The sequence below is a fragment of the Callorhinus ursinus genome, unplaced genomic scaffold (genome assembly GCF_003265705.2).
Source record: "Callorhinus ursinus isolate GAN/ISIS: 27379988/994484 unplaced genomic scaffold, GSC_fseal_2.0 scaffold11, whole genome shotgun sequence".
Lineage (NCBI taxonomy): Eukaryota > Metazoa > Chordata > Mammalia > Carnivora > Otariidae > Callorhinus > Callorhinus ursinus.
Window position 1 is genome coordinate 25,670,010 of NW_027397073.1, and position 71,531 is coordinate 25,741,540.

Genomic DNA, 71,531 nt, shown 5'->3' on the forward strand with positions numbered 1-71,531 from the left:
GGCAGACAGCAACTAGTCCTTACCTTCTTTATTGTACATTTGGGTCTGGTGGCTAGAGGTTAGAGTGGTCTCAGTTGAAGCTCTAGACGCTGCAACAGGGGTCCTAACGAGTGCCCCTTGGTGCAACAATCCTTGGGGGATGGTAGTGCTCATCCTGAGAGAAAAACCTCTGGGTAAATGTTACTGTCTTTAGAGAACAAGGCGGCACAGACGTTGTCTCGGCGTAGGAAAACCAAGATTTGCATCCCTCGGATCACGTGCAAGGGAGATGATGCCCAGCACAGATGATGGTGTGAGAGCCTCAAGGGTTAGCCCATGGCTGCCCTTGCTGATGCATGGGGTTATATTATTTCCATTTCTTTTTTTTTTTTCTTTTAAGATTTTATTTATTTATTTATTTTAGCGGGGGTGGAGAAAACGTGTGGGTGAGTGGGAGGACGGGCAGAGGGAGAGGGCGAGGCAGAGAATCTCAAGCAGACTCCACGCTGAGCACGGAGCCCGATGCCAGGCTCCCATCTCACGACCCTGAGATCATGACCTGATCCGAAACCAAGAGTCGGATGCTCAACCGACTGAGCCACCCAGGTGCCCCTATTACTTACATTTCTAAATCAAATATGTTGGTGGGTCAACCAGCCTTTTTAAACACTGATTTTGGGCGTAGCATTCTGGGTACTGTTAGAGAAAGGCACTATCTGCTTGGGAGGACCTTGATAGGTGTCATGGATACAACCACTTAGGTTATAAAGCCGTGTGGAATCAGAAGATCGAAAGCAGAGCCTGTGGCACAAAGTGCCAGAGGGTCCCAGAAGGAGCAATTAAGTCAAGCCAAGGTGGGCAGAGAGAGGTAGCATTTGACTCTGACAACACAGCCTGAGCAGAGGCACGGTGGGAATGTGAGCATGGAGGAAGTTGGGGGCAGGGGTGAGTGGTAGAGAAGAGGGAGGAGGAGAAAAGGAGAAAGCCCAAGAGCTTCTGGAATGAACAGGGACAGGGCTTGAATGGTTGGCCACTTGGTTTCTTTTCATGAGTATACAGTTTGGAATATGCTTGGTTCCTGGTATTCCTGGGTCAGGTAACCTCTTTCTAGGATGAGAGACCATCCCATAGGCCCTGTTTACCTGGCCGGGGGTATTTTCCAGTGGCCCCTCTGTGACCCTGCTCAGGGAAACTGGTCTAGGAGGTCAGGATGGCAGGAGCCCTCTGACTTCATGTCTACAAGGGTATGTGTTTCCACTATGTAATTAGCAGCGTTTAACAGACTGTATCAGCCCTGTTAGGATGGCTTTTGGCAAATGGGATAGAAATCTATTACACATTTAAATTATACTCAGTCTTCTCTTTAAAAGGTTTTCTGTAGCAAGTCTGCTCCACTCCACGTCCAAGTATGTCTCAGACCGTGAGTCAAAGGAGTAGGTAGCTTGTTCTCTTGGGCTGAAGATTTAAGAAGAAATCTCCACCCAAATAACAGGTAGGTGGTGGGGGGAAAAAAAAACAAAAAACATCTCCTTCCATGCTTAATCAGACGAGGAGAGGGTCAGGGGAGTGCTCAATAATGGGGAAACCTCAGAAGATTTAAAGAGAATTACAGCCAGACAAGGCTGAACATTGGACGCCATCCAACAAAGCTCTTAAAAGATTGGAGTCACTGCCCTGCTCTTGAGCTCTGACCTGGAGGGAAGAGGAGTCTGGGAGACCTGGCACAGACGCAAGAGTGCTGGATTGTCTTTCTGGTTCTGGATCCTCTTTAGCTCCCTGGGAAGGGGGGCCAGGGGTGGGCCGTTCTTCATGAGTGCACCAAGCTAGACCAGCTAGGCTCACTTACAATCCCCTGTGGCTTTCCTCACCCTCTGCCCAGTTCGGTTTCCAGACTGGAGGGATAATACAGTGCCGCCCCACCCCCACTGGCCCTGCCGGCCTCTGGCCTGGAACACTGTGACATCCCCTTACCACTAAACTGACATCTGCCATAGGCTTTAGGGGAGGGTGGGGGTGGAGGGACGACTAGGGAAATTAGACAGCAGAAGTCGTGAGCCTGCAGCGTAGAGTCTGCCTATTTCCATGACCGTGCAGAGCGTCTCCACCCCACTGACCACCGTCTCCCGTGGAGGGGCCAGGGGACAGTACTTGGTACCGTGAAGTGATGCTAGTGTTGAGAACATTACTGAGAACTCTTCCTCGAGCCTTGTCGTTGACACCTTTAGTCGTTCTTCACACGGGCTGGGCCAGTGGCAGACTGTTGGAAGCAGCCATAAGTGACTGGGTTGATTACCATATAAGGTGCTGTTTGGTGTTAGCAGTAAAGGTGGAACTGAGGCAATGAAACTGTTTTTCCTTGTGGTTTGTAAACTGATTCTGATATCCATTCTTTAAAGAGAAGTTCAGAAAGCAAGTCTCACTGGGATATGTAGATAGTCTTAGGTGTAGCCAGTGTGCCAGGCACTGTACTAAGGGCTTTGCATACATGATTTCCCTTAGTCCTTACAACACTCCTAGTAATGGCCCCACTTCACAGAAGGGGAAACTGAGTCACACATTGATTAAGCGTCTTGCCCAGGGCCACTCAGCTGGTAAATGGTAGAGTGGGGATTTGAATCCAGGACTTTTGGATGTCAGAGCTTGAGCTCTCAATCCTGACACTGCATTGCCTCTCTCTACTTTGAGGGGCATCTCTCATCGGAAAATAACAGATCCATTGATTTAAGAACTTTTACTCAAGTCACACTGCCTGTGCTCCATGAGGGCAGAGGCTGTCTTCTAATTTGTATCTCTACGGAGCTGTGTGGAAAGGTCAAGTAACTGCCCACAGTTACCTGGTTTTAAGTGACAGACCTGGGATTTGAACTAGAACCTTCCTGGCTCTGCTCAGCCCCTTCACTACCATCTGGGGGATTTGGCTCCTGTTTGATGGGAAGGGTGGAGGGTCAAAAGGTGTGTTTTCCCAGCTGTCCTCCTGTAGCAACCCCTTCCCCATCTCCTTAGTCCTGCCCACTGCTCCTGTTCTAGAGCCTCCCCTGCTCTACAGTTTCATCTCCCTTGGAGACATGGGGCTAGCTGGTGATCAGAACAGCCTCAAGTTCAGGGTGGAGGATGGACATGGCTTTGTAGAGAGGAGGAAGAAGCAACATCTGCATGGTTTCTACTCTTTTCGGACAGAGCAGCACTTTGGGCTGTTGTATTCGGGACACTTTCTATGGTGAGTCTTGGGTTCTCTTCTCGGGCTATAGGTGATAGAAGAGAAACACCAAGAATAACGGATAATGATTGCACAAGTGCTTTAGAGACTAGAAAGGGGCCATCAAGTTGGAAAATGTAGATAATGTTACTTCTTTATTTGTTCATTCATTCATTTATTTTTCCAGATTGAGCCCTCTTGAGACTGCCTCTTTTGGGGCATGTTATAGCCCCAGATTTATTCAGGAAAAATCAGAGATACAAATTATCTGAGGCAATATATCACGAACACACTGGGAAGGATGGATGGGAATGTTGCATTAGAGCAGTGTGTTGGTTGTGATTTTGCACAGCACATTGAACTGTGCATTGCTAATGAAGGACAGCACATTAAACATGCCATGGAATGTCATTGAACGTATCATGTGTTGAATTATTAATAAAGCCTTTAGTTTGGTATAGTTGCCTGCGTTACTTTGTGGCCACCCTGTATAAAGCACTGAACAAAGGAAGGAGACTTTAGAGCTCAGAGCCCAAGCCCCTGTGAGCACACAGCGAGTTATTTCCACCTTGAGGTCTGTGGCTTCTTATTCGTCTGCACTGAGGTCTGTTCATTCTACTTTTCTTCATGGTGTCATGAGGTCGAGGTACATGGTGTCATGGGATCGAGAGGTTGTCCGTGCGTGAGCAAGACAGAATCTATACAAGAAAATTCCCAGAGTACAAAATCTTACCTAAGCCCCAAGACCCCTCTAGCCAGCAACATTCCAGGAAAAGAGTGGAGAGATGTGTTTGATATCCTTGGAATTAGGTGAAAACCTGTCCCAGGAGAAACACTCCGGTCTGCCTGCCAAGTGACTGTCATTTCCATAATTAGTCATTCTTGTTAGTGGCTCCCAAAGTCTCTGGTTCACATGCAGATATTTATGGGCCAAGGTAGGATTCATCCATGGACTTCTTAGTTTAATATTAGAGTAAGAATGAGTAGGATAGGGAGCATCAAACTAGCATAGGGTCTAGAGACCCGGGTCCCCTCCTGGGAGTCTTAGGGGGCAGTGGTGGGGTGGTAGGGAGTGCCCTCGCACCTGTGCTCAGTGGATCTGAAAGGAACAGCTTGAAAAGCCTGCCCCTTATGCTTCTCACCCAGGGCAGTGATGAAACAAACACTCCATTACCAAGGCAAGCTGGAGTTGTTATTAATTAGATCCGTTAGCAAAAAGGACTCACAGTAATGGGGACATAGGATGGGCAACTTTTGAGCCTGATGGGTGGAAAAGGTTGTAGGTGAGTTTACGACAGAGAGGCTAGGGGTCTAACGGGTCACCCTGGGAGGTCCTATGGGTGGAGACACTGTGGTGGTGGTCCTGGAGAGAGCTTGAATATTAGTGCTGCGTGTGTGTGTGTGTGTGCGCGCATGCGCGCGTGTGTGCATATTTGTAGGGGGATCTCAGAGAAGGAGGGGTGGGATAATTGAGTTTCACAGCAGGGGAGGAAAGCAGGCAAGAAGGAAGGCTAAAAAGAGAGAAGACCCTAGAGGTCATGGAACCTGTGTTGCCGCTGCCTGTGGATTAACAGGTGGGGCCGGTGGGAGGGTAACATCCTGGAGAGTGGGACAGGAGGCAGATGGGATTTGGTTTCAAGACCGTAATAACTCGAAATGAGTCAGCACTGGGCTGGAACCCAGGATACCTAAGGTCTCATACCCACTTGTCACCAATAGCTATTTGGTCTTGGCAAGACCCTTCTCCTCTCTGGGCCTGACAAAGGCATTTTTACTGGGTTGGTTTCATGGTGTCTTCTTCAGACACATTCTTGAGAGAAAGTGGCACACAGAAGTTCTGGAGCACAAGGGGTTCAAATGGCCATGGAGGACACATGACTTTTCACATTGCCACCCAGGCTCAGCCACCACCAGCTCTCTGCCAAAATACATAACCTGAATCTAATCATGATGAACAGTTGAAAAACTCAAATTTGGAGACATTCTACAAACTAATTGTCACAAGAGGGTAGAAGAGTAAGATAAACACAGAGAGGTAACAGAGAGCCTTGTAGACTATTCTAAGGTCTTCGTGGGTTTTTTAAGAAGTAAATAGCCTGAAAGCCATTGATGGGTTTTGAGCTGAGAGTGACATATCTGTACGGAGGCAAGGATAGAAGCCATACGAAATAATCCAGGCAGGAGATGGTGAGGACTTGGACCAGGTAAAGATAGAGGTGGTGAGAAGTGGTTTGATTATATATATGATATTTTGAACATTTATACAATAGAATAGAATAACAAGTAACCATATACCCATCAACCAACTGCAACAATTACCATCTCGTGGCTGATTTTGTTTCATTTATACTCTTACCCCCTTTCCCTTTCCACTTTATTTTTATGCAAATCTCAAGTATTTTATTTCATTCTGGGTATGATTTTAAGAATTTGCTGATGGATTGGCTGTGGAATGTGAGGAAAAAAGAGGAGCATAGATGTCTCCAAAGTTTGCTTGGAAGGATGGAGGTACCATTTACTGAGATGGGGGAAGACTATAGACGGAGTAATTTTGTGAGGGAAATGATCAAGGGATTACTTATGTTCATGTATAGTTTGAAGTTCCTATTTGACATTATAGAAACTGTTGAATATACAAGTCTGGATATCAAGGGTATAGATATAAATTTGAGATTTGTCAAATAATAGCTAGTATCTAAACCCAAGAGGTTGAACCTCCAGCCTCTGGTAATCACAGAGCAGCTTATAGCAGACTAACTCTTGTGCTGATGATAATGATAACTCTGGAGGCATGGGAGAGTGACCTAACGCAAACAGCTACTGGAGGAGATTCAGTCCTTGAGAGAAGGGAACACACTGAATGAGACCCACGTTTATACAAGTGTTTTGCTGAGGGTACTCACTGGCCCACACAATGCACAGTGGAAGAACTCAAGCAGAGTTCTTACTGAGCTAAGGCTTTTAGAGAAGCTGGAAACTGAGGAGGAAAGGGGGAGTCATCGGGCAGGGAACCCTATAATCTGTATATAAACTCTTCTCAAATCCTTGCCTGATTCCTTAACTGTGCTTGTGGGGCTCAAAACTCCAAGATGCCTCAAGGAAATCAACAACTGGAAGGCTGAAAGAACTGAGCAGAAATTTCAGCTTCCCATTGCACTCAAGTTACTGGGGTTTTAGTTTCAGACTTTCCATGGAAACTCCAGAAAGCCCACACTTTAGAAGTAAAGCTATATCCCAGGACTAAGGGATTCACTCTACAACTAAGGACAAAACTGAAATAAACCCACCATAACAGATCCTAAAGTTAAGCCATCTCAGGATTTAGATGATCTGCCAGTAATTTAACAGCTTGTTAGAATAGCACACAACACTCTTCAGAGGAAGATAACTGAATCTACAGCCTTACAATAAGTCATTCATAATGTCCAACATACAAACCAGAATTACAAGGAATTTTTAAAAATAGAAAGGTATAACCCTAGTCAAAGAAAAATCAGTCAACAGAAGCAGACACAAATATAACACAGGTGTTGAAATCAGCAGATAAGGACTCTAAGATAAATGTGATAAGTTTTTTGAAGAACCAATAGGAATAATGGATTAGTTGGTAATGAGTTGGGAAATTGCAGGAGAAATATGAAAATTCTAAAAAAAGAACCAAATGGAAACCCTGGAACTGGATTATACAATATATGCAATCAGAAATTTAGAAGATTGGATTCAACCATATACTTGAAGACCAGTCAATATCCAAATGAAGCACACAGAGAAAAAGATATTGAAAAAAAAAAAATGAATAGAGCTTCAGTGACCTGTATCAGAAAGTGTGCCTTTCAACTGAAGTAGCTGGAATTCCGGAAGAGAGAATCGGACAGAAAATTATTTGAAGAAATAGTCCATGAATATCCCACAAATCCATGAATATCAGTGAATCCTAAGCAAGATAAATATTTTTAAAAAGTACTAGATACACATGTTAAACTGCTAAACGAGCATACCAAAGATGAGGGGGAAAAATCTTAAAAATAGCAAGAGAAAAAAAGACACACCCCTGTAGGAATGATGACTGACTCCTCATCAGAAAAATAAGTTACTAGGGCACCTGGGTGGCTCAGTTGGTTGGGCGGCTGCCTTCGGCTCAGGTCATGATCTTGGAGTCCCGGGATCGAGTCCCGCATCGGGCTCCCTGCTCGGCGGGGAGTCTGCTTCTCCCTCAGACCCTCTTCCCTCTCGTGCTCTCTATCTCTCATTCTCTCTCTCTCAAATAAATAAATAAATAAATAAATAAATATCTTCAACTTTAAAAAAAAAAATAAGTTACTAGACAATGAAAGAATCTTGAAAGCCCTGAAAGAAAAAATCCTGTCAACCTAGAATTCTATATCCTGCAAAAATATTTCTCAAAAATGAATATGAAATAAAGGCATTTTCCTATAAACAAAAGCTGAGAGACTTTGTTGCTAGCAAGACCCACACAAGGAAAGATAGTCAAGGAAGTTCTTCAGGCTGAGAGGAAATGATATCAGAATGGAAATGATACCACGTAGAAAGGGATGAAGAACACTGGATGGGTAAGTATGCAGGTGTCTTTGTGGGGCCGCCATAACAAAATACTAGAGTTTGGGTGGCTTAAACAACAGGAATTTATTTCTCATAGTTCTGGAGGCTAAGAAGTCCAAAATCAAGGTGCCCACAGGGTTAGGTTCTGGTAAGAGCTCTCATCCTGGCTTGCAGATGGCCACCTTCTTGTCATATCCTCACATGGCAGAAAGAGAGAGGGCTGTGGTCTCTTCCTCTTCTTATAAGGGCAGTAATCCCATCATGAAGGCTCCGCACTCACTACCTAATCACCTCCCAAAGACTCCACCTCCAGATAGCACCACACCTGGGGATGAGAGCTTCAGCATGAACTTGGGTGGTGGGGAGGGACACAAACATTCAGTCTCTAACAGTGGATAAATATAAAGTCATGGGATGGATGGGATCTTCAAGGAAGTGGTATGAATATTGAGAGAGGACATACAAGGACTGAGCTTCTGGGTACTCCTCTTTCCAGAGGTTGGGAAAATGAGGAGGAACCAGCAAAGGAGACTGATGGGGCACTGCCTGAAAGGAAACAGGAAGAGCAGGTGAATGTGGTATTGGGGGACTTCCCCCAATGGTCAACCTGTCAAATAACTGCTGATGCTATGAGGTCAAGTTAGATGAGGACTGAGAAGGCATCACTGGGTTTAGCAACCTGGAGGCCACTGACAAATGCAACAGGAGTTTATTTGGTAGGGTGCTGGGAGTGAAGTCCTGATCAGAGTGAATTTAAGAGAATTTTAACAATACAGAAAGGAAGGATAGTGTCAGGAGATAACCCATGCTCTATGCCCCCTTTCAGGTGAGGATCAAATAGTAAAATGCATGTAGGACGCCTGGCCCATAGAGATGGCCTACTACTACTTGGTTCTTTCTCCATCTCTCTGTGGAAGGAGGCTGACATTGATCTGGCCCTGCAGTAGAATGGACCAGGGCTGAGGGGGCTGCTCTGTGGGGTTAAAGGGGAAAGTACCAGAGTTCTAGTGTGACCTTTTCTCTCTCCAAGCTCCTTACCCAGGGTCCCAGAGCTCTGGGCGATTGTGGGGTTTTGCGGTGCCCTGCTAGCATAGTGCTGGAATCTGAGGCACTGTCCCACCATATTAGGTGGGAAGCTGGGAGAGAGGCCCCTAAAACCATATCTGAGGTGGCAGCTCCCTGACCCCATGCTGCCATGGATGGACTTTACTCAGCTTGGCTGCTGACAGGATTCTCCTGCCTGGGTCCTGTGAACTCTTGCTCCCTGTCCAGTGGCCTATGTGGCAGTGGTTCAGTTAGGATGCTGTTGAGTGAAAAGAACAGAAACCCCTTTCAGAATAGCTTAAGTAGTAAAGAAGCTTAACGTCTCACAAAATAGAAGTCTCAAAATAGCCTAGGCCCTGAGTGCCAAGGGAGTGAGTTGCTTCCTGTCTCTGTGCTCCGCCATCTTCCCCATGGATTCATTCACACATTCATTTATTCAACAAATATTTATTGGGGGCCCACTCCATGCCAAGCACTGCTCTAGGGGCTGGAACTACATCAATGAACAGAACAAATAAAACCTCCTCTTTTGGCATTTACATTCTATTTTGGGGAGAGAGATGAGAGGACCAAAAAAAAGGGCACATGTGATAAATGATATGAAAATAAATCAAGCCAGGCAGGGGACTATAAAGTGACAGAAGTTGTGAGGAGCCTATTTTATATGGAATGATCAGGGAAGACCTCTTTGATATAGATGCATTTAGGCAGAGACTCGTGGAAGCAAGCCATGGGGAAATCTGGGGGAAGAACACTCTAGGCTGAGGGAAAAGCAAGGCAGAGCCCTCATGTGGGAACTGCTTAGTGAGTTCTGGGATGTCAGGATGGCTGAGGTGCAGGCCTGGAGGGACAGAGAGGTAGGAGCAATGGACCAGGTCACACAGGCCTTTGTTGGTCATGGCGGGTACACTTGGTTTTACTCTGTGGTGATAGCCTTGGGGGATTTTGAGGAGGCCTTGCTTTAACTTCGACTTAAAGGATCGCTCCCTCCTAGGAAGGGCAAGGATAGGAGCAGGGAGCACAGTTAGAGGATGTGGAGTCAAGGAATGCTTGTCGTTTCCGACCCGACTAACTTGAAGAGTGGAGCTGCCAACAACCGAGACAACGGTTAAGTCAACAGCAGGGCCGGGAACAATGGGTTTGGGATTAAAATCAAGAGTTTGGTTTTGGACCTGTTTAATTGTGTCCCAATGGAGCTGTTGATCAGGCAGCTGCATAGATGAAGCTGAGGTTCAGGGGTGATGATAGGGCCAGGGATGTCCGTGGAGACATGATCAGGATCGCAGGTGGTGCTCCACGCCATGGGTCTGTGAGCCCACGGAGGAAGCCGGTGTGGATGGAAAGGGGGGGTGAGGGTGAAGTCCCGGATTCTCTGAAGTTTAAGGGTCAGAAAGATGAGTTGAAACTAGTAGGAGGTCAAACGGAAGTGACCAGTGAAATAGGACAAGCAAGGAACAGCACTGTCCCTGAGAGCAAGGTTCAGGGAAGACAGGGCTGTGTGTCAAATGCTGCTGGTGGCCGAGAAAGGGGAGGACAGACTGACCATCGGATTAACCATGTGGAGTGGGCTGGGTGCCCAGGAAGACCCGTTTCTGTGGGTGGTGGAGCAGGCCCAGAGAGAAGGGCCTCTGAGGAATTGGAGACAGAGCAGAACCACATTCTGTAGGAATTTTGCCATAAAAAGGAACAGATGTGACGTGGGAGCTGGAGAGGGGGGTGGGGTCAAGAGAGTGCTTTTAGATGAAGCAGCATGTTTGAGTCTAAGGAGAATGATGCAGCGCAGAAGGAAATATGGGGGGCCGGTGTGTCAGGGGGACAGAGGGGTGTTCGGGAGGAGGTGAAGGGGACGAAGTCTGGTGCCCCAGTGGAAGAGTCTCTGGATAGAAACACAGAGAGCTCAGGACTACAGGGGAGAGAAGGCGGGGAGCGCGTGTTTGGGCCTTTAAGTTGGTCGCTTTGGTGCTGAAGGCGTTGAAAGGTGTCTTCTGCGATTTAAGGACAGTCATCAGCTAAAGTGGAGTTGTGTGTTGGGGGGGTGGGGCTCGGGCATTTGAGAAGCGTGCAGAGCGCGTCCCGTAGAGAATTAGGGGCTTGGGGGGCGGATGGAGAGGGCAGACGGAGGCCCGTTGGAGGCACCAGAGCCCACTCGAGGTGCATGGCGTGCCTCGCAAGTGCGACTGTTCCCCACCATGGGCTAGACTGTATTATTTTGCAAAAATAGTCACAAGCACTCCCTGGGGGAGAACTCTTATTTTCCTGACCCAGTGACATCAGCCTTGGCCAGGAGACTTGCACTCATCAGGGACCTGGGAGGGGAAGCGGAAGCTCTGTGACATCAGGTGTGTCCACCATGTTCTCTTCTCTGTCTGCCTCAAGCCGGGCCCTGTCCCAGACAGAGGCCGCCCCGACAACCTGGATGCCGGAGCGAGGCCGACGGGGAAGAGCCCCCTGCGGTGCACCTGTTCTCTCTGAGTGAGGAATGAGCCTTTGCAGTGGCAAGGCCCTGAGGTCTGGGGGTTGTTTGTTACCGTAGCGTGACCTACACTGACTGATCCAGCCTGGTTGCGTGCTTCTCCCCAGCTCCGTTCCCTAAGTGTAGGAGCAGACAGGATGGACGCTGTATTTCCCCAGCACTGGGACTTCCCTGGAGAGGCATGCCGGAGGGGGCAGGGGACAAAGACAACACACACCGGGCGTGTTTCACGAGGCTGGGGCTGGGTGAAGAGGGAAGGGAGGGAGATGCCAGATTCATCCTGAGGTTCCTTACTATACTTAGAGTTGCCGGAGGGCTGCCAGAGACAATCGGGAGGAAATCTTTCCTTCTCATGTCCCCGAAGAGAATTGTCCCCGTGCCCAGTTGAAACTTCTGGCAATACTGAGAGTCATCAAGCTTTCTCTTCGCAAGGGCTCGTTTTAATTTTCTTTCCAGCAGAGTCTTTGCTGTAGCCATTTCTGCTACTCACTTTTGTTTTGTCCTTTTCAGCTTGAAGATTGGAGAGAGAGAGAGAGAGAGAGAGAATGGGAGAGAGAGCACATGCTCCCTCCCCATTTCCCCGAAGTGTTTGTTACCTGCCCCTAAGCCATAGGGCTTTCTGCTTAGGTGAGGAGGGTCCTGTGTGGTCTGCTCATCCCCTCCACGTCCTGATCACTGGCTGTCCAAACACACATTTTGGAAGCTGGGCAGGCGGGAACCCAGTCTGGCCGACTCCAAGCCCATTTTTTTCCCCTGTACGTAGTAGGAGCAAGGGGCTAGAAGGCTCCCCATCCTCATGACCCCTCCCCCTTATCAGAGAATCAGTGGGGCCTGCAGCCATGGGCTCTGCCCGCAGACACATCTGCAAGTTCTGGCACCAGCCTTCAGGCCCTCTGCCCAGCCAGCCCTGGGGAACAGCGGCGGTCCTGCCTGGATGACTCTCCCAGGCACCCACCCTTCTGGCCAAAGACACTGGACAAGAGTCCACATGTTTCACGCTCCTCCTCGGCCTCCACTTGGGCACCAGCACTTAAGAGAGACTACAGGACGCAGGATGGGAATGTCCAGACAGGCCCCATTTCTAGGACCGCAGGGTGCGTGCCTCGGCGAGACCAAGCCGCCCCCTTGGCCGGGCTCTTCTTCTGCAGAAATCTGGTCTCACTCCAGACAGACTCTGTGGGCCCACCTGGCACCCTTATCCGCCCTTGGCCAAGCTCCCACTGAAGGCTGGGGCCTGGAGGGGGGACGACCCCGCGGCCGGGCGGTAGGGAAGGGCAGGTGTGAAGAGCAAGGATGTGTGTTCCAGAAGGAAAGCTGGCCCTCGGGGAGGGAACACACACCCAAGGTCGCGTGGCCTCATGACTCCGGGTCCCATGCTCCTTTCGCTATCTCTCTGTCCCGGGGAGAGGGTCACTGTGCACCCAGCGTGGTGCTGCCTAGCCGCCTTGGCCAGGCCGCCCTGGGTCTGCAGGCCCTTCCCTGTGACAACCTGCCTCCGTGGGCTGGTGCGTGAGCCCCCGGCTCCAGGCTCTTGGGAAGGAAGGAGGCTTCTTTTGTATTTTATAAAAGGCGAGTGTGTTATTTGAGCAGGGACCCCAAATTTCACCTCAGGTCCCTTTGAACAAACCCTGTGCTCATGCGTGAATCACTTCTCTTTGCCTCTGTGTCCTTGTGGCTTTTGCATTCGGGGGTCAGCCACAGTGATGCGGAGCGGACGGGCCCCCCTGGTTCACAGGGGCCCCACGCTGCCTCGGGGAGGAGAGCCAGCAGGCTGTCTGGCTGGGGCGGGGGGAGAGCGTCGGTGGTCAGAGCTGACAGCAGAGGCTACCAGAGGGACTGACTCACTGCCCTGGAGCTCCGGGCCAGTCGGACAAGCCAGCCTCAGTTTTCCCAGGTATAAAATGGGTGTCAGGCCATTTTCTTCCGTGGGAGGGCCTGCAGGGCTATAATTATGGCAGGGTGTGTTAGGCCCTGGGAGCCCAGGACGGGCGTCCTGAGGAGGCTGGCAGGATGGCCCCGGGTTTTAACTGGCTGGGGGGGGGAATTGAGAAATTCCTTTAGAAGCAAGACCTATGGGTGAGGGGGGTGGAGGGGGAGGGAGGGTGAACGGCAACCCAGGGCAACGTGTCTGGTGCCCTTGGGAAAAGCCATCTTAGCACACACCAAAACCCTCTCTCAGAATGCAATCAAGTTGTTGCTTCTGTTCATACCAAAAGGGCCTTTTTAAAATACAATTAGGCTCTGTTTTATTATGTGTGACAGACGAGGCCATTAACCATTCCGACTATTAAATCAGACTTCATTAAAAAAAATGGAAGTAACTGTAAATTGCCTTGGGTCACGATCGTTTAGAGCCGAGACATTGTAAAGAAAAACATTAGGGAGCTCTCTACCATCAAGAAGTTAATCAATCTGACACCCCTCGGTGGGGCGTGTGTGCCCGAGGAAGAGCTGCTCGCTCGCCTCTCCCCAGAGCCTGGCTCCTGGAGCTGGGAGAGGGGGCCCAACCCCTTGGCTCGCCAGAGGAGAGCCAGGAAGGCACCCAAAATAACCTGGAAATTTGGGGGAAAACAGAATTTCTTTTTCCCAGAGAGGTTTTGTTGGTTTTCTTTTCTGAAAAATTATCTAAATATATCAAATGTGTTATCAAGTCATACATAATACATTTTTTATGTTTTTGCTCCAAAAAGTGACTTTAGAGCTATAAGGAACAGTGCTATATATAAGATAATGTGTCTCCCTTACTCCCCAAATTTGGGTGGGGTGACGTCTGTGGACTTGCTAATTGTCAGTGTCTGTGTCGTTCTGCAAGGCCTCCAGAGCCTGATGTTGGCGGTGGGTGGGTCTTGAGGGGGAGGTGGCTGTGTCGGGGTGCATCTTGCCCTGCTCTCCCGTGTGGGGGTGGGAAGGAGGGGTTGGAGAAGGCAACAGTTAAGAGAGCTACAGAGATAAGAGGAGACCCAGCCCCTGTGCCTCCTCTCCCCCAGGCTCTGCTTGGCCTGGAGAGACCCAAAGCACAGCGTCCTCCAAATGGCGGGGGGGGGGGGGGGGGGGGGGGGGGGGGGCGGGGCCCGGCCTGGGACAGAGCCAAGGAGGGCCCCGGGAGCAGGGTGGGTGGCTGAGTTGTGTCTGGGGCAAGTCTCCAGCCTTGAGATGGCACCAGGCAAGGGGTGGGCAGAGGCTACTCAAGGCCAGCCCAGGCAGAGGAAGGGGGAGGCTGGCTGGGGTGTGGGCCTGTCTACACAGGGGTTTCCTGGCCAGAGTTAGCCGTCTTGGCGGGGCGGGGTGAGTATGCCCATCTGGGAGGCTGTCAGCTGCTGAGAGCTTGCCCTGGTGCCTTCCTTCCTCTCACCCTGCTGACCGAGTGGCACCCGGACCCACCTGAGCCAGAGGTCACCTTCCTTCTGGTGCAGTCTGGGGGCCTCCGGAGGCCTGCACAGAGCATGTCTCCTCCACGAAGCCTCCCAGGCTCTGCCTGGGCTACGCCTCTGTGCTCGGGACCCTCCGGCCCCCTGAATGTCCTCCCACTCTGCTGGCACTGACACTGCTAAATCAAGTAGTTCTTTGCCAACAAGTCCCCCTCCCGGGCTCCATCTCTCCATCCCAGCACACCCCGCCCTTCCTTGTCTTCCGCTTAACTGCTCTAGACAATTCCTTACAGCCCAAGGACACGGCCCTGACCCTCCGGTCTATTCAGGAGCTGTCCCATCTATGACTGTGGCCTCCTCTCCTGTAGCTCTGCTCCAAGCTCTTCGCGCTTGGCCCATGGCTCTCCTTCCAGTCTCCTTAACTCTGGAGGTGCCGTTCCCTTTGCCTGACTGCCTGGCCTCTCTTCTCCACCCAGGGAAATCCCACTCCTGCTCGAAGACCTGGCCCTAGGCCACCTCCTCCTGGAAGCCCTTCTCAGATCTGCCAGGGTTGAAGAGTCACGGCACCTGCCCGTCTCCCCTCCCTCCTCCTCCCTCCCTCCCTTCCTTCCTTCTTTTTAACAAATAGGCACCGGGCAGCTTCTGTGCCAGGCCCTGTCACAGGAGCTGCAGCCTCCAAGCTGCCAACATGTCTCTTCCTTCATGGAACTGGCATTCCGGGTGAGATGATCAATCAGTGTGAGCCCAGGAGGTGGGAATACGTGCCTTGAAGAAACATAGAGCAGGCTCAGGGGGCAGGACAGGGGGCAGTGGGGCGTGGTCAGGGAAGGCCTCCAGCACAGAGGAGTCGGAACAGCCCCTGAAGGAGGTGGGGGCGCAGACACCCCAGCGGCAGGGCAACTGCGGGCTATTCCCACAGCATGGCCCGGGGCCTGGGACAACGCTGGGGCCTGTATTGCATCGTGTTGCCAGAGTGATGGTTGTTCAAGCTTCTGTTTGCTCTGGCCTCTGGAGCCACTCGTGGGCAAGGACCGTCTCCTGGCTCTCTGCATCTCCCCCGGAGCCTAGCCCGGCGTCGGGCACGTGGGGGCACCCGGCACCTGCCCTCAGGTGGCAGAAGGAATGGCTGTGCGAACGCAGGAAGAGGTGAGTGCCTTTCTGGACATGTGCCGGGCACCGCAGCGTCTGTCTCCCTGCGTCCACTCACGCCCCCGTGCCCCAGGAAAGGTGACAGAACGCTCCCCTCCCAGGAGCTCCATCCTGGAACTTTCCTCTCTTGGATGAGAAGCTGACCACCCGGAGCGTCTCGGAAGCCCCACACAGCTGGTCTTGCACTCTTCTGTCCTGCCCTGCCAACAGAGAGAGCCAACACAGATGTGTCTCCCAGGGTCTGGGATGGAGGTTCCCTGGGCTCTGGCGATAAGGGAGCATGACTTTGAAGGTCTGCATTGTTTCCTTGTTTGTATTTTTACTTTATGCTTTATTCTCTTCAAAGATGGGGTTGGAGACACAGAAGAATCAGGACTCAAGACTTTTCTTTTGGTAAGAAATCCACAATGAAAGTCCTTAGAAATGTTAGCCTTGGGACAAGTGAAATCTAAATGATTCTGGCTACAGGTGTGATCAGCAAATCACCCCAGACCCGGTGGTCCCACCATCTTGTGCCTGTAGGAGCAGGCAGGCCCCTTGGGGGTCTGTCCTGGTCCCCGCCACCAAGCTAGAGGGGGCATCCCAGCGCGGCCAGGAAAGCTGGCTCCCAGTGCAGCCGAGGCCCTCACCGTCCTTCCCTCGGCCGCTCACCAGGCACGCGCACACCCTGGAGATAGCACTGTTGTCAACTACGGTGATTTCAGTCCTTCTGTTTTTCCTTCCTGGAGACCAGGACCTTCCTGAGGTCCGTCCATACGGAGCTCCTCCCATGCACTCCCCGGGCCATTTCCTCCACAGGCTGCTCCCTGGGGAGGAGTGAGTCACTAGATCCGTCATTGTCCCTCTGCAGAGGGGTAGGCTGCCGTGAGGGGCTGGGGGTCCCACTAGGGTTTTCTTTGGCCCTTTCCTCCTGGCTCAAGAAAAGCAGAGTTCTGTTCTAACTTGGAGCACGTCTAAGTGATGGCCCAAGCCTGGCAGGCCGCTGGTTTTCTCTGGCAGGGAAGGAGCTTTTCACAGCTTTCGGCCGTGGGAGGGCTGCTGTCTTTGGGGACAAGAAGACTTCCTGCTCAAACCCGCTGCGGCTGGTTAACCATGCGACACCAGGAGAGGGCGCCCGAGGACCGGCCAGCTCTCTCATCCTGGGGTCTCTCCCGCCACCCAGCGCCCGGCCCCCCAGCCTCTCCGACCCTCCGACCCCAACGCTTGACTCCTGGAGCCCTGACCAGGGAGCCCGAGGATGAGCTCCAGTGGAAACTTCCTTTAACAAGCCGGCTCGTCTTGGCAAATCATGTCTCCCCCCGGGCCCCCATGTTCTTCACCTGGCAAGTAGAGATTAAAATGAAAAATGAAAAGAACCACCACCCCGTCTTGCCAACTGCGTGGAACATGAGTCTGTATGAAGCTCCAACCCGCTGCGGCTGAAGACGTGGCTTAGAAAGTGCAGGGCAGTGTGTGCATACGGGCTTGTGGCTACATTTTTTGTTTAAATAAATGCACTGCCATCTGGGGGGAGACAGCCAGTTGCGGGATGTATCAGCCTTTAAAAGGGGGAGGTAATGAAAAATATTTCAGTCAAGATCAATTTTCTGAAAAATAAAGAAAAAGCAAGAGTTAAGTGCTAGTAGTTAACCAGAAACTGTCACCCATCTCTTTTCCTTCTGCCAGATGATATGAATACACAGTTTATGGAGAAAGAGAAAAGGTAAAACGTTTATTTGTGAAATAAACAGAAGAGGGCAAGTTGTTGAAATATGGAATCAAGCCGATCTTCGTGGCTGCTTTGCTCTTTGATATCTCCAGTTTGGAGTTACGGTGTTTTCACACACCATTGCCAAGCGTGGGGACATCCGTCACTCCTGGAGCCTTGTCTTGAGTCAGTTCTGACCCTGTCTCTTGTTCAGAGGTGGCCTCCAGCTCTCAGGGCATGGGTCCCCTCTCTTCGGTGTCCCAGTGACTTCCAGCCCGAGTGCGGTGACACTCCCTCTTCCTGGTCCTCCTGCAACATTGGTGAGCAGTCGTGCCCTCTGAGTTTGAAACAAGAATTAAAATCTGCATTCACAAAGTGGTGACTGGAGGGTGGGGGAGGCAGTCTGACAGGGTTCCTTTAACCCACCCACGGCTCATTCTCCACGACCGTTTTCAAGCAGACCTCACTCTCCCCAACCTCCCTATGTGCCCTTCCATCCTAGGCATCGGAGGACCAAGTGTCCTGCTCCCGGAAGAGGAAAGAACAGCCGCCAGCTGGGCACTGGCCTGTGAGCCTTCCAGCCTGCCTCGTCCACACCGGCTTCTCCCCTGCCCTCCTGTAACAAGAGGCAAGGGGTTCCTTGGAGCCTCACTCCATTGGTTCGCTGACCCCACCCTGCGTCTTGATTTCTCCTTCTCTCTTGGATCAAAATGCTCTGTCGCTCCCGTTGCAAAAGAAAACCTTACTCCCAGCTGCCCGCCTTCTGCTCTCATTCTCAACTAGGCTTGTCAAAAGAGCTTTCCACACATCTTCCTGCCCTCCCTCATGTCTCCTGATCCTCAGTTCACTCCAGGTGGGGTCCTGACCCTGACCCTGCTTTCTCGTCACTGCCTTTGCTGGGGTCACCAGTGGCCTCCATGTTGTTAAAGCCGGCAGACACAACCAAACAGCTCTCCAACTTGCCCTCCGAGTCCCTAACAGGCCGGTTGCCATCTCGCTCCTTCTTCGGTCCCTCCCTCCCGTTAACTTCAGGGACCCCATTCTACTGGCTGGCTTTCTTCCTCTGTTTCCTTTACAGGCTTTTCCACGTTCCCTCCCTGGACGGCCTAATGCTGGAGGTCTTCAAGGCTCTCTGTCGCACCCTCGTTTCTCTTTCAGTCTTTTCGGTATAGAAAATTTCAAACATAGATAAAAATAGAAAGAAGAGTATGATGAACCCTTATGTACTCATCACCCATCTTCAACAATTACCGACTTAAGGCCTACGTACTCATAATAGTCTTTCTTCCCCTGGTTTACTTTGAGGTAAAGTACCATACTCCCCATTATTTTATGTGTAAATGTTTGGTATATTTGTCTAAAAGATAAGGACTCTTAAAAACATAGCCTTCATATCATTAACACACTTCAAGTCTATTTAACAATAACTGGTTAGGTCCATGGGTTCTCTCCTTAGGAATCTCATTGACATTCAGGGTCTTAAGCAGCCTTCATAAGCCAGTGACTCCAGGCTTAAATCTTCAATCCAGATCTTTCTTTCAGCTCCAAACCCTATGTCTAATTCTCTATTTGACATTTCCACGTGCCGGGTTTGGAGGCACCTCAGATGTAATGTGTCCCAGACAGAGCTCATGATTTTCACCCTCACTCTGCTCCTCCTCTGGGCCAACCCTGTCTTGGCAGATGTACCAGAACCCTGGGTACACCTCCTTCATTCACCTTTACCCCCGCCTCCAATCCATCACCAGATCCGGTGAATTCTTCCACCAGAATATATCCTGACAAGCCATTCATTTCTCTCTCTCTCTCTCTCCACAGTCATGCCAAGCCACCGCCCTCCCTCACCTGCACTGCAGAGGCCTCTAAGTGGCTTTGTTTCTCTCACTTGCACCCTCTGCTGAGCCTCAGCTACACACATAGCAAGTCCATGTCAGAAGAACTATCTGTCCTCCCAGTTAGTAAATTATCACTGCACCGAGCCACTCCCCAGCCCGGGGCTCCAGCCCTATCCCAACCACCAACCTGCCTCCCTCCAGTAGGCCCCAGCAAGGGACCTCAGAGACTGTGCTATCCTTGGAGGCTCTGTGCTCAAATATTTTAAAATTCATATGGTATTATGATGACCTAAGACTTTCGGTAACTTCCCTAGTGAGATTCAAGGGAAGATCCAGAAAACTTGTGTTCTCCTACCCTCCAACAGCCAGAATAACAGATTAAAAAAAAAAATATATATATATATATATATATGTGTGTAGCCCTGCCTTGGAGAGGAGAGGGAATTGTGATGGGAGGGTAGATGAGAGGAACCTTTGGGGTGGCTGGTGATATTCTTGTCTAGATCGGGGTAGTGATTACACAAATACATTGACTTCATGAAAATCAGTTGGGCCGAGCACTTAAAATTGTGTACTTTTCTATCCTCTGTTATATTTCCCTAGAGTTTACTTAGAGCATATCACCCAGAATTTCCCTGTGGTTTCTGCTCAAGGGGAGAGCATGCTGTCTCTTGATCTGACTCTTTCTCTTGTTTACATTCTCTCCAGAAGGTTCTGGTACTGTCATGGGCTCCTGTACCATCACTGAGGAGCTCTGCAGTGGTCTGCCCTCCCATGCCGTGGGTCCGCACCATGGGTGCTGCACCGGAGGCCCAGCCTCTGTGGATGGATGGGTTGGAACAGGCCCCTTCTCCTCTCTCACTGCTCCCCTTCAGCGTCCGCAAGATCCACGACTCCGGGCTATTCAGGCAACGGGGAATATCTTACGTAGGGGCTGGGAGAGTTTCTGGAGTTACTGAGAGCCCGGACAAAGATTTAAGTTCAGGCTATTTGGCACTTCCCCTTGAACCTCACAGGGGGAGATACCTAAAGATTCAGGCCCTTAACGTAAAACCGTGAAAAGCCACTCAATCTCACTGCTAATAAGGGGAAATGCAAATTGAAATCCCCGTGAGTCACCATTTCATGCCCATGAGCTTGGTAAAAACAGAAAAGTCTGATAATACTAAGTGTGGGCAAGGATATGGTGAGTTCCAACGTTTGCCAGTGGGAGTCTAAACTGGAGAAACACTTTCCCGAGCAGTTTGGCAATAGCCAGAAGAGCTGAAGATGCCCCTGCCTCATCGCCCCGGGTGCCCGTCCCCACTTCTCGGTCTCTGCCACAGGGGAGCACGGGAGTCTTGTCAGGAGGAGAATCTTCTTCTAAGATCATGTGTAACAGGAAAAAAAGGGGGGGGGAACACCCAGAAAATAAAATTTTGACCTTGTGGCCTGTTTATGTAACAGTGACAATGAATGAACCACAGCCACATATATCAACATGGTTACAAACAAAGACATAAGGCTGAGTGGAGAAAACAATTCACGCAAGGAGGGTTCGGTATGGCACCTCGGGGACCAAGCTTGAGGACCTGCAGATCAGTACTACAAAACGCGTATGGGTGCATAAGTGTGCATTGAAAGGATGAAAATGTTCATGGGAGTGACCACTGCATGACAGTGGATGCTTTAGGAGAAGGAGGGCAGGAGGGGTCCACAGGGCACCTGAGCTCAGCTCTTGTTCCATTTCTTAGAAGTGAAAATATGAAGTAAATATGGTTTAGTGTTAAATCTGATAGAGCCAGGTGGTGGGAGGATTTTTTATTGTCTGTCCTTGTCCGTATGTTTGATATTTCCAATAAAATCAATCAATTAATGAAAAAAGCTCCTCCCACTCCAGATGGCTCACCTGTCCTGGGTTCAGTCTTTGCTCCCCAGGACTTGCCCCCTCTTCTTCAAGGAGCTTAGTTGGAAGAATCTAAAGCACAAAGTGGAAAGTTCCACACTTCTCCCAGGCTAAGCCCCTCCATGGAGTCTTTTCCTTAACACCACATCCTTCACCAAGGACCTTTGGTCTGCGTAGGGCACAGCGTCAGCCTGATGCAAGCATGCTGTTTAGGAGCCACACTGGCCGGGTCTGACCGCTGGCTCTGCCACTTGTCTGCGGGACCTGGGACAAGTTCCTTCGACTCTCTGTGCGCCAGGAGGGAGGGAGCGCCAGCAGAGAGGGTGGCCCAGGCGGCCGGAGAGGGGAGCAGGGGCAGCTCCCGGGGGGGCAGGTGACCCTCATCCTCTGCTGAGCTGGGCTATTGGCACAGATGGACCAGATCATATTTCTCTATGGCGGCAGGAAAGGGCCACATGCGGGATTGAGTTATTTTAGCAGCAATCCTTTCCGTTTCAGTCCTAACGTGTGTGCAAGCTCACTGGGGGCACCAAGAGAGTCTATGTGAAGCAAATTTGCTGTAGATCGCAGCAGACCCTTGGCTAGGGCAGGAACGAAAGCAAAGACTCCCCAGCCAGTTGCAGACCGACAGGCCCTGCCTCTGAAAACACTTTCATGGGTTTCCCTTTTTACACCAAGAGTTTCAGGGAAGCATGGATACGCTGCCCACCCACACTCTCTGCCGAGCGCTCCGGAATGGCCACGAACCCCTGGCATCTCCAGGCTCCCGCCTCTTGGAGGTGCTACAGCCACATCCCTGGGGCACCCATGGCCTGGAGAGACCCCATGGTCTCTTCCATCCTGTCTGCTTTATCTACCCCTACATACTGTCACCTGCATGGCCTTCTGTGATGCTTGTGGGCCTTGCTGAGATGGGGGAAGGGGGAGAGTTATGGGTTGAAGTGGGTTCCCCCCTCCAATTCATATGCTAAAGTCCTAACCTCCAGAACCTCAGAATGTGACCAGATTTGGGAATGGAGTCATTGCGGGTGGAACGGGTTAAGACGGGTGGGCCCTTCTCCAAGATGACCGCAGTCCTTATAAAAAGGGGAGACGTGGAGACAGGTGCACACACGGAGAGCACCAAGTGAAGGTGAAGTCAGCGGTCGGAGTGATGTGTTGACAAGCCAAGGAAGGCCCAGGACCGCGCTGGAGGCCACGGCAGGGTCGTGGAACAGACACCCCACTGCCCCCGGGAGGAACCAGCCCTGTGGACACCTGGATCTTGGACTTCCGGTACCCAGCACTGAGAGACAGTGCACTTCTGTTGCTAAAGCTCCCCAGTCCATGGGCCATCTGTCTGACAGCCACAGCAAACTAATCCAGGGACTAATATTACCCCTTTATGATGGAGGAACTGGGGACCCCCGAGAGCGGGGCTCAGTCAAGGTCACACAGCTGCTAAGAAAACCAAGCTAACACTTGATTGCCTCGACACTGTCACAGGATGTTTGACGCTTCATAGGAGGGAGTCAGGGAGTTCTTCAGGGGCTGGGAGGAAAAACATAATGCAATTTATTCTTCTATTAAGCATGACCGGTGACAACTGCTTTCTGGGTGGTCTGTTCTGAGCTGGATCTAGACGGTATTTGGGGAAAACAATACTTTCGCTTATCACCTGTACAAGATCATATAACAAGCCAAATTAATGTCATGGGACTCGTCATAAAGACTGCAGCCTTCAGACATGCTGTCAGCGCGCTGGGTAATTAGAACGAGTCTGGCACGTTTGGCGGCTTAATTTACGGCACCTTTGGCATTTTGGCGCAGCCTTGGCCTTCTGATCCAGGCGTCCTTTCTGCTTTGTATCCTTGGGTGTGGATGATTCTCAACTTCTTGCCTTGGGAGCACCCCCCCCACCCCCCCACCCCCCACCCCCCGCTCCTGAGACTCTGCCTTGCTGGTTCCCACGCTGTGCTGTCGGCTGGAGTGTGTGGAGGGGGGAAGGACAGGGCCGCTGGGGTCCGCCAACACGTATTCCAATGCCAGCTGTCAATCCAGAGCTGTGCGGCCTTGGCCAAGCCACATACCCTTTTGTGTCCTCGTTTCCCCACCAGTAACTCCAGGGGCTTGGACGGGAGGATTAGCTCTTTCCAAACTGGGAGGAGGGGGGTGATCTGCAAAGAAGGTAAAAGAGGCCAAGCATGGGGCTGGCTGACCAGCTATTTTTGGTGTTTAAAACTTCCTTATAAAGTGGTGGGTTTTTCTCCAACATGAGCCTGAGCAGGACACCCACCTGTCGGGCATCCGTCAGCCCGGCTTGGTCCTGTGATCTTGCCCATGCTCACCGGACCCTCTTAGGTGAAAAAGGCAGGAAACATGAATTAATTCTGATTTGTACAATTTAATTGGCAAGCAACTCTTCAAATAGAAGTCTTTTGGGGTGGTCTTATTAAAAGGCATGTTTGATTCTAAAAAGGTGGGGAACAATTGGGCTGAGGCCCCCAGATTGCTGCCTGCTGTAAAAGCCTGTGATCCCAGCCCTACCCTGGATTGGTGCCCTCAGGCTCAGTGATCCAGGTGGCGGGAGCCCAGCATCTGTGATCCGTCTTCGTCAGCTGCTGTGTCCCCTAACTTTCCTCCCTCCCCCGCTCATGCCATATCCTCCTCCCTCCTTGGGTTATAATTGAAGGTCCTCTGCTATGAAAGGGTTTCCATCTCCAATTTGTTGCCAGTTGCTAAGATCATCCTTGGCAATTTCTGTATATATCTTCGTGTTGAGAATGACTTTTGAATATGTCTTTGGGTCACACGTGGCATACCTTCCCCGTAAGAAGTGCGACCCCTTGAGCATCGGGATAGAATTATTTACGGCGTGTAACTGGATCTAGGGCCATGGATCCTTCCAGCCCGTGGCCAGGACCCCTGCCTCTGGCACTGTGGTGTCAGGCTCAGTGAGGGAGAATCTCTGAGGGTGAATCAGTGATGGCTGGTGCAGCTAGTCGGGGGGCCGGTCGGGAAGCAAATCCTGGTCCGACTGATTTTGTAAGCAGTGCTCCTTTCTCTGTGATGGCATTAGGCAACGTCTGTAGGAGGTGGACCCAGAGGGCAGGGCTGGCTTCAAGGGGCCTACTAACAAAATATAACTTTCGTGGGGAAAGAGAAGTGCCTTCCTCAGCTCAGGGGTGTCCAAAGGAGCAGCAGGGGGTAAGGCCAACTTTAGAGGCAGGTGGAGCAGTCTGCTTCAGGTCTGGGCGTGGGCTGACTCAGGGGTCCGCACTGGTACAGCATGGAAAGCCATGAAATCACAGACATTGCTATTGTCCACCCACTTCCCTCTTTTTCTCTAATGATAGAACTCCCTCCCCTTTTTTTTAAAGTTAGGCACTTAGCTGCCCCTCACAAAGGCTACTTTTCCCTGGCTCCCTGACTATGTGACTAAGTCCTAGCCAACGGAACGCAAGCCACAGTGAGGATGTTTTCTTAAAGAGAAGGAGTGTTCCTTTTTCTTCCCCTTTCCTTCTTGCTGCTCCCTGGAAGGCAGATGTGATGGCTGGTATCAGAGCAGCAATCTTGGCCCTGAAGTGACCTTGTAAGCCACACCTGATGGGACCACAAAATAGAACGTGCTTCTCCATGACCCTGTGGGGTGTCACACCAGTCCCAGTCCAACTACCTCTGGACTTTCTGTGTGAGACAGAAGTAAGTTTCCATTTTTGCTTAAACCATTGTTCCTTTGGGGTTTCTGTCTCCTTATCCCAAATTACTGAGAAAGCTGTGATCATTTTTTTTTTCAGTTTTTTGTTAATTCTTCTGATTACTTCTGGTGCTGATACGTCTCTAACACTTGCTTAAATCTCCCCTGCTTCAGCCAAGAGAACGTCACTCGTTGAGGCTCAGAGCCTTTGGCAGGCACTAGAATCTAACTGTAATTTATTGACATTGTTTTGTTTCTATGGTCTTTATTTTTAGGTTACCATTTACTTAAGGTAAATGATACTCTTTTCCATTTACAATAGTGACATGAGGTCACTTTCCTTTTAAAATAATTTACTTAAGCAAAACAATTGAATTGATTTAAAAGATATTAAGTGACTAAGAGTACAGGTTACGGCAGTGAGGGCGGAATCAAGGAGGCGGCTGGAGGCTGACTACAGCCGGGGAAATTAGGATATAGATTGTGCCACTTTGGAAAGAATTATCTAAATATTTCTTCCTTCAGCATTTTGTGGTTCTTGTTTTTGATGATTCAAAGTATTCTTGTAGCGGAGCTAAGCTACCTAATTCCCGAAGGCAATAATTTGGTAAATATTCCCCCAGACCAACCATGAGAGTTAAAAAGTGTGAGTGCTGCAGCCAAACTTCCTGTGTCCAATTCTTGGCTCCTGTGATGACTAGCTGTGTGACATTGGGCAAATTACTGTGTGTCTCTGTGCTCAACATCTCACCCTTCTAATGGAGTTGATGATGTTGTGGAGAGGATTAAATGATCAATCATATGTAAGGCGCCAAACTGAGCATCTGACGTACATTAAGTATGCAACAAATGGCAGCTATTTTTACTATGGTTATGTCTGGCTTGAATGCATCCAGAAGTCAGTGTTGAAAGCTTTCTACTAAGCTCTTGGATGTAGAATAATTCTGTCCTGATGCTCAAGATGTTTTATATCTTAAAGGTAGATTTTTCTCAGGTTTTCTATTATTCTAGTATTAGTATCTAATATTAGTATCTAATATTCTAATAAGAATATTCCAATATTCCTTTTCTGTTCCAGCTCTAATCCAGGATACCACATTGCATTAATCTTCACACTTACCTTAGTTACCTCTAATCTGTGACAGTTCCCCATTCTGTCCTCTTTAATGACCTTGCCACTTTTTAGGACTATTGGTCTGGTATTTTGTAGAATTTCCTGAAGTTCGTTTAGTAAAATGCTTTCTCACAAGTAGACTGCTATTATAGATTTGGGGGAAGAATCCCCAGAGGTGACATGTCCTTCTCACTGCATCATATCACAGGGTATATGATGTCAATATGTCTTATTACTGGTGATATTAATCTTGAGTGCTTGGTTAAGGTGGTGTCTGCCAGGTTTCTCTACTATACTATAAAGTTAGTATTTTTCTCTTTTTATAGTCTGTTTGTTAGAGGAGAGCCTAAAGTCAGCCCACACTCATGGAGAGAGAAATTAGGGTCTACCTCCTGAAGGGAGGAGTATCAAAGAATTTGTGAATATATGCCACCACAGTAATTAAGAAATATTTTGAGGAAGATATTTTGAAGCTATATCCTATTTTTTCATTAAACTTTCACCCACTAATTTGAACATTCGTTAGTGGATCTTGCCTGTAGCTATTGTTACTGGGATGTTCTAATGGTGATTTTCTATTTCTCCACTTCATTCTACATTTATTAGTTGGAATTCTTATGAAGGAGGAGGTGTCTCATTCACCCCCCCATTCATTTATTTATTCAATTATTTGTTTATATCAGTATGGACCAAAAGATATTTATTTTATTATTTAGGGATATGATCCAATACAAATATACCGGGAGCCTTTTCAGAAAGACCTGTGTCCTTTGACATGCTCTCATAATTTTTTTGAGCACTTCCTTACTTTCAGGTACTGCAGGATGCTCAAAGATCATCTTGATTTTCCCTGCCCCAGCTGAGAACCAAACATTTCCCCAAGGAACCCTGGTTCCTTTGCTTGGAGAATGGTATTTAGAAACCAAGATCTGAAGACTAGGTGTTCTTATCGCTATTGGGGTGTTACTGTTTCTAAATCCTTTCCGCGTATAGATTTAGGAATGTATGTATATATACCAACTCATGTGAACCCATCTCTCTTTCTCATCATCATCACAAATGAGTTTCTATTGATATCTCCAACACTAATCTAATACAACCAAGTTTATTCTAGCCTTCCTTTCTCTCTCTTGCTTATTTGTAACTTCTTTCTCCAATATTGAAAAGCCTTACTCTCAGGACTAATAGCAGAATGGAGATGGCAGAAGAAAGAATCAGTGACTGTAAAGGCACACCAATAGAAATCATCCAATCTGAAGAAGAAAGAGAAAGAAAGATTGAAAAAAGTGAACAACACCTCCAGGATTTGTAGGACACTATCACAGGTCTCATATCCACATTATTGAAGTCTCAGAGGGAGAGGAGAAAAGAATGGGGCAGAAAAAATATTTGAAGAAATAATGACTGAAAACTGCCCAAATCTGGTGAAAGACATAAATTTACAGATTCAAGAAATCCAGGGAGCCCCAAGAAGATAAATGTAAAGAAAACCACATCTGGATGCATTATAGTCAGAATATTGAAAACTAGAGAGAAAGAGAATATTTGAAAACAGCTAGAGAAAAATAACACATGACATAGTGGGCAACAGTAATTTTGATACCCACTGACTTCTTATGAAACAACATGGAAGCCAGAAAATAGCGGAACAACATCTTTAAAGTGCCCAAGGGAAAAATCGTCAACCTAGAATTCTATACCCAGCAAGTATATCCCTCAAAAAAGAAAGCGAGGTAGACATTCTTTTACATTGCCAGCAGATCTTCACTGGAAGAAAGGCAAAAGCAAACTCTTCAAGCTGAAGGGAAATTATACCAGAGGGAAGTGCAGACCTCCAGGAAGGAATAAAGAACATCAGTAATGGTAAATATCTGGGTAAGTATATAAAACTATTTTTTCCTTTTGATTTCTTTAAAAAACATATGATTATTTTAGAAAGAAATTAGAATAGTGTATACGGAGATGTAATACACGTGACAAGTACAGTATAAACAATGCTGGGGGTGGGCTAGTTTAAGGGATAAATGATGGAACTATACAGTTGTAAAGTTTCTACATCTTATTTGAAATAGTGTAATATTCACTGAAAAATCAAGGGTGTATACTATAATCCCTAGTGCAACCTCTAAAAAACAATGTAAATATTTATATTTAAAAGGCCACTAGATATATTAAAATGGAATTCTAAAATATGTTTATATGGCCCAAAGTAGGAAAGAAAGAGGGAATAAACAAACAAAAATGGAGGAGACAAACAGATAACAAATAATAAAATGGTAGACCTAATTCCAATCATGTCGATAATTAAATATTAGTGGACTAAGCACTCCAATTAACACATAGTAATTCGCATTATGATTACCATTATTATTGCTGTGGATTGCAGAAGAGTGAGGTCATTCTTCTGATCTGGTTAATCTTTCAGACTATCATACAACCCTGAGCATCGAGGGTTTGGCTTTGGGTTATCTGCTGCTTCTGGAAAAACCTTCCTTGTCCTCCCACCAGGCAGGGTGCTCCTGAAGGGACCATCTGTCTGCCTCCTTAAGCCCCTGCTGAGTTCCCAGGCCTGAGGATGGAATGGGTCCTGACCACATGCAGGGCATCCCAGAATCAGCACCCAGGAGGACACAACAATCATAGAATCCAACCCGGCAAATGTCTCAGTTTCCCTTAATAGAAATCTCTCATCTGATATTAGTTTTTAAGCAGATTTTTTTGAAAGGTAATCAACACGCACATTGTATGTTTAAAAACTGTGCAAAAAGTTTTGCAATTAAAAGTCAGCCTCCCTCCTATCCTGGAACTATAAATCAACAAACACAGAGTTTTGTTATGGGCTCAGCCTGAACCCCCTCCCAAGGGACTGTTGGCAGGGGCTGGGGAGGGACTGGTCACACCAGCAACAGGAGGAGTTGGGTTTTACATTCTTCTCTACTCAAGCAGATGTCTGCCTCATGTTCTTTTTTTAGCCTTTGAAACCAACTTCCTGGAATCTATGTCCTCACCATGGGTAAGCAATAATAGTATTCCAGAAAGCTCGTGTTTATGGAGGAAAATCCAGCTAAGCATAATGGGTTGGTTCTGCCAGCTTTATAATATACAGAATTTGCATTAAGAGGAAAGTCCTTCATAACTGAGAGTTGAAGGAGTATGGTTGGGGAGTGTAGCTAGAAATAATCTCTGCTGGTTAAATTTAGGGATTTTAAAAAAAAGCCATTGGTAAAACGCTATCCGATATTCAAATGGTTTGGAATTGTTTCTCTTCAGAGGTTAGGAAAGAGAGGAAAAGCCATGGGCTATGGCATCCAGTAGAACTGGTTTTTATTCCCATTCTGCCACAATAGCGGTGGCAAGTTACTAAACTCTGAGCCTCAATTTTCCCATCTGTAAAATGATCCTGGCACCTAGTAAATATCTGACAAATACAGTTTTCCTACCCAGCTCTCCCGACTCCCTGTGTTTTGGTGTTTTCCAGTTACCTAATAACAAACCATCCCCAACCTAGTGGACTAAATGGACAAGACATTGATTTTGCTAAGTGCTAAAGCAGCTTCTGATTATGGCTCCTGGTATTCTCACCCTTGTCTGATCCTCTGCCATTATCTGTGGCCGGACTAGTGATTTTCTCGCAATGAATGGATATGGCGAACATGATGGGATGTCACTTCCGTGATCAGTTATAAGATGGCTTCCATCTAGCTACCGTTTTTGCTCCATTGCCATGGCTTGCATGAAGTAAGCCACCGTGCGATGTGAGGCCCACATGACAGAACTGAAGGCGATCCTGCCAACGACCACAGGAGTGAGTGGAGCCTTCCCCAGGGGTCCCTGGAGATGATGAAAGCCCCGGCCAACACCTTGATTACAGCCTTTGAAAGACCCTGATGCAGAGGATCCAGCTAAGCCATGTCCAGATGCCCGGTCTACAGAGGCTGTGGGAACATAAATATTGTTTCAAGCCACAAAGTTATAGGGTAATTTGTTACGTAGTAATGGGTAACTAATATCTCAGGAATCTGCAGTTTGGAGAGGACTCAGCAGGGATAGTGTGTCTGTCTTTTACTTGTCAGCTAGGTGCGTGTGGAAGCTGGGAACTGAAATCATGTGAAAGCTCCCTCCTTCCTTCCTTCATAATAAGGAGGCTGGGTCTCTAGGGAGAGAGAGAGGGAGAGAGCGCACCAGATGAGACATAAGAAAGGAAGAGAGGGATAGAGAGATGGAGGGAAAGAAGGAGAGACAGGGAGAGAGAGACAGAGAAGGAGAGAGAAAGGGAGAGAGAGAGGGCGAGAGAGAGAGAGAGAGAGAGAGAGAGAGAGAGAAAGAGAAAGAGAGGGAGAGCACCACATGGAAGCCATATCACCTTTTCCAACCTAGCATCAGGAAGTACAACATCCCTTCTGCTGCATTCTCTTCATTAGAAGGAAGACCCCAAGGCTGAGCAGTACGCAAAGGGAGTGGAATTAGATTCTACTTTTTAAGCAGGATTGTCCAAGAATTTGGAAGAGCATGTGGGATCAGAAATATTGCTATTCCTCCCTTTGGGAAATGTGATCTGCCAGATTCGGGCCACTCAGTCTTCCTGCTTTCATCCGGTGTCCCCTTCATCATCATTGTCTTACTTGAGTTGGCCCCCTTTTGGGGATAGGGTACCCAAGTAAGAGAAGATTTCAGAAAAGTCTTTTTCCTAAGTGGTTCCATCTGCCAAGGAATCAACTTGGCCATACGCTCTATCTGCCTTAGGAGGTCTCCTCACTTTGTTCTTCTTTGAAGACACAATCGATGTGATATGCCAAATATACTTAGATAACCCATAACTGTGACAAGGAGGAAGCCCTGAAGGTCACTGACTCACTGAAGAGCCACTTGCTGGATGACTTACCAACTCTCTATGTAAGCAAATCTGCAAAGGCAACACTTCTTGGTGAGAGAAAGGAATGAAGTAGGGGAGGGATAAAGAGACAAAAGAGAGAGAGGGGGAGACAGATCACCAGATCAGACATAAGAAACAAATCCAGATAGATGAACAGGATTACAAAGATGGAAAGAGGAAAAGAATGGAAAACATGAAGTGTAAGAAAGCAATGACCCAGTCCTACCCAGAATAAGGACGTGGGTATAACACTGTTTTTAAGAAACAGCTTTATTGAAACATAACTTACATACTACACAATTCACTCACTTAAACTGTGCAATTCAATGGTTTTTAGTGTGTTCACAGGGTTGTGCAACTATCCTCACAATCAATTTCAGAGCATTTTATCACCCCAAGAGAAATCTTGTACCCACTTGCACTCCCTCCTCTTCCCCCTCAATTCTCCCAGCCCCGGGCAGCCACTAATGTACTTTCTGATAGATTTGCCTTTTGTAGACATTTCATATAAATAAAATGATATAATATGCAGTCTTCTGTGATTGGCTTCTTTCAATTAGCAGAATGATTTCAAGATTCATTCATGTTGTAGCCTGATCAATACTTCATTCCTTTTTATCACTGAATAGTATTGCATCGTGTTCAGACACCACATTTTATTTATCCATTCATCAATTGATGGGCTTTTGGGTTGTTCCCATTGTCTGGCCATTCTGACCCATGGTGATGCAAATATTTCATGCACAGGGTGTGGGCACATGCCTTCACCTCTCTTGGCTATATACCTTGGAGTGGAACTGCAGCATCACATGATAACTCTATGTTTAACATTTTGAGGAGCTGATAATTTGTTTTCTGAAGTGACCCTGGCATTGTATAAAAGTTCCAGCTTCTCCACATCTTTGCCACATCCTCTGTCTTTTGGGAGATGGCCATTCTAGTGGGTGTGAAGTGGCATTTCATTGTGGTTTTGATTTGCATTTCCCTGATGGCTGATGATGTTCCAAATCTTTTCATGGGCTTATTGACCATTTATAAATTTTCTTTCAAAAAATGTCTATTTAGATGCTTTGCCCATTTTTAAAATTGGGTTATTTGCCCTTCCATTGTTGAGTTGTCGAGTTTTTTATATAGTCTTGATACAAGTCCCTTATCAAATACATCATTCGCAAATAAATTGTTTCATGCTGTAGGTTGTTTTTTTCTGTTTTCTGGATTGTATTTTTAGTATCACAGAAGCTTGTAATTGTGATGAAGTCCATTTATTCTATTTTTTCCTTTGGTTACTTGTGCTTTTGGTATCCTACCTAAGAAGATTTTGCTTAACCCAAGGGCATGAAGATTTACCCCTATGTTTTCCTTTATGATTTTTATTGTTTAACTCTTGCATTTAGGTCTTTGATCCATCTTGAGTCAATTTTTTGCATGGGTAAGGAAGGGATCCAACTTCATTCCTTTGCATGTGGTTCTCCATAACACTTATACATTCACCTTATAAACACTGCTTTTCTGGACAAAGCAAGAGAAAGTGAGATACACTTTTCCCTAAGTTCAACCCTATTTTAAACATGAGATTTCTATGATCCCTTCTCTTTCTTCACTTTCAATTCTTGTATAATGTGAGTATGGGTACATTTCTAAGATAACTAATTGGGCCTCAGTCGTTCCATCTCTTAAAAAAAAATAAAGACAGTTATTCTCTTCCCTGGCTGCTCATTGGGATCGTCTAGGAGCTTTGCAAAGTACCCCTGACAGAGTCTTGTGCCCAGATATTCTGATTTAGTTGGTCTGGGATAGGTAGGGTCTGAGCATAAATATTGTTCCAAGTGTCTTGGGTGATTTTATTGTGCAGCAGGATCATCATCCTGCTCTAGATGGTCTCACTGGGGCTTTCTAGGTCTATGATTCTATGTTTCCATGGCAGTTCTGAACAATAAGACCCAACTGAGTTTAGTCGCAAATACCCACTAATGAGGTGTTTCCCTGTGGTTCGACAGGGCAGATCTGCCCATCTCTTCTGAGAGCAGATGGCAGTGTTTCTGCCTGGTCCTGGACCCCTGCAGTAGCCTCGAGGGTACCTCTGAAACTGTGAAGACCCCTGATAATGTTCCTGGGGCCGCTACTCCAGCCACACTGACTTCCACCGGCTGCACTCCTCACCTTTGCTGTTCCCTCTGCCTGAATGCTGTCCTTCCCTTCTCCACCGGACTTCCTCCTATCCACCCCCCGATCTCAGCTTACGCGTCACTTCCTCAGAGAAGCCTTTCTTCCTTCCTCTCCTCTCCTTCAGATCCTCCCTTAGATATTCCCATAGCATGGTATTTTTTGATCCCTGTGTCCCAACCATGATTAATTAGGAGAGTAATTATTTTCTAGAGTGTCTTTCTCACTAGGTTGCAAGACAGGGACCATGTCCCTCTCGATGGCCACTGTTGTATCCCCAGTGCCTAGAACAGTGCCTGGCATATACATAGCTGTCACCCAGTAAACAACTGCAGGATAAATAACCTGTAACTGACCTTGTAATGTGGAGAAGTCTTATCTCTGCTCAGTGCCCTCTCTTTAGAAGACAGAGTGGCCCCCAGGGATACCAACAAGGGGGAAGTCTTTCCTATGTCCTAAGTTGAGTATATGGGCTGGAGCATTTTTCTGGGTAGAGGGTCAATAGTTCTCATCAGATTCTTCAAGAGGTCTGTGGCCTCCAAAAAAGGTAAGGAGGCTGGCCTGGGTTTTCTCTATGGAGGTCCCTCTGCTTCAGGCTTCTGTACTTTTAAAATAATGTGTTGTCTCTCAGGAGCCCCTGGAGTGGAGATCCAAGCAATGGCTGGTTCCTTGGGGTCACCTGGTGGTGCTGGAGTGCATAGCATCCTTTGGGCAATAGGAGAACCCCCACCCCTGGGCCGGGGAGCAACTTCCTGTCTGGACAAGTTGTAGGAAAGGGTCTGATCCCATGCTCTCCACCCACGCTGCACTCAGCTTCCTCTGAGCCCCCTGGGAGCCCACATGGGAGTCCAGAGTCAGGAACCGAGTGAGCCTGGGTCTGGTCTGGGTGGAGGGTGTGCCAAGAGTGGCCTTGGGTGGAGAGGGAGGAGTCTCTGGCCTATGGAGTCTCGAGTCTCTGGCCTATGGAGTCTCAAGTCTCTGGCCAGACTTGAGAACAAAGACTGAGCTTTGTGTCTCTCGGTGGGCTTCCTTGAATCAGCTCCTTCACCCTCTTTCCATCCTGAGAGGCTGGCATAGTTTATGCCCAATTCACAGAGGAGGAAACTGAGGCCAGAGATGTGATGTGACTTGTCCAAGCCACACAGCTAGACAGTTGTGGAACTGGTCTCCCCACTACGGATGAACACCTCCAGCTTTCCCAGCCTCCTCACCTCCTCTCCTGGTGCCCCCAAGTTGAGCTTCCCTGGGCTTAAGAGTGTGGACTGGTCTTGCGTGCTTCTGCTGGAGGGAGTTAAGGGTGGGAAGGCAAGAGTCCTGTGGTCCAGTTTGTCCAGTTCTGCTTGTCATACAGCAGGCCAACAGGCCAGACTCCATGCCAAAGGCCTGGGGCGGGACAGAATGGCACCTGCAGGCACCATCTCAGCAGGGTGCTCCCCACGCTGCAGGACAATCCAAAGGAGGGCCCTGGTGTGAGAAGCACAGCGTCAAACAGTGGGGCTCATCTCCCCAGTGGGTGCCAGAGAACTATACAGTAGGAGCCAGGAAAGGTTTGATCCTTGGGGAATAAATCCGTGAACTGTTATTACTGAATCTAAGTCAGGTTGATGCTGGGAGGATGGCATTGTAGGCCCTCTGCCTTCTAGGCTTGGATGCCATTTTGTCTGGCCAGGCTCCCTATCTCCGCTCTGAGTTTGGAAGCCTTCTTCATCTTTTCCCCTCATGCACGGAGCTCAGGCCCTTACTGCATTGGACATTCCCTACTGCATTTGCCCGTTTGCTTGTCCGCAGCGCTCCTGGGCTCTGAGCATCTGGGGGTGGCACTGTGTTTGCCATATTTCATTTTGGCCACCCTGGCAGTCAGCCCATGGTCTGGCACATGGCAGGTGTTACCAAAAATGGTATGAAATGAGAACGGACCCAAGCACATAGTATCACGTAGCATGGCAGGGAAGTTTCTCACCTGGACAGGAATTCTGAGATGCCCAGAATGGAGTGGATGTCCATCAAGTTCACTGGAAAGACAAAAAGGAACAAGGATCCCTTGGTCTAGCCTCAAATCCCTGGCAAGAGAGTGTCTTCTGGCTGCAACGGCCATGAGCAGTTCTGTGTCTTTATTGGGCTATGCGGGTAGAGCCTTGACTTTGTAGGAGGCTACAGGTTGGTGTTTGTGAAGCTTGCAGCAACCCCAGGGAAAGGCCTCTCTTCTCACAGTGCCATTGCTATACTTTTCCTGTGGGTCAAGAATACAGTAAACTATCAGGATTTCAACCAATTTTAAATAGTTACTGAATTTTAAACACTTTGGAAAGAATATTATACACAGGAACTTATAAAAGATATTAAAAATACAAATAAGATGAATATGCATCTACTGTGCCTTAAGCTTAAGAAATTGTTTTCGTGTACTGGGGTATTGTATTATCATTCAATTCAAAACATTACCAAGCGTCCATTGTAATCACTCTGTGACTTCTTTGTACCCTTTCCAAATCCCTTCTCCATCTCTGGAGAAAATTCTGTTTATTTCTTTTTTCTTTATAATTATCATAGGTGTGTATTACAAACAATATATTATTTAGTTTTGGATGCTTTTGAAATTTGAGTGGAATCATATTGCATGTATTCTTTTATGACTAGCTTATTTTTTACTTATTTGCTTTTTAAAAAAAAAAACATTCTTGTAGTCTTTGTCCATGTTGGTCAATTATTGGTCAATAATTTTCACCGCTGGAAGATATTCCACTTGATGACCAAATCACAATGTATTTATCCAGTCTCTTTTCTTTTGAATACTATTTTGATGGTATATTTACTTTTTCCACCCTTTTACTTTCTGCATCTTTGTGTTTTAAAAATGTCTCTTGCAGATAGCTTGTAGCTAGATGATTTAAAAATCGAGTAATACGAACTTTATCTTTTCACTGGCAAGTTAATTAATCCACTTAACACTTGTTGTGACTACTGATAAAGTGCAGATCTATTTATATTACTTTGCATTTTCTACTTGCTCAATTTTCTTCATTTCTTTCCCCCCCCTTTTTGTTTTCTTTTGTACTGAGGACTCTCACCCACTCCCCCCTCCATTAATTTGGAGTTATATATCTTGGTTCTATCCTTTTAGTGGTTACCCTAGAAACTTTAATAAGCATACTTAATCAAATCAAATCAAAAGCTAATCAGTATCTTGACTCTCCTGTTCAAGGCTTTGATTTAAGCGCAATCACCCGTCTGACTTACTGGGGCAGACACACGCAGTGATCCATATTCCTGTACAGTCCTCTCTCCAGGAGTGCGGGTGGGACCTGTGACTTGCTTCTCGTCCATAGTATATGGCAGAGATGATAGGAAGTCACTGCCATGATTATGTTTCTTTATAGAGGATTCTGTGCTATCAGAAGAGAAAGACTTCTTTGCTAGTCTTGAAGAAGCAAAATCACATGTGTGAACGGTCCATAGAGAGGGCCTTGTGGCAGGGAGGTGTGCGAAACTTCCAAATGTCAGGGTGTATGGGTGTCTGGGTGGTGCAGGTGGGTGAGTGGCCGACTCTTGGTTTTGGCTCTGGTCATGATCTCAGGGTCCTGGGATCGAGTCCCGTGTTGGGCTCGCTGCTCAGCAGGGAGTCTGCTTCAGGATTTTCTTTCTTCCTCTGCCCCTGCCTTGGCTTGCTCTCTCTCTCTCAAAGAAATATTTTTTTTTTTTAAAGAAACCTTTAAATGCTGAGAGACAGCAGGAACACTGGGCCCTCAGTCATAAGTTGTGAGAAGATGAATGCTGTTGATGACTCAAGGGAGCCCAGAAGGGGGTTTCCCCAGTTAAGCATCTGATGAGACTGCAGCCCCACTGACCCCTGGATCACCCTTTCGGAGGGCGTGGGGGACGACATCCTGCAGATTCTACCTGCTATGGATACAGTCCTAACAAATGGCCCTGACCTTTGTCTTCAGCGTTTGGTGTAGGGATTGGGGTGGGGAAGGCCCACAACCTCTTCTCTCTGTGCTGTGAGCCAGATTGCAATTGCGATTTTGAGGTCCGTGTCTATATCTCCTTGTCTCTGAAGCCCCAAAGCCTGGCACATGGTAGGTGTGTTACATGTTAATCACCGAAAGATGTTACCCTAAGAATGATCCACTTGTGTTCTCTACCCTCAAGTACTTTGTCTTGTCCTCATTTAAAGACAAGGCCTAAAAAGGTTTACTGACTTACTTACAGACCCTACATTTTCCGCAGGGCCCTACTCAGGGCTTTAACTCTTCTGTTAAGCTGTCTGTCATGATTCCAATTCATAACTGGGTGGACCTTCCCCTGAGTTCTTACAACATTTAGCCCGAATTAATCATTTTATCATCTCAATAAGAATAGCATCCATTTAAAAACTCATTTACTGTCTGCTGAGCTCTGTGCTAAGTGTTTTAATCCTTCAACTCAGTTCATCTTTACAACACCTTTTTGAGAGAGATACTTTTATTGTTACCATGTTACAAAGGAGGAAATTGGGGTACAGAGAGGTGAAATAACATGCCCAGGATAACACGGCTAGTAAGTGCTGTGGGCGGGATTTAAACCCTCGATGGTCCGACTCAGGCTCATGCTCAAAGGTAGCTGACTTCTGATGCAGGGAACGTCTTAGGTTTCTTGTTTGTTTGTTTGCCTTGGTTTTCCTTCTGGATCTTCTGCCCATCCCTGGTGGACTGGCGTAATGCCTGGTAGTTGGTTGATGCTTGAAAAATGTGTTGACTCACTGAAATTTCACGGGGGGCGCTGTTAGGCTGCAGGCTGCCACTAGGTGGTGCTACATTCCAGAGAGTGGATGGCAGCTGGAGCAAGAGGCAGGCTTCGGGCGGCTCTGGACCCTGGGAAAGGAGCCTGGTCTATCCAGAAGTGGGAAGGCTGGAGTGCCTGGAGGAGGGAGACCGCACACCTCCCGAGAAGAGAAGGGAGGAGAGAGAATCCAGCACTCCAGCTTGTGCCTGGTGGGCGCCGCCTCCCGGAAAGCAGGCCAGCAGAAAAATGGGTGGACCAGACATCAAATGGACCAGAGAGTGGGGTCTGCAGGTTGCAGTGGCGGGATGGACACACGTCAGGGTCACAGGCTACCAGAAAAGCAGCCTGTAGGGTCTTACTGGAGTGGGCCTGGCCATCCCTCTCTGCTCAGGACCACAAATTGTCAAATCCACCTTGTAATTCTAGTCCCATCTAGATGGGTAGCTTCCCCAGCTCCCAGTCAGGCCTTTAGCCACTGTTGAGTTTCAGGTTCCAGGTGAGAAATGTGTAGTGACTGGTCCCAGACCCTGGCCTTCTGGACCCTGCTGCCCGGCCAGCCTCCTCTTCCACACATCTCCACTCACACTCTTCACTCTGGCACGTTTTGGCGGAGGAACAGGTCAGTGCCATGCCCAGGACTGGGATGGCAGGGCTCAGATGGGGGCGGGTCCCTGCAGGTTGCAGCCATGGCCGGCGGGGGGTGGGGGAGGCTTCTTGCAGGACGCGGGTTCCAGTGGGCAGGGGGCCTCCGGTTTTGTGGACTGAGTGCCAGGGCCTTGGTTCTTGGCAGTGCTTCAGCATAGCAGGAAGAACACAGGACATCAGGGGACCGGAGCATGACCACCTGTCTCTTCTTCTGCAGGGGAACATACAGTTAACTGCCCACATTACAAAGATGCTCTTGTGAGTGGAAGGGAGGATTATTAATAATTATCCTGGGACAATAGGTGGAAACTGGGACAGCTATCTGGCCAAACCAGGACCTATGGCCATCCAGCTTCTCTGTAAAATGAGTTGCCTTCTAAGGACCGTCTAACTCTGACATCCTCTGATTTTTGGCTATAAGGGAAGCACAAGGCAGGGACACAGAAATGAGGCCAGAATGTCCTGGTTCTGTCACATTCTGGGATGCGGAGAAGCTTTGTGTGGAGCTCAGTCATTGGTCCCTGGACCTGATCAATCAATCCATCTCTTGGTCACCGGATTATAGGGATCCAGTAAGTAGGTATGAAGGCTCCAGGCCCTGGAGAGTCACACAGACGCAGCCCTGTCCTCAGGGGAGAGGCCAGGTCCTTCTGCCTGGCCCAGGGCTCGGTCCTGAGGACATTGGGCCCATCCCTCCCTCCCCGATCCATCCTAGCTCTGCCCCGAGGAGTCCTCAGCCTGTCCACTCTTCTCTTTCTGGGCTCCTGGTGCACGGAGTATGCCTCCCCTAGGAGGATTTCTAGAAGTGCTGAGAGAGTCCCCGGTTCCCTCGGGCCCTGCCTTGCCCACCCTTCCTCATACCACTCTAGCTTCTCCCATCCTAACAACCCCATGACAAATTATCCCACAGCTAAGTTAAATTGGCTACTACATCAAATACCGTGGATTATAGGGAAAGGAAAGCACATAGCTCATTAACTCAAACCAGCCCCTCCCCCAGGCCTCATCTTTCCTCTCTCCCCCTCCATTGATTTCTGGAGAAAAGACTTGGCCAGAGGAGTGCCACCTTGAAGGGCTTCTTGGGTGAGGAGGAAACTTGAGGGCAGGGGACGGTGGTTTGGACACTAGAGTCAGGAGCTGGCGTGAAATCGGCAGTCCTCACAACGGCAAGGGATCCACCAGCAGGGGGCAGTGTGGCAGAGTGTGGCCCCTTCCCTTCCAAACTCAGGCCCAGGCCCGCCTCTGGACTCCTGGGGGATAGGGAAGCTGCTGGGGGAGGGTGTTTCCTCCTTAGGCCTGTCCATGTGGAAGGAGGGGCAGATCTCTCCCTGGAAACCCTTTTTGGAGCAGGGAAGGGGACAGCTCCACCAAGAACCAGGGTCTCACCCGCTGATCCTGAAGCCTTGCTCAGCTGCAGGGGCTGTGGTGTGGAAGGAAGGGGAGTTTCTCTGGATGCTGGGGCGACCTTGCCTTGACCTGGCGGTGGGGATTCTGGTTTCAGCTAAACGGTATGGTTGGCACCTCTAAGGGGAGGAGGCTGTGGGAAGGAGGTTGAGGGAGCTCTGTTCAAAGACTCAAGAAAGGAAACGGGTTGGTTGAGAAGATAATGTCCTTCTCCTCTATTCAAGGGCCCACCTGTGACCAGTGATAGAGGGGCCTGCAGGAGCCACCCCTTTCAGAGGGTAATGAAGAATTCATCAGGCTTTTGTATCTGCCTGCCCATGACCTCCTGAGCAGACAATGGCAGGGCTGGGGGCCTTTGTCTCCCTCCCTCCAGAGGGAGTGTCAAATGTTGGCCACATGTGGGTGGGGAGACCGCCTCCCTTGGCAAAGGGCTAGTCCCGTAACTTGACAAGGGGCACCAAATTCAGGGCTAATTAGTTGGAAATTAAATTTTCCATTTGGCTGGGCCGGAAACAATTGGGGTGGGGGACCCAGGGTCAGGAGAGACCACTGGGGAGAGAGATGGTGTCTACCGTGTGTGCTTTGGTAAACCGTACCTCGTGAAGACTGGGAGTGCCCCACAGCTACTCAGCTCCAGAAAACCAGTCAAACAGACAACCAAACCGACCATCCAACACCAACAAAATGCTGATTGTACTTTGACAGCCTTTCTAATGAAGGAGCACACCAACCACCTGCCTTAACACGGGAGATGCAGGATGCGTACAGAGACACCAAGAAGTCACTTCATTCTACAAATCTTTTCTGGCCTTCACCTGCCCCATTCAATAGCAATGCATCCAATTCCACCGTTAGAAATTCATTTCTTTATGACTTCACCACTATGCAATTAATTTAACATTTATCAAACATTTACTGAACTCACACTGTGCAGCAAAGACTATTTCAGATATGGGGATACATGAGTGAACAAAAGGTAAAATGCCTGCTTTTGTAGGCTTTCAGTCTAGTCGGGTAGATAAAAATAATGAAATATATATGTATATATTTTATGTCAAGTGAGTAAGTTCTGTGAAACCAAGATGGGGGATAAGGCACGATTGGATGTTCTTTCAAATACGGTGGCCAGGACAGGCTTCTCTGAGGAGGGGCATCTGAACAGCGATCAGAAGGCTGGGACGGAGTTAGCCATGTGGCCATCTCGGGGGAAAGGCATTGCAGGTGAATGGAAGGGCCTGGGTAGGACTATGCTTGGTGTCTGAAAATATCAAATGGGCCAATGTGGCTAGAACAAAGTGGGCGGGGGAGGGACATGGGGGAAGACGAGCTCGGGGTCTGAGCGTGCGGGACCATGGGAGCCGCTGGAAGGACTTGGCTTTAACTCTGAGTGCGATGGGCCATTGACGTCTTGCATGGGGAGTGACTTGATTTTAGCAGGTCACTGGCTGCTCTGCGGAGGACGGGCTAGAGCGGGGGTCCCCGTGGAAGCCGGGAGACCGTGTCCAAGCTTCTGCAATGGTCCGCTTGTGAGATGATACCCACAGACCCCCTCGGAGACGGGACTGCCTCTGTGTGCGGGCGCGTTCGGGCGTGCGTGCGCGCGCATGCACGGGCCCTTGTCTGCCTTCCCGGGGAGGAGAGGTCTGCCTGTGCCCGAGCCTGCCCCGGAATTGAGCTGGTGAGACCCCCCCCCCCCCCCGCCTTGAGAGGAGAAGCCGCAGCGCCAGCCCAGGAGCCAGGGCCCTGGTTTCTCCTCCTGGGTCTGACTGACCGGGTGTTGCCAGCAATTTGCGCCGTGCCTCTGTGCCTGTTTCCTCATCTGTAACATTAACGTAGCATGAATGGAACAGTGTATTCTAGGCCAGGTGTGGGGGAGGTGAGCGACCTGCTTAGCTCTCCCGGTTCCTGGCGCTCCTGTAGGAGAGATGAGGAAACAGAGGAGGGGGACAAACGGGGATGGGGAGGGGGAGGGCCAGGAGCCCGGGTGAGGAGGGGCAGACCACCTCTGCCTGGCCGCCCGCGGAAGCTGCCCAGGGAAGGGCTCTTACAGGGAGCCGCGAGGCCGGTAGGAGGCGTGTGTGGGGCAGAGAACAGCGGGAGCAAAAGCTCAGAGGTGGGAAAGTGAGTAAAGGAAGAGAAATCATTTTAAAATCATAGAATTTTAAAGCTGGAAGAGACCTTGGAGATCATTAAATTCAGAGGTTTTCAGACACGTCTTTGTTTCAGCATGGTATGTCCGGCTGTCTTACACGAATCAGACAGTATTAATAGCTAACCTGTATTGAGTGCGCGCTGTACTCCAGACACTTTACCTGTGCTGATTCAATTAGTTTGCCAATAATCCCATGAGTTAGGTTACTATTATTAGTATCCTCATTGTATAGAGGAGGAAAACGAGGCAGAGAGAAGTTAAGAAACTTGCCCGTGGTCACACAGTGAGTCAATGGAAGAGCCAGGATTCGAACCCAGGCAGTCTGCTCCCCAGACTATGCACACTCCCCCCCCCTTGGCTTGGGGGTGAAGAGGAGGGTGGCTGGTGCTGGTGTCAGGAAGGGGATTCGGTCATGTGAGGGCGAGGGACAGGGGAGCAGTATTTGGTTTTTTTTTTTTTGGCACACATCCCTCCCTGTTCCCTTTGCTGAGGGGTAAGCTGTACCAGAATCCATCCAAGCTCCCAGGATCCTTATTGTAAACCTCTAGCTTAGCTTCCCGGGGCTGGCTGAGACCATGCCTCCTCCAGAGGGCTTCCCTGACCACCCAGGGTGAGCCCCTTCCAAGGCTCACGCCAGGCTGGGCTCTGAGAAGCTTTTCTCAGAACATCCCATCTCTCTTGTAATACTGAGCTCCACGTTTGCAGAAGGCCCCCGTTCTTTGAGATTGTCTGTTTCAACCCCATTCTCAAAGTAATGCCCCAAATACACACCATCCCGAACCCCGAGGACTCTTTAGAGGTCCACTCATTCCATTATGATTTTGACCCCGCTCTCTCTTCCTTGAGTCCAGCCAATGTGACGTTGGTTCCTTGTCAGCAGTCCCCTGGGAGAAAGGCTGAGGGCAGAGGAGAAAATCCAAGTATCAGTCCCCTAGTGCTCGGGGACCTCCGGCCTGTCCGCAGGTCAGTGCGCCGGGGCGGCCACCAGGGGGCGCCCGAACGTCGGGGTTCGTGCGGCGGCTCTTGGCGACCAGGCGGGCACAGCGCGCGGCGGCCGCCAGGGGGCAGCAGAGCGCGGGGCCAGGGGCGCGGGGCGCGGGGCGCAGGGCTGGGCGGCGGCAGCTGCGTTCCCGGCTTCGAGCGCCGTTCTCTGTTAGGAGGGTAATTTAGAGCAATTACACCGATTATTATTGCTTTTCTAATTAGTGCTTTTCCTACAGAATTAGCCGAGTGTTTATTAGGAGATGCTTGTTGCCAGCAGCTTAACTGCTTCTCTGCCGGGCGCGGGGCGCCGCGAGCAGGGAGGGGCCGCGCGGTCCTCGCCGCCGCGTGGGGCCGGTTGGTTATGTGGTTTCGCATAAAAGCACGGATTAAATATTCATTCTGCTTTGTTACATATAGCATTAAATTTTTATCAGCTGTATGTTTTCCTTGAAGTTTTCCCTGCGTGTAAACATTCAGGCGGGCTGCAGAAAAACTCCTGGGCCTTGGCGGGTGGGGAGGACAGATGGGGCCCCCGAGGGGGGCGTAGGGGCCAGAGGGACTCGGGGGGGAGGGGGATGGTCGCCTCGCTGACATTTGTAATTCCTCTAGACTTTTCCCAAGCCCTATGTCTCCACATCCTTCGAACACTCCTGGGAGGTAGATAGGAATGGAATTCTTGACCCTGAGAACCCCACGGTGAGGGGTCGTGGGTGGCTTCCCCAGCCCACTGTCGTTCTGGGGGAGCTTCCAAACTCTTGGCCCCTGGGACATTCCTTAGGTCCCCAACCCAGGCCTCCCCTCCTAATTTCTCGCGGCTGGATCCCACCCAGCTAGATCCCAGGACCTGCCAGGAGGCAAACTGATTCCTACATTGTGCCCCTGAATCCACCACCTCCTGCACAGCTGCTCCTTCTGGAGCCCTTAACCCAGAGTAGCAGTGACAGGGCGGTGGGAGGCAGAGGAGAGAGATTTGGGGTTTATTCAACGCACTGCCTTCATGTCGGGAAGTTGCTGGTTACTTCTTGGAGAGGGGAGAGGTAGCGTAGCGACCCCAAGTGAGAAAAACTAAACGTGTACGCACACAGACACCCATAGCAGAACTAGAGGGGGCAGTTCGTGCTGCCCATCGTCGATTCGGTATTCGAAGGCTTCTGGAAAACCACCTCCCTAGCGCATCCAAGTGTTTGTTTACAGCTCATTAACTACTTGATGGAAAGGCTGGGGTGGGGGCGAGGCAGGGAAATATTGACAGAAAATCAATCAGAAATGAAGATTAACGATCTCCAAAATGTTCCGGTGGGTCAATAGGGAAATGGGATTTGAGTTTGAAGAGCAGGGACTGATGAGCTGAGATTTCATTCCACCATTTGTTGCTGCACAGAGCGGGGCTCACCAGGATTCAGACTGGCTGTGGGGAGGTGTGGCGGGCTCCCAGGGGTTCCGGGATGGGGCTCAGACTGGGGACTGTGTTAGCCCCCCTCGTCTCCTCCTCCTGGCTTTGGTTCCTCGTCAGCAGGTGGGGAAGGGAGGAGCAAGTGGGAGGGTTGGTTCACCTCACCACTACTGGGCGACTGATCACACTGGGCCCCGGACATGTTCCAAGGCAGGGGCAGGGGGGCTTCCCTGCTTTTCACCCCTCTGTGTTTCATTCATTTTGGTGGGGTTGGCAGGGGAGGCAGGCAGGTAGCTTTAGAGAAATCCTGGGTGCCGGAGGGCCCAGAGTGGCTAGGAGATGCCTGAGCATCGGCCCGGGCTGGCCCCAGATGCGTGGCAGCTCTGGAATCACGCTGGCTACCGTGAGCTCTGGGTGCAGGGGAGCCAAGCTCAGACACCCCCTCCCCTTTCTGCTTGCAGGCTTTCCCAAGGGACTGCCTCACATAACAGTTTAGACAGGTAGAATGCTGCTTGAGCTCGGCCCCTTACCTGAACCCAGCTGGGTAGGCCGCCTCCCCACTCCGCCTCGCTCCCCTCCCTTTGAGGCGTGCTTTCCTTTGGCGAGGCTGGATTGCCAGCCCGGGGACAGCCTCTGCAGCTGCACCACAGAGCCGGCTGCCCCCACATCTGGCTGCCGCCCTGGCCACCTGTCTGTCCCTGGGTGTTTTTCTGCTCTCCATCCTGCAGGACTCCTTGGGGCTGAGAAGCGGACTAGGGCATGGCTGCCTGTCTGAGATGGAGAGAAAGAAGAAACAAAGGGGAAACTCCCACATTTATATGCTACATGTCCTGTCTCAAAGGGCCTTACACAGTGAATGTTAACTTGGTCCGAAGAGGCTTCTGTGGAGTCAGGGGTTCGAGGGGCTGACGACCTCTGGGACATGGCCGCTCTCTGGCCTGGGACGAACGCCTGTCCCTCACCCTTACAGTGTGCTCTGTCATGACAGTGGCCAGCCTCGGCCTACTCAAGCCTTTCTGGGCTGCTCTCCTGCACTTAGCCCTGACATTCTGAACTAGTCAGCATGGGCTTGCAGAGCTGGAAGAGGTTCTAGATGCTCTGTCCCACTGAAGCTGGGTCATTCTTTGTTGTGGGGCTGTCCTGTGCATTGTAGGATGGCTAGCAGCTTCCCTGGCCTCTCCCCACTAGATGCCAGGAGCACCTTCCTCTCTCCCCCGTTGTGACCATCAATAATGTCTCCAGACATTGTCAAGTGTCCCCTGGGGAACAAAGTCACTCCCGGTTGAGCACCACTTCTCTACACTGTTCTCCTTTAACAATTAAAAAATGCACCAACCGATACCTAGAGATGGGTGGTATCATATGCAACATCATTCAGGGTGAGATAATGGAGTGGCCACATGCTCAGGTTCCGGAATCAGCCATACTTACATTTATATCTCATCTCTACTACTGACTAGTTTTACTGTGATCAGTGGCAAGTAAACTCTACTCTGGCTTAGCTTGCCCATCTATTAAATGGGGATATGAATATTACCATCCTTATGGTAATGTTAAATAAAAAGCATTAAATGAGGTGATTCACATTAGGTGCTCAGCAAAGTGCCTGCTGCCTCGCAAGGGTGCAGTTAACAGCAGTGAATGTCAGAATCAGAGACAAGCTCTGGACTCCTTTCCTAATTGGAAATAGGAAGATCTGAGGAAGGTACCAGCTGATGGTGTTCTGAGGACACACTGCAACTTTCTTCCGACCACAAGGTGTCTCCTAAAAGATATGGAGGCTTTTGGATCCCTATAATCCAAATCAACTAGAGATGATGGAAATTAAAATTTTGTTAGTTGACATTAAAACAAGGCTCAGAGTTGATGCACTGAGTTGCAAAATGAGCACGGATGAAGGAAGAGGGCTGAAAAGACAAGAGTTTCTCTAGGAATGCAATGCAAACGGGAAGGAGATAGAAAATAGGAGAGAAAAGTGAATCAACACCAAGCATATGTGAATTAAGAGCACCAAAAGGAGAAAATAGAAATGATGGAGGAGAGGCAATACTTAAAGAATTCATGGAAGGGAATTTCCCAGAACCAAAGAAAGATAAAAATCCTCAGACTTAAAGGGCCTGGGGATGGCCAACAAAATTTAAAAATCCACCGACATAGACATGTCACAATGGGATTCTAGAACATCAAAGATACAGGGAGACCCCTAAAAACCTTCAAAGAGGAAAATAATTATATGCATGTCTATCAGTTTCCTATCACAAAGTATCACAAACTGGGTGGCTTCAAACAACAGAAATGTAATTATCACTGGTCTGGAGGCCAGAGTCTGAAATCAAAAAGTTGTCAGCATTGGTTCCTTTTGGAGGCTCAGAGGGAGCGTTGCTTGGGTGCCTGTCCCCTGGCTCTGGTAGCTCCTGCCAGTCCCGTCCCCTCATTGGCTTGCCACCTCTGTCTCCGCCTTCCCATGCCCTTCTTCCCTAGGTCTCTCTGTGTCCTCTCTTGGTATAAGGACACTAGTGTTCAGAGTTAAGGTCCACCCTATGGGATCTCGTCTTGAGATCCTTAACTTAATTATATCTGCACGCATCATCTTTCCAAAGAAGGTCACACTCAAAACCGTTGCTGGGAGCTCGGACGTGGACACGCCTTTTGGGGGGACACGACTCAACCCGCTACGCTTGGGAACCAGGACTGGATTGACGTCATACTCCTCATCAACAAAACTGGATACAAAAAAATAATGAAGCATATTTTCAAAGCTCCGAGGGGAAATGGCTTTGAACATAAATTATCATTCAAGTGTGAGGGCAAAATGAAGCCCTATCAGACGAGTATGGACTCAGAACATTTACCAGCCTTCCAATTCGCCTCTGGAAGAATTAATGTATTTGGCTAGTGTGGAAGATGCTTTCTTTCCCCATCACCTCCCCTGCCAACAAAGAAGAAGGAGCCCCAAATTGCCCGGCATTAATCTATTTCTTTAAGTATATTTGATTTATATTGTTCTGCAAACTGTGCCATTTATACAGAGAAAAAAGTATTACTAGGTCTACAATGTGAAAGAGCGGCGTGCCGCCCTGTCTCTGCATCCTAAATTCGTACTCCCCGGAGCAACCACTGTGCATTCTTTTAGCCGTTTCTCCTGCTGTTTACTTCTGTATTTCTCCATTTCTGGTATGTGTAGCTATTTCTTGATTTCTCTGTTTTACGAACTATCTGTTGACTTGCAACTATGGAGAATTAGATTTTAGTTTGCTCACATGCTCACATGCTCATTTCCTCCCCACCAAATACACTTATCTGTCCTGCCTCTGCCCATGGAGCTCCAGCAGGTTTTGGTGAGAATCACATATTCGTGTGACCATAGAGATACTGTTCAAGCTAAGCTGTGTAGTTAGGAATTAAGAGTATAATTCTTTTTGTTCTCCCTTCTGGATTAAGACTTGTTTGCATTTTTTTTTTTTTTTGCTTTGTTTATATACCTGTTAGTACATGATTGTGAATCTGTTCCCAAATTCTCCCACAGACCTGAAGATCTCTTCCTGTTATGTTCAAATGTGTTAACTATTCTGTCAGCCATTTTCCTGGGATTTTTCCTCACCTCTTTTCTCGGTTGGGTTCCTATTTCCCGGATCCCATGTTTTTCTTTTTCTTGGCTCACTTCCTCGTTTTGGTGATGTGCATCATTCAGTACCTCCCTGTGAAAAATGAAAACCCTCACATTGGAAGGTTTGGTTGGAGATAGAATTCCAAGTTGGAGAACCTTTTCCCACAGACTTTTGAAGGTATTGGTATGTTGCTTTATAGCTTCCATTGTTGCTGTGGACAGTCTGATTCTGAATCATTGGAATGTGACCTTTTATTTATTTTTTAATATTTTATTTATTTATTTGAGAGAGAGAGAGATCATGAGCAGGGGGAGTGGCAGAGGGAGAGGGAGAAGGAGACTTCCCGCTGAGCAGGAAGCCTGACGTGGGGCTTGATCCCAGAACCCTGAGATCGTGACCTGAGCCAAAGGCAGATGCTCAACTGAGCCACCCAGGCACCCTATGACCTTTTATTTTTAATGTGACTTTTTTTCTATTCTTTAGAAGCTTTTAGGATCTTCTATTGATTCCTGCTATTCTTAAATTTCACTGTAATGTGCCCTAATGTAGGCACATCTCCGTTCAATTAAAAAAAAACCAACTCATTTCTTAGCCTCCATTACAGCTAGGTATAGCATATAAATATAAGTAGAATTATTGTGTGCCGGGAAGTCTCCTTAAAATAATAGGGTGCCCTTCTTTTTCTGCCTTCTTCCTTCCTGCTATTTTTGAGGTAATAGCTGGAGTCCCAGCAGCCATGTTGAACCATGAGGGGGCTTTGGGCCATGTTCTATGGAACAACTAGACAGAATTCCTGACACCATTTAGTGACTACACTAGACCTGCACTGATTCCCTCCGGGCTTTCTTTTACTTGAGAGAAAAATACACTTCAAGGTGTTTTGTTTTTTTTTTTAAAGATTTTATTTATTTATTTAATTGACAGAGACAGAGAGAGAGGGAACACAAGCAGGGGGGAGTGGAAGAGGGAGAAGCGGGCCCCCCGCCAAGCAGGAAGCCCGATGTGGGGCTCCATCCCAGGACCCCGGAACCATGACCCAAGCTGAAGGCAGTCACCTAACCAACTGAGCCACCCAGGTGCCCCCACTTCAAGGTTTTTAAGCTGTTATTCTATGGACTTTCTGTTAAAGCCACACTTATTCCTAAAATTAATATGAACAAAATAATATATATTCCCTTCACAAAAAAACTCCTAAAACACTTTCAAATAACTTTCAATGCCTGTAGGATAAAGAACATGTAATTCTTTCCTCAAAAAATAAATCTGAATAAAGGTGAGATGGGTTTTATACAACTGAGTATCTCACATGTAACAAATACCAAATTGAATCTACAAGGAAGACACAATAAAGTGAAGAGAAATTAGTAAAACCTGTTGTTCGTTGTAAAAATATTTAAAAAGCAAAAGCTAGAACAAACATTTTAAGTACGATCAACATGGGAGATACAGGCAGAAGTGATGAGGGAGGGAGTGACAGGCAGGCAGTTTGTTTTCAGTTTGAGCTAGGGGTGACTCTAGATACTGACTCGTGTAGATATTGTTATAGAAATGCAAGAGGGGCCAACTGAGTGGCTCGTCCATTGGGCATCTGCCTTTGGCTCGGGTCGTGATCTTGGGGTCCTGGGATCGAGCCCCTCATGGGGCTCCCTGCCCAGCCGGGAGTTGGCTTCTCCTTCTATCTCTCCCCCCACCCCCCACTTGTGCTCTCTCTCTTTCTCTCAAATAAATAAATAAATAAAATTTAAAAAAAAAGAAATGCAAGGAATTACTCACAAAAATTTATAAACACTAGAAAAGTAGAAATCTAGGGTATAGTCTCTACTAGAAAAATGGAATCAAATGAAAACAGCTCAAACAAATTAGCAAAAGGCAGAAAAATGGATAAAAACCAAACCAGAAAGCATGGTAAATAGGATACATGGATATATATACATATATATATTTTTTAAATATTTTATTTATTTGAGAGAGAGATCATGAGCATATATATATATATGGGATTGTTAGAATAATTAAGCATATCAGCAGTTACAATTCTTGTGAATGAGTTAAAATCTTCTCAAACTGGATTTTTAAAAAATCTGAAGTTTCCCACAAGATACATATGTACAGCTAGTAGAGAAGTTGAAAACCAAAGGAAAAATGTAAAGATATATATCAGGGAAAACTAATAAAATAAAACACAGGAATAGCAATATTCATAGCAAATAAAATAAAGAGGAATAGTTTATGTTGATGAAAGGAACTTCCTGTTAAGATGATATATAACAATCATAAACCATTATGCACATACTAAAAAACCTGAAAATATATAAAGCAAAAATTGATAGCATTCCTGGGAAAAACAGATAAAGACAGCATCAGATCAGAGGCTTTAACTTAGCTCTCAGCAGATCAACAAGACAATCAGCTAAGGATATAAAAGAAACAACATGATTAACAAGGGTGATGATGTCAGAATGTGTGACATATGCTAAACAAATAGAGAACACAAATCCCTGTCCAACATATCTGGAACATTCACATAATTGCCCAGGTGTTAGGTCACAAGTAAAATATCAATACCTTTCTAAAGATCACTATCATACCTAAATGTCACATTCCCAGTAACCATAATGCAACAAAATGAGAAATCCTCAACAAAATGATCACAAAAATAAAATCTGTGCATCTGTCATTTAAATAACTTAGTCCTCTAAATAATTATTGGAGTAAAGGGTCAATCACAAAGGAAATTACATTATCAGAATACAAGAATGCAGTAAATTAAAACATATGGAGTATGGGTATTCTGAAGATAATTTAAAGCCTTAGATCCATTAATGACAAGACACCGAGTCTGAAAATAAATGACCTAAGATTTCAACTCAAGAAATTAGATAAAGAACAACAATACAAAACCAAAGACAATAAACAGAATTAAAAAACTAAAAGCTCAAATGAATTTAACAGAAAACAAAAAGCAGAGTTAATTCATAAAGCCAAAAGCTTTTTTTTTCTCTTTTAAAGGCCACTATAATAGACAATCCTTTGCCAACGTTGATGAAAAACAGCAAAGATGGATATGAATAAGCAACAGCAGGAACTAAAAATGGACCCCAGCTGCAACAAGAGGAAAATGGAAGAATAAATGGTGACTTTGGAAAAAACATGCACATCAAAATTTTCACTCATACCTGCAGCTTTTTGTGTTGACAAGTATACTAATAAACACGTTAAAAAAGTGGTTACTTCATTACTAAAATTTAATTGTCCCCTTTAATGTTCCAAGCTTGTGCATCTTTAGGTTTATAAAGGACACCATTGTATTTTTTACGTATTTCAATGTTTTCATTCTTTTTCGTAAAGTCCCTCGCCCTCTCCAAGTTTCCATCCTTCCTGGAAAAATGTCCCACGTCACCTCGCACCTGTCAGGTTGGGCCTCTTCTGCTCTGGGCCACTGCTCGAGGGCCTCAAACCATGGGTGTTCGGTGGTGGATTCAGGCTGGACTCTTGGCCACCAGGGATGGAGAGCTGACTCAGCAACAGAAGGCCTTTGTCCAGCCACTTGTGGGTCGGGATTGGGAACGGTATTTGCGTGCCGGCAGACGCAGCTCTCTCTCTCCCAGCATCGGCCCTCTCTAGTCTTCTCCCTCTGCCAGCCACCTTCCTCATCCTGGGGGGCCCCTTAGCACCCCGGCTTAGTGTGGCTCCAGGGTGCTCCGTCTTCCACCCAGGCTGTCTCTCACTAACCTCTGGCTGAGAGTCGTGAGGGGGGATCAACTTATCTCTTCCCACCAGGCCTTTACAGGTCCCTGTCCTTCCCGCGGTGTGGCTGCCCTTGGACTGGGCGCCCACGTCTGGTCCAGACACACAGAGGGGCAGCAGGTGTTTGGTGCTGGCCCCTCGGAAGGGGCGTGGACGCATCTGGACATGACCGACATTTCTAGGATACGCTGAGGCACTTGCCCCCGCGTGGGACCGCAGAGGGTCATTCGGAGGTTCTGTGACCCTGCCTCCCTTGCTTGATTCCAGCTGCGACTGTCCCCCGCCGACCCTGCGAGAGCAAGGGTGAGCTCTTCACCTCTCAGAATGGGTGTGCCGTGTCAGAAGGCAGGGAGGGTGCCCAACGGGCATCCTTGGGCTGGGCTGAAACCAGTGACTCCTCAGCATCTCACCGGCCTTTGAGCAGAGTTGCCAGGAGCCTTGGATACAGCTGCTGCTTCTTCCATCCTTGGAAATGTGGAAAATGTACGGGCTTCCACATGGCCGCTGGGGACACCTCCCTGAGGTTAGGACCCCAGGACTGGCAGCTGTCACCGAAGACCTCACTTCTCTGAAATCAGTCCACCCTTCACACTTAGCCGAATGCTGTGTCCCTGACTGATCACTGAGGCCCAAGGTGGCCTGCTAGCACAGTGTTTGGAGTTGTCTGTACTGTGGTTCCATGTTTGCTACCCCTCCCGACCAAGCCATCTGGTGGGAGGGGACATTTTGGGCTCCCTGACAGCAGGCTGGCCATGCAGTGTATTTTGGACAACGAAATGTGGGTGGAAGTGACACGTGCCTCTTTGGAGCAGATGCTTCCAGAACCTTCAGGTTGCTCTATTATTTCTCTCTCCCTGCCCCTCACCACAGGCCCTGCGCTCTTGGAATGGTGGCCTTCCACCTTGGTGCTAAAATGAAGAGGGTGTAGAACAGAGGGTCAGAGCTGACTGTGATGCTCACGGACATGGGTAAGAAGTAAATGTCTGCTGTTGGAAGCCATGGGGTCTGGGCTCACGTACCACTGCAGCATTGTTAGCCTGAGCTGCCCGATGGGGCACACGACCCCCACACTGCAGCCTTGGTTAGGTCCTGCCTCCTGCACTAGACATCAGGGCAGGCACGGGGCCTTTCGTTTGTCCAGCAACCACTTGTTCAGTGCTCTCTATGTGACAAGCACCGTGCTAGACCCTGGGGATACAGAGACAAAAAGATTAATCCTTGACCTTGCATTGTCCAGTCTGCTATGGACTGAATGCTTGTGTCCTCCACCTCCAAATTTGCATGTTGAAATCCAGCCTCACCCCCAGTGTGATGGTGTTAGGAGGTGGGGCCTTGGGTAAGTGATTGGGTCATGAGGGTGGAGCCCTCAGGAATGGGATCGGCGACCTCTTGAGGAGAGACATGAGAGCTTGCTCTCTGTCTCTCTGCTCTCACCATGTGAGGACACAGTGTGTCCGTGAACTAGGAGGCGTGCCTTCACCAGACTCCGGGTCTGCTGGCGCTTTGATCTTGGACTTCCTGGCCTCTAGACCTGGGAGAATTAAGTGTCTGTTGTTTAAGCTGCCTACCCAGTCTAGAGTATTCTGTTACAGCCACCCAGACTGACTAGGATACCCACATCAATGACAGTGCCGGGGGTCCCAAGGGAAAGGAAGCCAGAGGAAGGACGCCCATCGCTGGGGCGGGGAGGGCCAGGGCAGGCAACACATAAGCCTTGTTTACAAAGGTGAATAGGTTTGTCTACGTTTGCTAATTTTGTTCATTTGTGCCTCACCTCATTCCAGAACGGTCTTGAAGGTGAGGAAGCCCTTGCCTTGGTGCCTATGGCCCTGCTGCCAAGCAGAGAGCCTGGCCCATTGAGTCCCTCAACAGATATGGTCGAATGGTGCCCGAACGCCCCTGTCCCATTCTCTTCCTTCTGTGTCACAAACCTGTCTTCCTGCCCTCTCCCCTCGCGCGGCCTGTGGATTGAGCTTCCTGCCTGCCAAGCGGATGGCTTTCCTGATGCGTGCTAACACCTACACGCGGAGCCACTGGCCTCGCATATAATGCAGGTGGATGTTTGATGTAAATGTTATTCCGGAACACATATTTAGGATCTTCAGAAATCCTTGCACACCTCTCAGCCTCGATACCTTAGATTGAAGGTATGAGAGAAGCAATGTGCGAATGGCATTTAGAGTAAATTATTAACGCTAAGAACCTCTTTATTAGCCAGTCGTACACAAAGGAATTTTATTTCAGATCCTCTGACACATGACAAATGGCTGCTTCAGATGAGAAGTGAACAGCGTCCTCTGGCAGGCGGCACCGGGGGCTGTATCAGCTGGGGGAAGCAAATCCAATTTGCTTCTAAATGCCATTTACAGACTGTTTCTCTTTCATACTAACAACCCAAGTTATTGAAGTTGAGAATGTAGAAGTTTCGCCACGAAGAAACTTTCCGCAGACTGTCTAGGCAGGGAGGTGCCTCCCTCAGCCCGGGGCTGCAACACGTCGGGCGTGCGGGTCTCGAGCAGCCCCGTGTTCCCTGCGTCTTCTTTCTCTCCGATATGCCAGGGGTTTGTGGAATAAACGACTTTTCCAGCCAGCGAGCGGAACATAAAATCCACCAAATTACATCCTACTTAGGAGTTTCCAAAAGGCGGCTTTGAAGCAAATTCCCGAGGATAAGTAGGCTAGGCAGTGGTGTAGCTAATGTGTGTACACACACATAGTGATCAAAGCCTGTCTCCTCACTGTTTAAATAGCCCGAGGTGGGAAGAGGAATGGAATTCGTAGTCAATAGCCCATTGTTCGGCTGGCTCTCTTTCTTTCCACCCTGCCCCCCTTGCTGAGCAGTGGTGGATGCCAATTGCCAGTTCCCAGGTTAGGTGAAGAGTGAGGTGGTCGAGGGGTGCCATGTTGGGTGGTGGGCTTTTGTGGGCAGACCGGTTGGGGAGTCAGAGCCGGAGATGCTGAGGCAAGGCTGGGAGCAACACCAGAGGGACACGGACCTGGGAGACAGTAGTCACAACACAAGCAGGTGCTCTGAAGCCCGGAGGGGCTGATGGGGTCACTGAACATACAGCATTGGGAGGTCACAGGGTTCCTCATGGGTGGTGTGGTAGGGGTGGGCATTCAGGGGTGTTGTGGTGGTGGGTGCTGGTGGAGGTGAGTGTCAGGGAGACAGGAAGAGAACGGAGATTTAAGGACAATGCGAGGCCCATGTTAAAAAGCCAGGAGACACACAGATTCCTGAAGTCAGGGCATGGCTCCAAGACCAGGCGGGCAGTCCCAACAAATCCTAAGTGCTAAGAGAGCACTGACAGGAGGACTAGACAATGGGCTCTTGTCCATCTCCACCTCAAAAGCTCTGCTTGAATTCTGTCACGGGCAAGAGTCACTTTGAGGATGTGGGTAGCCGGGGCTCTGCAAGTGGGAGCAGGTTTAACAATGAACGGCTTGTGAGTGGTGCCTGTGGAGTTGGTCATCAAGGAGGAGGGAATGGAAATGGACAGAGAGCCAGCGCCCCAGCATCGGGGAGAATGGAGGGCTCAAGGTGTGAGTGCTGGAAACATGCGTCTTGCCACCCTAACACAATCAAGGAATTAGAATGAGTTATCACTACGGTTGCTGTAAAAAGTCCCCACTCCTCACCCAAACTCCTTCAAAGTCCAAGGATCCGGTTTCTTCGAGGCTATCTAGTAAATACTGTGGGATTGGTGGATTGGCCGTGACCCTGCTGTGCACCTCGGAAGAGAAGTTAGCAGACAGGAGAGATGGCAGAGTCTTTGTAGCACAGGCTCAGGAATGGCCCGCAGCCCTACTTCCTGAGTCTTCCTTCTGTCTCTCGTGCTTTCTCTGGCTAAAAAGAGTCAACTTGGATTAGGGTTTGCCTCTCCCCCCCTGGCTAACCAACTGCCCATCACCTTCCAAAGCTGCTCTCACAAGGGATGTGGACTTTAGTTCTCTGTCCGCCATCCCCAGGGCAAAGGGCTGGCTCCTGGTTCCCAGCACCCCAGCCTGTGCTGGAGACCCTTTCCTTACTTGTTTGGGGTGAAGGGTTAGTTGGCTGGAGACACGGGAAGTGGAGACAGACATAGAGCATCCCACAGGTGGAAGGACAGGAGAGAGGGCATTTGGGGCTCTCTTTTGCCTGTACGCCCAAATCCTAGTCCTGGCTCTGCTAATTCTTCTCTTCTCTTCTATTCCATTCCACCCATTCTATTCCATTCCATCCACTGGATTCCATTCCATTTGATGGTGCCAGGCAGTGTTCTAGGTGCCAGACAGACAAAACTGAGACAACGCCTGCTCCTATGTGGCTCATATGGTCTGTGGAAGAGACCGAGGGTAAACAGTATCCTGCCATCGGGCAAGGGGAGTGAACAGACACTGGCCTGGGGATTAAGAGTCCTTGTTTTGAATCCTCGATCAATTACTGACCTTGGGGAAATCACACAGCTTCATGGGGCCTGAAGTCCTTGTCTGTTGACTTGGAGATTCAACCAGAATAATCTTTAATATTCCTTCCCGGCTCTGACATTTCTATCTTTTCAAATTTACTCTTTATTTCGTCTACCTATTTACTCACTTAGTTCTGCCTCCACTCGTTTCCAAAATAATTCGAGGCTGTTGTCCATCTCCGACATTCTTTCCCTCCGTGGCACACAGGGTCTGCAAGTTTTCAGTGGGACTGGCATTTGGCATCAGCGGAAGTGAGAGTTCTCTGTCGTCAGCGTCCCCCCTGTCCAGGCCTGCCCTTTCGCCAGCACCCGCCATGCCTTTCTGCTCAGCAGGTAACCACCGAACACCTGGGCTTGTCTAGCTGTTTCTGCCTGCCGCAGCTCACTTCTCAGGTCCTCGCTCAGCTCTGACCTTCCTTGACCTTTGACCTTGCCCATCCAAATGGACTTGGCGCTGAGGCGTGGACTTGTCCTTGGTCCACCTGTGTGGCCCAAACACACCCAGATATCTACTTTTATAATGACAACGAACCCACTCATTAGAGATAATAATAATAATATTGGAGATAATAGTGATATTGGAGAATATAATAACAATGATATTGGAGACTATAATACAATATAACATAACTTAATATAAAATAGCCCACACAGATGCAGCGGGGAGAGCAACGATTCATGGGGTGCCCTGGGGTGTGCTGACGTGTAGTGAGCACAGAGTGGGGGGCAGTGGTGGGATATGGGGAGCTGGCCGGGCACAGAAGTGATGTTGGGAGCTGTGTCGTGGGAGCTGGGGTCAAGGATTATGAAGAACTGGAAAGGACCTCAGGGCTTCGAGCTACAAGCCCAGCACAGCCTCTCCCAGCATCTGTGCCCAAGGGCTCAGCCACGGAGCACTCCAGACCCCCGCCCCACCCCTGGTGGCCTTGCTCCCTTCCTGTTCCACTCCGTAAACACGGATGGCTCTCTGCGTGGCATCCATGTGATGAAGACTCTGGAGCTCCTGTGGCCGCCATCTCTTCCAAACCCTCAGCCCCCCGGTTCTCCGGAAACCTCTCTGCGTGGCGACACAACGTGGACATGTTTTGGAGAAATGTACTGAGTGACCAGAGCTCAGCAGGAAGCATTTGAGCCTCATCCCCTAACCTTGGGGCTCCCAGAGCCCTTCTGCAAGCCGTGGTTGTGGCCGGCGGGGCTTCCTCACCTTCTGCACCTGCCCCTGCAGTGGCCTGTGCTGGGGCGGGTTAGACCTGGTCATGCAACCTCTGGTTCCTTGGTGATTTGGGCGGCGCTCTGGTCTTCCACAAAGGATAAAAGACACTGGGGACCAACCAATCCCATCTGCAGACCTGGCCTGGCTAGCAAGCGAGTTGAAGGAGACTCCGTGCGGCTGTTTCTTCCTGCCGGAAGCCACCTGTTCTTACAGGCCAGTCCTTTATTTCAAGCCTACCCAGCATTCCCTTTGCCTGCTTCTAATCAAGAGAGATTCGCATGATGGCTTCAAGTGGCACCTTCATCTGGATAATGAGTTCTCAGAAGGGTGATCCCACATCCTGTTTTCCTTCCCAATTCTTACCAGTTACTATTCATAATCACGCCAAAATATTATGATTATCCAAACACTGTTATTATAATGAAGGACTTTTCAAAGGGGGAAAAAATCAACATCCCGCCCACCACAGGGTTATTACAAAGTGCTTTAATTTTTCTAGATTACCATTTCGTCTTTGTTCCCATTCATGCTTACCTCATAGAGTTATGGTAGTGGGATCATGTTTTACGTCCTTATGTTCTTCTCTTTAAACTTGAAAGTACCTTCAAATGTCATGTCAAGAGCATTTTTCCACGTTACTGCCCGCTGCTCGCCCCCAGACCGCCCTCCATACTTCCCTCTGCCCACGGTGCCCGGTGGGTGCCCCCAGCCCAGGGGGAGCCAAGGCAACTCTGGGGCTGAGGCAGGCAGCTTCTACTGGGGAGTGTGATAGAAGTCATTGAGTGAGTTCGTGGAAGAAGCAAGCACAAGGGCTGCTCTGGGCCTCCCCTCTCCGTCCCTCCCTCCCTTTCTCCCTTCCTCCTCCCTTCCTTCCCCATCTCCCCCCACCCCCAAGCTGCTGTTTGGTTAAACACGTTTGTGCTTTGGTTGTTTCTTCCAGCATGCTAAGGCTTGGGGAATAACTACATTGCAAACTATGGAGCAGAGGCTGAAATCCACGCATTACATACTGCTTAGGAGTTTCCAAAGGCGACTTTGAGATAGATTCCCAGGGATAAGTAAGATAAAAAATATCCCGGGTAATGTTTGTACACACACAGAATGAGCAAAGCCTTCCAGACTTGTTAACAGGGGAAGATGGGAGGGCAGTGCGTTTTATGGGCTGGGGCACCAATAACCCACGCACCCGAGCCCAGAGTGGGCAGTGGGGCTGGGGGAAGCTGCGCTGGGACGGAGCTGCTGGCCCTGGGCTGCCTTTGGGATGCGTTGTTTCCTGACCTGGTTTGGGCATTGGTTGGTATTGTTTCTTAGAAGCCCTTGGCCACGTTACCGGTAAATGGGCTGTCTGCAGTGCTGCAGGATGCAGGACCTGCTCAGTAAGGGGACCTCGGTGGTGTGAGGCCTGAGATTAAGGTTGATTAAGGTGCCGCCTTGACAGCTGGTGAAATTAGGAGGGCCCCAACGACCTAACCTAATGTTCCCTTGGCCCCCTCTGCTTCCACACATAAGGCTCCCCAACCAGACCAGCCTCCTTATAGAGGGGACCAGGTACTGTTCATGCTTGTCCCCGAATTATTCGAACAAGCCGAGCACACCTTCCCTCGGGAACCAGGGGGCACCTCGCCCTCTTTCTACTATAAAGCCTGCCTCCCACGGCGCCTGTTGTCCCCTCTGTCACCGAGTGCATCCCCGTGTGGCTCTGCACGGCGTGCGGCGTCCTCCTCCCCCGGCGCTTTGAGCCTGTGTGACCAAGTTGCTGCTGCCCGGCTCACTTGCCTGGTGCTGGGTGTTGTGTTCAGTTGTCCCCAAGGCGGGGATCCCTCCCTCATCCTTACGGGGAGCAGGAGGGGATGAAGACAGCCTCAGAGACACCAGGGTGGGAGAGGGTCGGAGTGCACCTGCGCAAGCCGTGTGACCTCAGGTGGGCTCTCTGTCTCCGCATACCTGCCCCCTGGGGACTCTGATCTCTGCCCTCCCGTGTGGGATTGACGATGCACAGGGTGACGGCACCACCACTGTCCTGGCGGGGGCCAGGAGGCCCCGGGGAGTGCCTCGAGGTGGTGGGTGCTTACGTGCATCAAGGACCGTCATGGTCATTACCGTCCCACGGTTGCATTCCCTGCTCTTGAAGTACATTCGCTTTATTTTCATTGTTTATCTTTTTTCCACTGGAAGCAGCTAGAGACATTTTGTTTGTAAGGTTCTCTGTCAAGCCTCCCAGCTTCTCCATCGCGGAGTCGATGATCTGTAAACAAGTGCCTCCGTGCACAGGGGAGCTCGCCCATTTAAAGGCACCTTAGGGGGAATCCCTTTTACAATGAGAATTATTGCCCTGTAATGTCTCTATCTGTGAATTTGGTGTTTTGCATAGCAAGTTAACTTGAAAATGAAGACCGTGTACCCTGTGAGACAGACCAGGAGCAGGGGGATGAGACTTTTCCAAATCCTGTGAGGTGGCCCCTGGCCCTGGACACAGCCAGGCAGGGCGTGCTTCGGTTAGGAAGGTTGCTTTTAAGAACTCAGGGCCTAAGGAAAGGTGATGCTGGGGAGGGGCTGTGATGTGTTGGAAAGAGCCCCAGCCTTTGCCTCTTTTAAGTATGTGATCTTGGGCAGGAGTCCTCAGTCTTCTCTCCTATAAAATGGAAATAGTATTTGCTGCCTTCCTGTCCCACTGTAGATGAAATGAGGTGTGGCATGTGGCACCCGTGAGATCTGCAAGCTTGGGGTACCACTGGGCTCTGAGCTCATTGTCTTTTCATCTCTGCCCCGTGTCCCCTCCCCCACCCCTGACAGAGAATGACCAGGAAAGGCCAGTTGGTGTTGCTGCCACTGTCCTGCTCCTCCAGCCTCATCTGGGGACTTCTTCATGAGCCTGTCATTGTCCCTGAAGCTGGGGGCTGCAGCGGGAGTGCCCCGTTCTTGTACACGCCCTTCCTGGGGTGAGTGTACAGCAGTCATGAAGAACCCCACTTCCAGGAAGTCTTCCCTGATTAATCTCATCTGTGGCCTGACGACTACCATTGCCTTTCCTTGGTAATCCCTACCCTGCTCTCCCTCATTTCTTTCCTCGGCCTTCCGTTCACGGGCCCCCTTACTCCCTCTCTGCTGCCGCTTCTTTCTACGGCACCACCTGCTCTTGGGGGCCCTCCTGTCTCCCCTCTCTCTGCCCTTCACTCCTGCTTCTCCCACGCCCGCTGCTGTTTCCTGTCCCCATCCCCACCCCCGTTCCACCCCGAACCCCTCAACTTGTGTCCCAGAATTGGGAAGGCAGGCTCGGCAGCCTCTCCTGCTGCGGCCTCCCTGGAGCGCCACCATGCGGAATCGCCTGCGGCCCTGTCCCATTTTGCCCTTCTGTGGTCAGGATTTGCACAGATGAACCCGGGACCCCAGCTTGGGGGCCCGGGGCCCCGAGGTCTGGAGCGTCATCTTCCAGCCCAGCCCAACTGCCCCCTGGAAACAAGCTGCCGTCTTGCCCAAATGACAAAAATAAAAGAAATGACAGGGCAAGGGCCCCGCACAGGCAGGCCCAGCGGTACCGAGCACCACTCCCCACCAGCCTGCTCCCCAGCTCCTGTGAGCTGGGCTAATTAGAGGGGCCTTGCGGTCCCCGTGGTAATTTGCTTAAATGGAAGAAGTTGATTTCCTCTCCTCTTTCTGTTCTCAGGAATTCCAGTTTTAGGCTCTGGCAGTCTCCAACCACCACTCCCTTTGGCCCTCTGGGGACGTGTTTGCTATGGAAATATGCAATTAATATTGCAGCGATCATAATTGCTAATTATTAAAACAATGCTACCCCCTTTTCCTGGCCTAGTTTCATGTTTAAAACCATTTAAATAACAGGGAAGGAAAAAAAAGGGAAAAAAGTTAAACACCAGTGCTGAACTTGTGCAAAAGCCAAATGAGAGGGTCCCCGGGCAGTCCGGAACTTGTCCTGGCATGTGGAAGGACAGGGCTCTCTCTAATGCCCAGCATGTAGACTCCCCCGGAGCCATGTGCTAGATGAAGTGAGGTGCACATTGCATTTTGGGCACTGGAATCCCACTTTGCAGTGACATGGAGCTCTGTTCTCTTTGTTCTGATCGAACTCCACAGGGACCCAGACCACAGCGGCCCTCTTGTCACACCTTTCCCCAGGGTCAGGGCAAGACTCCTCTGGGAAGAAACCATTCAGTGGACTTGGTGCCTGGTCACTCCAATGGTAGAGCAGAGAAGTGGGTCTCTAACCCATCACTATAGAACCATCATTTCTACTGGTTCGTTAACAAGACTTTAAAATAGCAGGAAAAACCGCAGGTTGGTCGCCCCCACCAAAGCATGACAGTACGACGTCAGCCTGCAACAGAAGCCTTTCGGCACCCTTCTCCCCCCACCCCAGTTATTGGGGGGCGCAGCCCTAATCCTTAGCTTGGCATTTCAGTGCTCCGTGTTCCAGGCTCCATGCATTTGTCCAGCCCCCCCCAATGCGACTGCCCACCCCAGCCGGGCTGGCCATTCCCCAAATGGAATACTTCTGCATTTATGTGGAACATCCTTCTCAGCTTTACTCAGCCCAAACTCAATGCCATTCTTAAAAGGTGTGCCTTAAATCTCCCTCCTTTCCAGGACAGTGCCTTCTTTGCAGAGACCACCCTCCCCCCTCGTCCCCTGAACTCCCCCGGCAAATATTTTATCCCTCGGAGGGCCACACTGCACACTGCTTGTTACCTGGGCCATTTCCAGATGTATCTTCTGGTTCTGACTAAATCCTAAGCTTCTTGAGGGTGTTGAGTTGTACTCCCTGACCTCAGTCAGCTCTGCTTCTCCAGAGCCTAACCCTGTACTTTGCATATCGTAGGGGTTCAATAATGATTAAGAGGGAAAAATGGATAAGACTCAAGAACATTATGAAGAAAACAATGGTCATGGTCACTGTATTGCTTTCCTAGGGCTGCTGTACCATTATACCACAAAATACCATTAACTGAATGACTCGAAACAATAGAAATTTATTTTCTCACTGTTCTAGAGGCTGCCATGTCCAAAATCAAGGTGTCGGTAGGGCCGTGCCCCTCTGAAATCTTGATCCTTCCTTGCTTCTTCCAGCTTCTGGTGGCTCCTGGCAATCCCTGGTGCTCCTAGACTCATAGATGGTCATTCCAGTCTCTGTCTTCTATCACATGGCCTTCTCCTTGTGTGTGTCTCTGTGTCCAAATATCCCCTCTTCTTGTGAGGACACAAATGACCTCGTCTTAATTTGTCTACATCCACAAGGACTCTATTTCCAAGTAAGGTCACATTCTCGGGTTCTGGTGCTCACGGTTTTTGGAGAGTCACTCTCTCACCAACAGGATAATGGGAAATGGATATGAGGTCTTCACGTTCTTAAAGCCCGAGTATTTTGGAAGATGGTGGGGTCGTAGGCAGCGAATGGAAAGATTGCAGGTGCCTTTCGTCATGTGGCAGGTTTGGCACATTCATCCAGAAGCAGGAGGTATGGTGGGATAGGGCTGCTGGGGATATAACTCGACCATTACCATTTGGTTATCGATCAGTTAGAATGAAGATTTGAGCAGAATCCAAGTTTTGGGCTTCATTCAATAAAACATTTTTTTCAATAAAACACGCTTAACTCTTCTATCTTAAAAATATTTACTACCATGGTAGTAGAGAAATAAAAAATAGGTGAAGTCCCAAGTTCAAAATGAATAAGAGAGCAGATAATGGTGCACCGAGGGTTCTGATGACATTTTGGGAGCCGAAGGCAGATTGAGGCACGTGCTTCAGATCTCAGGGAGGAGGACACCCCAGTGTTAAGATTCTACACAGGAGAAGAGCCAAGAGAAGTGACGGGTCTGTCCCACGGGACCTCTGAGGGGCCCACGCATGGAGGTTCAGGTTACCCCAGAAGCAGAGCAGGGAGGTGTGAGGTTGCAAAGCAGGATTGGTTGCAAGTCTGTTTACAAATAGTTGGACCCTAGGCGTCCTCCCCAGTCCGTGCAAGCAGACATCCCTCTCTTTCCCACTCACCTCCCTTTTGTGGAGGTATTTTATTTTCTGGACAAGAGAGGCTCCATACTAAACAACAGGCCAGGGGAGGGTGCCGCGGACCCCTCAGCTGAACACAGGGGGATTCTGTGAAAGACCTTGTACTGAACCCCCAGTTTCCCCCCACCCCTACTTTTACCCGCATCATTTACATGGTGAGTGCGGGGGGAAAAATAACGTCCAATGTGTGGGGAGAAGCCCTAGGCTTACTTTTGACTTCGGCACTTAGCACCACATGACACCATTTTCTCATCTGAGAAATGAGACTGTTTGATGCTAGGATTGGAGTGTGTTGTATTGAGAGTGTTTGTCAGATGTTAGCTGCATGCTGTAGACACACAGAGTGTGCGTGTAGACGCGCAGAATCAGGGCAGGGTTGGAATAGATCGGAGGATCTGAGCGTGGGGTTCATGCTTCCAAAGCCCTGGAGTTTGCCAGGCAGCATCTGGCCCACCCCATCATCTCTCCGGTCCTGAACCTTTGCTTGTCAGTGGAGCGCTCTTGGATTCATTCACTTGTGCAACAGATCCGTTCTGTGCCAGGCGCTGTGCTAGAAGCTGAGAACATTCGGAGTGAACCCCGCAGCGCTTGCCCTCATGGGACTGACAGTCCAGAGGAAGGCAGATTTAACCCAATAGCCCAGCAACTGAAGGAAGATCCCAGTGGTTTCGAGGGTTACAAGAGAGAAGCGGGAGCAGAGGGCAGGCCGCAGCTGGGGGGGCAGCAGGGCTGCGGCGGGGCGGGGCTGCACTGTGTGAGGGGGCCCTGGTGCGTGAGGAGGCCCGGGGTGGGCACAACCAGGCCCACCAGGGATTGTGGTCTTTATCTTGAGAGCCCCGGCGAGCCACTGAAGGTCTTAAGCAGGCAGATGATGGGAGCACGTTGCCCCCCGCCAGCTCTCATGGCTGAAGTGAGGGCCACGGGGCTTGCTGCTCTGTGCGGCTTCTCGCCGCCTGGACACAGAACTGGTGGGGCTGCTGTCCTTGATCTGGGTCCAGTTCTACACTTGCCCTTGTCCCCTTTCTCTAAAACGCTTTAGCTGCGGTGGTTATTTTTGGAGGCTCTAGCAGACAAGCCCAGTTCTTCATTTACCCTTGTTGGAAACACGACCCTGTCCGACGGGGAAGGTCACTGCTCCATCTGTTCTCATTGCTTCTGGAGGCTCCGGCATGGAGCACCGAGGCCAGGAGGGCACCGTGGAGATCCGCGGGGCTGACACAGTCCATTCAGGTCCCCCGGGCTTCAGACACTGGGGGTCAGATCCCCCTTGGCCATGTGGTGCTGTGTGGTTGGGACGGGTGACTTGCTGTGCAGGAGACTCAAGGGGGAGCTTCCGAGGCTCTTGGGACTGATCACAGGTGTGGATCACTCACCCATGCTGTCATAAAGCTTCAAGGACTTCACTGTCACCAACACGTGGAGACTTAACCAAGGGCTTTCCTGCGCCAGGCCCTGGCCAGCTACAGAGAGCCACCAGCCAGTGTCCCAGTGTCCTGGAGGTTCTCTGCTGATGGGGCCACACCACAGAGTCTTGGGTGTGGGCGAAGGGTCATGCCTGAGGTGAGCGAGTCTCCAGGCCACGTTTTGGGAAGAGTGGTCTATTTGCGGCAGGAACTGGGGTGATGGCTGTGACTATCGGTGTGGTTCCACGACGCCAGACTGCTGTGGCCCTACAGCACCATGCACCACACTGGACCCCAGTCCAACAGGGAGGGGAGGACGGGGCAGGGGGTTGGGGCACAAGCCCCTCAGGATGCTCTAAGAAAATCCTGCCATGCTTGGCCCCCTCGCGGGCCAAGGGCCACTGAGAGCCCCAGCAAATGCCTCAGGGTCAGCATGATGACGGATTCCGGGCTGCCCCAGACTGGTGGGACCAAGGTTACTGGCATTTTGCCAGTGTGGCCAGGGGTGGTCTCAGTGTTCAGGCTGGGAGAAACCGGGACCCACAGGGCTGCCACAAGAGCCCTGTTTGTGACTGAGTTGGCTGATTTTTTTTCAACTCTGCTGAGATATTAGCCACAGCTCCTAGTTTGGGATATGTTGGGGTGCTGCTCTGCCTTTGGGGTGAGTGGGAATGCAAGGCTGGGAAACAGGGCCGCACACTGTTCTGTCCATATGCGATCTGGCCCCGGCCTGCTTCTGGATGCTACTGTGGGATAGAAAGTGACCCTTGTCTCCTCCACCTTTGCTGAAACTGAAGCCACAAATCTGAGACGGGGGTTTGCTTTCTACAGGGCTGCCCTTTGACAAGTAAAAGTGTGCTGTGAGTGTCCCCTTCCTAGAACCAAGGGTCCATTCTCCTCCCCACATAAAAGGAAATGAAATGTGCAGGGCTCTAATAAAACATGAAAGGCTTAGGTGTAAGCCGGGAAGCAGGGCTTTGAATGGGTTCCGGCGGTCTCAGCTGGTTGGAGGTGTATCTATTATATGTCGAGCAATTAGAAATAGGTTTCTATTAACTGGCTGACTTTGTTCGTTGCTACCAGTGAAATGGACCACTCTCCCAGTGGCACCCGCCAACCTGTGCACGCCCTGAAATCAGTTACCGGGATTCAGAGGTGCCATGTTGAACGTGCACTCAGCTTTTGCAGGGATCCTGGGGCCTGAGTTGTAATGCTGACGTCAAAAGGTTTCGTTCATCCATCCATTCATGCTTACAAATCCTGCATCAGCACGTGTGTCCAGATGAAAACAAGTAATTAAGCAACACAAGGAGCTAGACGATAATTGTTACCTACGTGGCACTGACAGACCTCATGGGGGTTTGAAACAGGGAGATTGTTTCTAGGGGGCTCCATAGAGGAGGAGGCGCCTGAGCTGGACCCGAGGTGGGGTGAGGCATGCGTGGTCAGAAAATGGCAGGGGCCCCAGGGTGAACACCGCCTTGGCGACAGTGAGGAAACAGAGATCTGGCTGAAGGGACAAGTGGGGGAGGGCTGTGGAGGAAGAGCACATCCAAAGATCCAAATCCCTGCTCTCTTTTGCTCATTTTGCTGCCTCACCCTACTTGAGCATGCCACACTCGAGCAAGGCCAACCAAGCGTGTGTGTCCTCGCTGGGGTTCCCTGAGGTCACATGTGGTAGCGCAGACTCCTCGAGCTAGCCCTCTGAAGCAGGCTGCAGGACTCTCGGAACCTATGCCTTTAATCCTGTTTGGGAGGCAGCTCTCTGCTTGCAGGTGGTCAGGAGCTCAGGCATCCTGGGCTGTGCCCCTGCAGAGCCAGAGCAGGGAGCTTGGGAGGGACGGGAACCTGATGTCAGCTCAACACAGGAAGAACGTCTCCAAGGCAGAGTGGGTGGGTCCAGGCAGGAGCTAGGAGAGCCGCTCTCGGGTGGAGGTACGTGTCACATTAGCTTGACACTGGGACAGAGGAAAAATTTCTTGACTCACTTGCCTTTGTCCTATATAAGAGGGACCGGCAAAGGGAGAGGAGATTCTGCAGGGACTGAGAGCAAGGTTGCCCCATACAGCTGCACAGGTTGTCTACTGAACAAATCCAGGGAAGCCTTTCGTATAGAACAGCACTCCTGGAGCCATATGGGGTATAATCCCAGCATGCTGGCATGGCAGCTCTGGCCTGGGAGAGGAGGATTCAGATAGCCTCAGAGGAAAAACCTCTTTTAGGTCACACAGCTCTGAGGTCCAACCTCCCAGCTGCCCAGATGGACACCCTCCCTCCTCAGGTCTTCCTTGTTGGCATTTAGAACCCAGTCGGGCATGGCCAGCCTGTTTGCAGATTTTTCTGGGAGAAGACCTGGTGCTTTGACCTGGGATTACCTTCCAGATCCCTTCTTCTGCCTGCAGAGGGGTAACCAGGTGAGATAGCCAGCCCAGCCAGGGGAAGAGGCAGTGATGGGGTTTGGGGAGAACAGCAGATGGCCCAGCAAACTAGACAGTTAATCCAACCAAATTACGGCAACAGATGTTTGAGGATGTTTGCATTCAAATTCAAACTGTTAGGTCTCTTAGAAGAGCCAACCAGAATGGGGAAGTTCAGTCTCCCTCTTAATTAAAACAAGGCAAAACTAAACAATCATTTTTAAAAATCAAGCCCTGGTACCAAGATGTCAGGGATCATCCACCAGCACCGGTGGAGACTTGGGCTGTCTGTCGGTCCAGGGTCGGGGCCCAGCGCTCCGCAGAGGGGGGCTCGCTGCGGGAGTGGGGCGTCAGGGGAGGGTGGTCAGCAGCTCGGCAGGTGGGGGAAGGACCGGGTCCGGGCGGTAATGATGTGCGGCGGGAATGCCCACCAGCGATGGCCAGGCCTGCGTGCAGCGTGGGGGAGGCGCACCATCTCGGAGAGGGAGCATTATTGATGCCCTCGCCTCGGGGAGGGAGAACCGATAATGGATGGCGGACAGGGGATGAGCTTTGTCATCAAACAAGGGGGCTGAAAGATGGTCCGCTGGAATGTTATCAGTCATGCCTTGATCAAGATGTAAGACTCTCAAGGTCTTCCGTCTTCTCTCTCCGGCTCTTCCTCCTGCTGCTTCCGAGGCCCCTCCCCCTCCCCACTCCCCCCGGCCTCCCTCTCTGAGCCCACCCTCCTCCACCTCTCCCTTTGCTGCCTCTCCTGCCTCTTCTCCTCCCCTTCCTTGGCTTATATGATGGCTTCCTCTGTCCTTCCCCTTTTCCTCCCTCCCTGCTCTTCCTTCCGTCTAGTCTTTTCTCGAAGGTGGGGCCCCTCTCCTGTCAGTCCCTGGCCCTGCCTGGCCCATGCATTAGGTGGGTAAGACTTTTCTTTCAAACCAAACTCCTAAGTGACAGCTTCTTTCTGTCATCATATTCCCCTGTCTTTCCTCCTCTCCTCCGCCCACAGACGTCTCTACAAGGATCTCGAAAGTGAAGGAGTGAGTTTAAAAGGAACTCAAACTAGCCTGTGTTCTTAGCAAATTCTCAGCCTCTCCGGACCCCGGGGATCCCACCAGCGCGGATCCCTGCACGGCCCTTGCTGCCCGTGCACTGGCTCCAAGCTGCATGGCTCTGTCTTCTGAGTCCCTCTCCTCCACTGCCCAAGACTGCACATTCTCCAAACTAACAAAGATGCTGGGAGCCGCTGCCATCACCTTCCCTCCGGACCGGGGCTCATCTGAGCAAAACTGGGACACTGTCACATTGGTCTAGAGGCCCGTCCCCTCCCCGGTCTCATCTTCTCCGCACACTGTCCCCTACACCCAGTGCCCTCCCGTGACCAGCACACCTCAGGTGACCTCAGGCTCTTCCGTCTAATGCCTTCACCTTGATGCTCACCACCCCCAAGGAATTCATACATGACAGCCGCTCAGTGTCAGAATGAAGCCACAATGGTGGAATTTCAGCGTCACCGAGCAGGTGTGAAAGGTATTATTGGGGACAGGAGAGCTTCTTGATGCCCTTGAAATCACAAAATGTAGGAGACTCATTCTATATGTACAGCCGACCTTTTTTTCTTTGCACATTAGATAGAGCAATAACAACTTTCCGATCTTAAGGCAAAGAACCAATCCCAGCCGAATTCTCAAGAGGTCTCTACAGGCTCAGACAGGACACTGGAAACTGTGCCAGGTGCTAGGGCTCCTTCAGCATTTGCTGGTAGACCCCTCGGACAACAGCATGCTGCGTGGGTCTCACCCCCCACTCCTGGCTACATGTATTGAGTTCTTCCTGTGCACGTACTGTGCTAAGTGACTTCTGTACAGGTGCTCATAACCCCCCATGGCTGGGATAGGAGTTATAGTCATCTTTTTTTTTTAAGATTTTATTTATGTATTTGACAGAAAGAGACATAACGAGAGAGGGAATACAAGTAGGGGGAGTGGGAGAGAGAGAAGCAGGCTTCCCGTGGAGCAGGGAGCCCGATGCAGGGCTCGATCCCAGGACCCTGGGATCATGACCTGAGCCGAAGGCAGATGCTTAACGACTGAGCCACCCAGGCGCCCTATAGTCATCTTATTTTACTGATAGGGAAAGGTTAAGCAACTTGCCCAAAGCCATCCATCTCATTAAATGGCAGAGCTGGGATTTCATTCTAGATCAGACTCTAAAGGCCATCCCCTTAGCACCTCATTCTGGTGGGGAGAGTCCTGTGCCTTCCTGCACAGCAGCGGCTGCGGGAGAGGGCGGTGCCGGGCTGGGGGGCCAGCAGGTCACTTCAGCATTGCCTGGTAGGCTGTGTGCTGGAATGGGTTCCTACGGCATCTCTTCCCAAATCTGTATCCAGCGCAGTCACTTGACACAGGCCACGGCGGGGCTATTTACACCATAGAGATTGGCCAGTGCTACAAGTCAGGGCTTTTCCTCCCAGGGAGCTGGTTGTTAAACATTTAACAGCACACCGCTGGTTCTGGCCCACCCGTGGGTAAGGGTATGGCAGCTTCATGGACCCGCGTCCTAGCCTTTGCAAAGTAGGGATTAGGAAAGATGGAGTGGTCCATCAATTCAGGAAACTCACTCTCTGGCAGAAGTCAGCAAGGGCCTACTGTGGGGGTGGAGGCAAGGAGGTGGTAGCGGGGAGGGCCAGGGGAACTGACTTCTAGAAAGAACAGGTGCATTAGCATTCCCCACAGAGCCACAAGGCTAGCTAATGCCTGAACGTAATGCCTGATGGAGCAGCCGCCCAGGCCTCCTGGCTTACGTCGGTGGGGACGAGGAGCCAGGGGCATTGGTGATTACAAAATCAATGAGGGCGGGGGCGGGGAGGGGGATCGGTTTTAGCTGGAGCAGGGAAGGGGGTAGCCAAGGGAGGGACCTGACTGGCCCTTTGCCCACCGCCTCTCCACCTCTCTGCATTCCTCCTTCCAGACCTTTCTGGCTCTGAGCAGGTGGGTGCTGAGATGGTGCAGGCACCTGCTGTGTCTTGGCCTGTGATAGAAATCATGCCCGGGATCCCTCCTTCCAAATGCCCACCTGGGCGGACTGTTCAGAGCAAGCCAGGATGCGGGTGGTGTGCTGAGCAGGAAGGGTCAATGAGGGTTGGAGGGAGGGGCTTGCCAGATTCACCTGCTGCCTCCTTCTCCTGAAATGCACCCCCATACCTGCTCCAGCTGTGTGCGCTTCCTCCGACCTCCCACAACCCCCACCCCCGTGCTTCCCTGGAAAATTGCCCGATACCTACCTGTTCCTCCCACCTGTGATGAAGGGGCCTCAGTGTCCCCGCGTCCTGCCACTGGACATCTACACTAAGTAAATCAATGGCGAGGAAGGGTGCCCACAGGAGGTGTGACCACAGTGAGGAGTGAAGGGGATGTGGCTCAATGGGGCCCTGAGGAGACGGCCTGGTGGCAGGCTGTGAGTGGGGACAGACCCTTGAGCCAGGGCCAGACGTGTCTCCTGGGAAGTCAGGAAGGGGGCATCTCCTACAGGCCCGGGTCAGGACACAAAGGGCTCAGGCAGCCTGAGGGGGTCTTCCTCTCCTTAGAACTGCTGCTGGCGCCCTAGGGGTGGAGGCCCAGAGGGAGGAGGCGCCTGAGCCTTGAGGGGCGGCAGAGTGTGTAGGGTGGGGCTGGGGAGGAATGTCCAGGCAGGAGAATTCTTTGCTCCACAGCAGAGCAGGGAAGTGACATCAGGGTGGGAAGGACACCCCTTGGTCGGAGAGAAGGAGCTCTGGCTTGGGGTACAGAGCTGTCACTTTACCCCAGGGGGCCCTGGGAACTGCAGCCCTTCTCAGCCCCTGCCGGCCACACAGGGCCCACCAGGGACCACTGGGGTAGAAAGGCTAATGGCCCCCAAAGATGCCCATGAACCTGGGCAAATATTACCTTACACGGCACCCTGGACTCAGGTGATTAAGCGGAAGCTCTTCAGAGGGATATTATTCTGCATCATCTGGATGGGCCCCATGCCATCCAAGGGTCCTTATCGGGGAAGCAGAAGGGCCGGCGTCAGAGAGGTCAATGCCAACGGAAGCAGGGATTGGAGTTGCCGAGGAGTGCCCCAGCGTCTACACCCGGGGGACAGCTCCCCTGGCACTTCTGGCGAGAACCGGCCCCGCCAACACTTGCATTCGAACCCCTTCAGTCTCATTTGGGATCTCTGACCTCCAGAACTGTAAGGGAATAAGTCAGTGTTGCTTTCAACCACTAAGTGTGGGGAAACTTGTTACAGCAGCAAACGGGAAGCTAGTGCCCCCCGGAGATCAGGTGAGACCCAGGGCCGTGTGCTTGCAGACGGC

At 49.9% G+C, this 71,531-nt stretch overlaps 1 long non-coding RNA gene across 1 annotated transcript; it reads right to left on the minus strand.

The window, feature by feature from the left end:
* Positions 1-17,459: 17,459 nt before the first annotated feature.
* LOC112834883 (uncharacterized) lies at positions 17,460-29,815 on the minus strand. The gene is made up of 3 exons (XR_003211058.2): positions 29,549-29,815; positions 23,452-23,511; positions 17,460-17,793 (listed from the first exon to the last, which is right to left on the minus strand). It is a non-coding gene; the product is annotated as an uncharacterized lncRNA (long non-coding RNA).
* Between the last annotated feature and the right edge of the window lie 41,716 nt (positions 29,816-71,531).